Here is a 72,089-nt window from a genome sequence, read left to right as displayed (position 1 = left end):
AAAGCGTTTCTAAGATAAGGAATATATAATAACATGTATATATAAAGATAATTTTAGCTCTTTTAAAAATGATATCCAAATTTAAAGTCTAATTAATTCAATATGATTTTCTCTTCTACACTTTAAAATATGGTGCCTAAATGTATAGTTACCAAAGTTTAGTGAAAAAACCTGATTTCAGATTTAATACCTAAAGAAAAAGCACATATCCTTCCAAAATGTGCTCTTTAGCAGCTTCACTGATATTATCTGGGAGAACATTTGATCTCTGAGAGCAGGAATTCAACATTTCCTTTAAAAAAAATCAAACATCTTGGAGCTAACTAAAATCAAGTAGTGAATACACATGGGTCCTAAATGTAAGCGATATCAGTCTTTCCAGCTGCAGATAACACTACACCCACCTTAAAACTGCTTAGACAATGAGGACCCATAACCTCCTGTAACAAGAGTCCCAAGGGAGGAGGTCTAGAATCTGTTAGATCAGTGGCTCAATGAATCATCAAACACCCAATTCTGTTCATTTTTCTGGGCAGAAATCCTCATCCTGTCAGGTAATATCTTTAGACATGACTTTTTTTGGCGTCACGATAACTGAATAGCTCTCAACACCCCACCATCATACAACCATTTAAATGTTAATAGGGACAAAGTGAACCTCTCTGAGAAGGACAGAATCTTTCTATAAGGCCAAGGAAGATTTCCTGTGCATGGCCCTTGTCTGGAATTGCATGAAAAACCCTTTGCAAAGCAATCAGTGTTGAGAGGAGCAGAATTGCCGTGACGTTCAATAAGCAAGATCCCCTCTCCAGCTCGGTCTGAGGAAGGCTCATCTTTCTAAATCAGGTGACCACCTTATATGTGAGTAAATCTGCGGAAACACTGAGAAAGAAAAATTGCAAAAATATTGCTGTTGCGTTGGTGACCAACACTTTTTGCCATAGAAATTAATAGCATTGTTTCAGAGAAGCCACAAATAAATACTGAGTGGAATGCAATGGGAAACAAATGGGATATTTTGCTACTATTTTCTATTTGTAGAAATATTATTTTTCTTACTTGATAATTCTTTCAATGATTAATATAATTGTTAAATTATTAATGCTATGGATAGTAAGACTGAGCATTTGAAAGGAAACATTTCAGTCATGAAAGACTGAGGAATATATTTGAAGAAACAAAATAGTTCCTTTTAGCATTTTTCAGCAGCAAAGGATATATTGAGTTTTCTTGATTTGGGTAAAAAGAATAATACAGTTGTGAAATACTGGGACAATAAATAATTTCTATTATATTATAAAATAAACTTCATTTTAGGCCGCATCCAAATGCTATTCTTAAAATTTTATCAATGTATATTCAATTTCAAAATGAGTTCTACCATTAAAAAGAAGTTCAAAACTAATATAGTATTTCTTAATTGTTATTAATAAAACTTAATTACATTAATTTGAAAGGTAACTTTTAGGTCCAGAAGTTTTTGCATACAGAATCATGAATTTTTTTTTTTTTTAAGTAGGGGGGTAGATAATACTCTATCCAAAAATTTTTGCTTATAATAGTAATATTTTGGGATTTAAAAATGAGCAGAGAATGCAGTAACAGGAAAATGCTCTCTCCATGATATCCGTTAAATACTGTCTCATCCAATTTTAATGTGGTAGAAATTTAATTTAACTCCCAAGCAGACCTGCAGCACTGTTACCTCAGAAATCACCCAGAGGGCATCCTTCGGGCTAGAAGACAAAGCTCTGGGGACATAATTGAGGTGCCTTTGTTTGAACAACAGATGGCTGAGGCTGGCTTATTTGGAAAACCTTCACAGCCCACAACAGTAGTAAAGTTTCCATTGCATATTATTTTCTATCTCCTCCACTTTAACACCTTTGTTCTTAATAACCAGAAGAGGGAAAGTAAGGCTTTTGATCTATTCAAAGTTTGTTGCATACTTTGAACATTTGGTTTTGGTGAGTCATTGACTCAATGGCTATTGTTATAAGACAGATACTGCGTAGGCAGTAGTGAACTTAATGTCTGGAGAATCTTCCTTTTATCCCCTGGAGTGCTAAGTGCTTTTTTCTCCTCTGATCCTTCAATAGGTCCTGAAATTCCACCTTTTTTTTGAAAAAAAAGACTTAATAATAGGAGAAAAACAAAAAATACAGCTGTGACCTTACCTAGTTAAATGTTAAACCCAAATTAGTTGCCATGGTTCACTGTCTCAAAAACTTAAATATAGTTTTTTTAGATTGTATATGCTTTTTTTCTTACTTTTTCTTCTCACTCTCATGTTTATGAAATGATGATTGATATGATTGTACAAACTAAATTTGGACAGCTCAGATATCAAATTTTGCCCCATAGTCCCCATAAATAGGCACTTACTGGTCAGATCACACATTGCATGTTTGTCAAGTCACTGCTTCCTCCAGGAATAGACTATGTGCCCATCCCTCATGCAGAAGATTCTTCCTACACAAACAAAATTTCGGTAAAATTATAGTCCCCCAATTTCATGTGTGAAATTAGGTGGGACTTCAATGTTTCATGTTTATTAACATCTGGTCAAATAAAAAAAAATTAAAAAGGGGTGTAGGAGGCTGATTTTCCAGAGAACATAAATGCCAGAGGAATTAAAACAAATGTAAGGATGCTTCATGCTGCAGAAATATAGCTTTTCCTGGGATTCAGGCATGTATGGGCATTTTGGGGAGTCCTAGTTGGACATTCCTAAGAGAATTTCCTTTGCATGGTGACTGAAGAGATCCTTAGAAAACAACTCTACTCAGGAGGAAGAATGGTCTAGAGCATGCCTTGGAAACATGGTATAACAGCGACAGAGTGGCAGGAGAGATCATTCATCTGAAGAGCAGTAGCTATGAGAGGTGACTGTACTGTAGAGGAAAGTCATGGTTCTGAGTGCGCTGTGCTGAGCCCTTCCAGTCCAATCCCTCAGATGCCAGGGAGAAAAAGGACTATACCTGAAACTGCACAGGGAAACTGTATTCAACACTGGGGCACAGGCAGCTCAGCTTTGGGAGCTCTCTGGCAGAAAGCTGCCATACCGGAAGGAGAGAGAGAGATGGAAGGAAGGAGGGAGGGAGGGAGAGAGGGAGAAAGAAACAGAGAAAAAAAGAAAGAAGGGAAAAACATAGGAAGAAAGGGAGGAAGGAAGAAAGGAAGAAAGAAGGGAGGGAGGGAGGGAAGAAGGAAGGAAGGGAAAGAGATTTTTTTCTAAGGAACTGACTCACATCATGGCTACAAAGTTTAGGATAATTTTCTCTTGTTCAAGAAAACCAGTATTTTTGTTCTCTTCAGCCTTTCAACTGAGGAGGCCCATCTACACTATGGAGGGCATTCCGCTTTACCCAAGTTTCACTGATTTAAATATATATTAATCTCGTCCAAAAATACCTTCCAAGCTGCCACAAAATTAACCATCACAACTACAACAACAGATAGGAGACAGTATACTTAATAAGCATATTTGACTCCCCTTGGGGGTCCCCAACACTAATGATGAGGAAAAGAGGATATTGAAGGTTGTTAGACTATTAAAATAATAGTGGAGCTACAAATCAGTGGTATTGAATCATTGTACAGGGGGGAGCAAATGTAGGTTCACAGTGGTGAGTGCACAAAACACAGAGTTAATAAATCTATTGTAATAATCATAACTTGCATGTCTTTTTCCATATGAACAACTGTAAGCTTCTTTTTGCCTGTCCCTGTGGTGATTTAATCTCTCACTATCATGTAAATTAAGCTGTTAAGGTCCATACAGACTCCAGTTACATGTCTTTTTTTAATTGCATGGTGGGCATCTTGGGCTAGAAACTATTAGATAGTATCTGATTTAGAATGTTTAGCAAAATAAAATGATTTTAATGATATTTAGTTATTACTTTTGTAATGAGGTGACATTATATTACAATATTTAAGAGGTGATAGTTAGTTCACTCGGGTTCAAGCCCTGGCTCTTGTCACTAACAGTGTGGCCTTATGTGAATTGCTTGATTTATCTAAGCCTTTGTTTCTCTACATAAAAGCAGAAATACCTATGTAATCTTCGTCACATGGTTCTCAAGAAAAATAAATAAAGCAATTGATATTGAGCACCTGATACAATTTTAAATACATCGTCAGTACACATTAACTATTCTTGTTTTTATAATTTTATAGTGTGATTAAACTATCCAAGTATCCAACTAATTATCAATCCATCCATTTGCATGTATGTATTATGCAGCCGAAGGTTTATCACAAGTTAATATTTAACATTAGTAAAAAGACCAGTTAATATTAGCATAAATTATTGCCATGACTTAGCAATGACAAGCCACAGTAAATATCTATAATTTGTACTTAATTGTCTATCATAATGACAAACACAATTTTCTGGGTGAATGTTTTGCAATCTATACAGTATGGATTATATTTAGTAGACATCAGCATACAAGGAAAGTTCTTTTTTTTTTCTTTTTTAAGAATAGACTCTAGCCAGGCCGGTGTGCTCAGTGGATTGAGTGTCATCCCATGGACTAAGAGGTCCCAGTTTGATTCCTGGTCAGGCCACATGCCTGGGTTGTGGGCTTGATCCCCAGTAGGGGGTGTGCAGGAGGCAGCTGATTGATCAATGTTCCTCTCTCTCTTTCAAAAATCAATAAAAACATATTTAAAGAAAAAAGAATAGACTTTATGTTTTAGAGTAGTTCTAGGTTCACAGCAATATTGTGCAGAAGTTACAGAGATTTGCCATATACCACCTGCCCCAACACATGCATAGCCTACCTCAGTATCAACATTCTAACATTTGCGTATAATTGCTGAACCCACGTTGACACACCACTATTATTCAGAATCCATTGTTTCCATTAAGCTTCACTTGTCCTGTTACACATCTATATGATGGAACAAATTTATAATGACTTGTACCACTGCTAGTGTACCATAAAGAGTAGTTGACTACTCTAATGTCCTCTGTGCTCTGTTTGTCCTTCTCTCTCCTTGAATTTCTGGCAACCTCTGATCTATTTATTGTTTTCATAGCTTATCCTTTTCCAGAATGTAATATAATTGAGTCATACAGTATGCAGACTTTTCAGATTGGCTTCTTTCTCTTAGTAATACGCATTCAAAGTTCCTCCGAGTCTTTTCATGACTTGATAGCTGATTTCATTTAGTGTTGAATTATATTCTATTGTCTAGATGCATCACAGTTTATTTATCAATTCACCTACTAAAAAACATACTGGATGCTCCTAAGTTTTGGCAATTATTAATAAAGCTTATATATACATTTGTATGCAGGTTTTTGTGTGGATATACCTTTTCAACTTCTTTGGGTAAATACCAAGGCACATAATTTCTGGATTGTAATGTAAGAGTATGTCTAATTTTTTAAAAACTTTTTTTATTGATTTTTTTAAAGAGAAAGAAAGGGTGAGAAAGAGAAACATCAATGTGAGACAGAAAGATTGATAGGCTGCCTCCTATACACCCCTCACTGGGGATCAAACCCAGGCATGTGTCCTGACCGGGAATTGAACCAGGATCTCCCAGTCCATGGGATGACGCTCAATCCACTGAGCCATATCCACTGGGCAAGAGTATGTTTAATTTTGCAAGAAACTGCCAAACCATCTTCCAAAGTGATTACCACTTTGTACTCTCACCAGCAATGAGCAAGAGTTTTTGTTGTTCCCAATCATCGCCAGCTTTGGGTGGTGTCAGTGTTTTGGATTTTGACCATTCTAATAGGTATATAGTGGTATCTCGTTGTTTTAATTTGCATTTGTATTTCTTCAATGACACATGATGTGAAGCATGTTTTCATAGGCATATTTTCCATCTGTACATCTTCTTTGATGGCATGTATGTTAAGATCTTTGGCCCACATTTTTAAAATTTGTTTTCTTATTGCTGAGTTTTAAGAATTCTCAGTGTGTTTTGGAGAACAGTCTTTTATCAGACATGTCTCTTGTAGATATTTTCTCCCAATCTGTGGCTTGTCTTTTCATTCTCTTGATAGTGTCCTTCACAGAGCAGAAGTTTTTAAATTTAATGACGTCCAGCTTATCTATGATTTCTTTCATGTATCTTGCCTTTGATGTTATATCTAAAATGTCATCACCAAACACAAGGTCATCTAGATTTTCTCCTATGTTATCTTCTAAGAGTTCCATAGTTTTGCATTTTATGTTTAGGTATGTGATCTATTTTGAATTATTTTTTGTGAAGAGTATGGTTCTATGTTTGAATTCCTTTGTTTTCTACGTGTGGAGCCCAGTTGTTCTAGCATTGTTTTTTGCCTTTCTTTTATATGTGAGAATAAGGTTTTATCCAATAGTTTTTATACTCATTAATTTATTCATCAGCAAACAATTTTTAAATGACTCATAGAAACAAGATACTGCACCAGACACTGAGCTTTCAAAATGAAAAATAAAACATATTCTTTGCCTGCAAGGAGTTCCATTATCATAAGGGATGCAGAGAAGTAAATCAATAATTAAAATAAAATTACACACATGTTTTTCTTTTTCTGTAAGGCAAGTAATTATATTGATAAATATAAATTATAATGCACACATATATTACAACCTGACATTTTATATAGCTTAAGTACAGAAAGACAGAGGGGATATTCATCAACAATATTATAATATATATTATCTCCTTTCAAAGAAAAATATCTGTTAATTTACCCATTCAAAAAGTACTTATTAGACCACTATTCTATAAAAATCATGGGGGCGGTGGGGTTGACGCATGGACTAAAATAAAATATAATTCCTGACTTTAGGGAGCTTAATAATATGTCAGAGATAAAAACATGATTGGCTATAATTCAAGAGAGAGTACAGTACATGCACCAAAAGAAGTACACTGAAAGAACTATGGGGGTGCAAAAAAGAGAGAAATTGGGTCAAAAAGCAACAGTGGGTAAAACTGCTGGTTCTTTAGCAGGAAATAAGGCATCTACTAGTAGCCATTGTATTTTTAACTGCTACAGGTTTTCAGTATTACAATGACATTTTCACTTATAAATGCCTTAGTAAAGAGTATTAATTCTATTAAATCTCATTTTTTAAGTACACATGTTTGATAGTCTGTGTGTCCAAATGGAAGGTGTGTGCAAAGTGCTTCTGCAGCATACGGAAGCCGAGTAGCTGCCTAAAGGAAACGTCCTGTGCGATTTCACTGTGAGCTGAACTACAAACACTTTGCATGGAACACTGTGTTTTGTTTCATAGAATGACAAACTAGCCCTGGCCAGTTTGGCTCAGCATTTAGAGCATCAGCCTGCATTCCTGAGAGACCCAGGTTAGGTTCCCTCTAAGGGCACGTACCTTGGTTGAAGTTTGTCCCTGGCCCTTTCACATCAATGTCTCTCTCTCTCTCTCTCTCTCTTTCTTTCTCTCTCTCCCCCTCCCTTCCTCCCACTCTACCTGAACAAAATTTGGAAAAATGTCCTCAGGTGAGGATTGAAAAAAAAAAGAATGACAAACTGGTAAACTATGGATGTTTTGACTCGGGTATTTGTCAGATATTTTCCCAAAAAGAAACAAGTGACCAAACAACTGACAAGTTGCAAAGTGTAAAATTAGTGTTTTTGAGGAAATATTAAAACTTTGGAAAATGTTTATCTGCCCCCGAGAGCCTGCCACTTACACCATATTTAAACACTTGGTCTGATGAAATCTATTATGCTATTAATTAAAGTGATTGTTTTTTTAGAACATATAATAAAATGTGTCATAGTTTAAGAGATCTGCAGAAATTAATTAGCCAATATTCTCCAAATGACCAATACATTGTTTGAAAATTATGTGTTGATAACATCAACTCAGAATTCAAATTGATCTACAAATAATAGTCTAATAGAGAGCAAAAGAGTCATTGATTTGGTTTCAGATTTCACGGTGTAACCAATCTTTAAGAAACTACCTCTTGTAGATTTTGGTATATCAAAGATGATCCACATTCATATGAAAGGCTATAAAAGCATTCCTCCATTTTCCAACTACATATCTTTATGAGGGTGAACCTGATTTTTTTTAATATACTGCAACCAAAACAACATATTGCAATAGTGTGAATGCAGAAGCATATATAAGAATTAAATAGTCTTTTTTTCAAAAGCAGACATCAAAGTGTAAAATATTACTCTTCTCACTATTTTTTAAAACATATTTTTATTGATTTTTTAGAGAGGGAGGAAAGGAGAGAGAGAGAAGGAGAGAAACATCTATGTGAGAGAGGTACATTGATCATTGATCAGCTGCCTCCTGCACGCCCCCTACTGGCGATTGAGCCCGCAACCTGCACATGTGTCCTGACTGGGAATGGAACCGGAACCTCTCAGTCCATAAGCTGATGCTCTGTCCACTGAGCAACACCTGCTGGGCTCACTATTTTTTTAAAATAGAATTGTTTATAAAAATATGGGTATGTTAACTTGTAATGGATGTAGTATTAACAGATTAAACAATTCATAAAAATATTTTTAAATTTCTATAGTTTTAATTTATTATAGATTTGACTCACATAAACAAAAGCCCTTTCGAGTACCTGTGCTAGTTATCAGTGTATTGCCTCTCAGCTCTGAATTTATTCTTTTTGCTCTGTGATCACGGAGTTGTGTATATATTTTTCCTTTGCTGTCAGCAAAAAATTAAGCTCAGTCAGTTAGGGCACTGGAGTGACATTAGAGGTGAAAGACATTTCTCTTTCTACTTCCTTGGTGGCTTCATTGCCAGGATCCTGGAGAATGCTTTTGTTAGCTTTCAGTGTGGGGAACTACTGTGTCCCATTATCCGCAGACACTGTGGTATCTGTAACCCAGCCCAGATCCCACAGTGTCTGCTCGCTGAGCCGTCTCTTCAGCCCTGGGCACAGTGCACATGCTGGAGGTCCCGACAGGCAGCATCTAGTATGCTGATCACCCACCCTTTATCCCACACAGCCTGGTCCAGACCGAGGGTACTGACTTGCACAGATGAAGGCCTGTCCAGCTCCTGGCTTTAGCAGTTTCTGCAGTGGGGCTCTGACTCCCTCTGGGGGTTTGGACACCAGCTTCAGCTCATGTGCACCTCAGAGGGTTCCTCCACTTGTCCAGTGACTCTGGACAAGCTCTTCCCAGGCCACTCAGCAGTTTCCTACCATCCCTGGGTTGCACTGGACCTCCTCCAACAAGATCTGAGCTCCAGCCTTGGGCTCAGAATTCCTCAGAATTCCTGTACGTGTGTCCTGCTTTGGGAACCATCCCTCTGCTCCAAGGTACCTTTCAGTATCATCTCTCTACCTTTATAGTTATTTTACTATAATAGCTTGATAATAAACTTTGCATTAAATTTCTCCATTTAGATTGTTGTGTGGTATCTGACTCCTGGTTAGACCCAGAGTCCTTAATAATCTCTACAATGTCCTTGAGAACAAAATGTTTGCGAATGCTTGCTATAGGGTGTAGTAAAAGCAATGGAAGGTGGTCGCCACTGCCTAGAGGAAATGGGGAACAACATCCTTTAAGCTCTTGTCCCTGTAGCAATAAATTCATCCCATTTTAGTAAAGGCTTGAACATCAAAGGGTCTTCTACAATGGGAGAGACAAATCTTTTGTGGTTATAAGAATTTTAGAACACTCTTTTCTACCCCAGTGGTTTTAGTGAATAAAACTGGCCTTGATTTTGGCACATTTAAAAAATACATAGTGATCTTTTCCAAAACCCATTTCTCCTTCAGTTGTTTTCATTTCACTTTATAGCCCAGAATCTGACCCATTCTCATCACCTTCATTACTATTACTACAAACCAAGTCACCATGATTTCTTGCTTATATAATGACAATGTCACTCTAATTGGATTCTAGGCAAATATCTACATAGCAACAAGGGTGATAATAATAAAATATTAGCAAGACAACATAATTCCACCACCAAAACCTTCTTGTGGCTCCCCATGTAGTTCAGAATTAAAAAAAAAAAAAAATCTTTCCAATGGCCTAAAGGTTTCTATACACTCTTTTCTTCATTACCTTTCTGCCTTCATCACTGGCTACTTTTCTCATCATTTCTGTTCTGGCCACACCTGCTTCCTTGAAACAAATGGTATATAACACCTCAGTCCCTTGACATATATAAACAACTTGATGGCTGGATATTTTTTTCTTTGCTTATTTCTAACAAAAATCAGCCTCTAGAACAATAGCTGAAAACATTAGTTAGTTTAGAAATATTTTTTGAATGAAGAAATAAACCATAGTCTGAACTCAAAAAGGTTAGAGAAACCTAGATTGAATTTAAAGCTCTTGTTTTCTTGGAAATTATCTTAATTCCCAAGTTTTTCTCTGGTTGTACGTATTTTATTATATTTTATATCTTAGGAGATACTGTTATTACATTCCAGTTTAAGATGGCATTTCCAAGATTGTGCCAGAATTAAACCACGAGTTAGAAACAAGGCATTTAACTAAGTCATTCACAATATTAATTTAGCACCTAACATATTAAAGGTAACTATTTGAGCTACTGTGTAAGCCAAGATGATAAAATGTTATACCTGTCAGTTACATGGAAGACAACATAAAGTATACAGTGGACATTTTCACTTGCAAAATGGCAGACCACACACATTGAAACCACCACTTGCAACTCTAAATCTACAAAAGTACAGGAACAGATAGTAAAAATGAATCACTGAGCATGTAACATGATCAAAATAAAGAGGAAGTTTCCGAGGAACTGAATTTGTGCCGCATGTTTTAAAAAGGGGCAACCAACTGAAATGCATCACAACAACTGTTAGCTCAGGGCTCAGATAGAACGGCATATCCACATGGGAGATCGGACAGGCCGCAATGCCAAGGAGAAAATTCTGCCACAGAATGAAAGCACATAAATAATGATGTGCAAACATCTGAGGAAGACCAACATCATGAATGGAGAGGGAAAAAACCCAATGTACAAAACACCCAAGGAAATAGAATTAACTTATCAATTCAGAAATAGATTTTAAGTATCACAAAACCAATAGGAATATGTGTCTCATTCTCATTTAGCTAACAGGGTCTATGATTAGAAAACACCCATTTTCTAAAAAAATTAGAATCAAAGAGAAAGAGATCTGTGAGATGGTAGGTCAGAACAATCTCCTGGGAAAAGTTAGGCATTTAACCATTTGTTGTAGCAGACATAAGATTGAAGTGATGGACAAGAAGGAGAGATTGGATTCTTATTTAAATGGAAAGGAGATGAGAACTCAGATATTATGACAGCATACAGAGAGGGCTGAAATTTCTTGTATAGAGTATTGGTGTAAAGGTGAAGAGGAAGACAAGAATCATAATTAAAGGTAGAGACAAGGGAAGTTTGCAAATTGTGAATTTGAGTTAACAAGTGGTGGGAAATGTTGTAGGCTCATTAGTCGAGTAGAACCATAGGTCCCTAGACACTATAGAACTAATTTTAAAGACAATTGCCTTTTGCACTAAAAAGAGTAGTGGCAAGTCACAGGAAAAAGAATCTTAAATATAAAAAAAATGTTAGTGAATACTTTTTTTAGGTCTAAAAGATTTCTGAAAAAAATTTGCAGGCTGTTAGAATTTTAATTAGCTTCAAACATTCTCAATATTACACATTTTAAAAATGCTAATGAGTTAATGAATATTGTCTGTGGAAGTTTAAATAAATGGCTCCAGATTTGTTGGAAATCTTTCTATTGACTTTTAGGGTCTGTGCACTCTTCCCTTTGAAACTGGCTGGGTTAAGGGTTTCCTTTGGACATAAGGGCAAAGCAAATGTGTGTGCACGAGCATAGTGCAATGATTGTTGTATGTCCTTTGTTTAAGAGACAAAGTTCCAAGACAGCAAAAGTCATTGGGATAAAATGTAGTAACTTGAGGTGGACAAAGTCATAAAGCAAAAATGAAATGAAATATAGACAAAACAGAATAAACTAAAACATAAAGGGAAAATCTAAAACATGTTACTAGCTTTGGGTCTAGGTAATGGGTAGATGCTTAAATGGGCCTGGAGGAGGTTGCTGGGAAGGCTTAAAGGAAAACGAGGAAGCTATTATTGAAAACTGGAGGACAATAGATTTCTTGACACATGGTGATGAATAATTAAGCACGATTCCCACCTGCAGTAACTTGGAAAGTAGACTATGTACCTAATGAACTGATAAATCAGGCTAAGGAGATTTCTGGATAACATGTTCAACGTGTCAATTACTTTCTTTTTTCCTTGTTTCATCCTCACCCAAGGACATTTTTCCATATTTTGTTCAGATAGAGTGGGAGGGAGGGAGGGAGAGAGAGAGACAGACATTGACATAAAAGGGACACATCGAGTGGTTGCCACCCACACGACCCAACCAGGGCCGGGGACAAACCGCAACCGACGTATGTGCCCTCAGCAAGAACCAAACCCAGCTCTCTCCAGACCGCAGGCCAACACTCTAACCGCTGAGCCACATCGGCCAGGGCTCAATTACTTTCTTGTAGCTATACACCACAAGGTAAGAACAGACAAAGATAAGCTAACAATAACCTTATTTAGTTTTCCAACGAACACTTAAAACATGTCAGCACTTCCTGCTTCTAAAGTACATCAACTCATCCCTAGTGCATTGGTCCAAGTCCTCTGAGAAGCAGATATCAGGACAGTATTAGATTGTAATAGGTTTATAGGGGGAAGTACTTGTGACGTAAAAAGTGGAGGGAGCCTAGGGAAGAAGAGCTGGTAGACCATGATGCCTGTATGACACCTGTGAAGAAGAGAGGAAAAGAAAGATTAGGTAAGAAGAGTCTTAGACTATAGTACAGTTCTAAGAAATTTTAGCCTGGTAAAGGTTGCTGACAATCAAGACCACAGTACAAAAATGATGGTAGCCTCAGAGAGCAGCTGCCAGGGTCATCTGTCAATTGGAATTTCTGCAGCACAAAATTTGCATTATGGATTTTCTTAGTCACCACAGTTCACCACTTGTACTGCACTGATATACTTCTCTACGCATGTCCAAAGAGCAGCTTCTCCATGGTTCAATGGACTCTTTTCTTGAGCATAAACTTAGAAGGGGGAGGTTAGTGAGATACATTTTAACCCCTACCAGTGTAGCTTATCTTGGAGCCTTAAGCAGTACCTACACTTTCCCTCCTGCACTCCATTATAAATTCTCCTCACTTTCAGTTTTTTCCTTGGTGGCCCACTAAAAGTGACCAAACCTTCACTCATGAGAGATTGAACCCTTGGCAAGCATGCCCTTATTAAATACAGGCTGCAATAAGCACTCATTCATAGTATCAGTGGAACAAAGAAATGCCAGGAGGTGTCCAAGTCTATCACCTTCGTCCCACATATCTCTCCATCTCCTCATTGAATACAAGGATCTCTGCCTTCTTTTGCTGACTAGGGTCAATTATTCTTGCAAATATGGTGACACCTCTTTTCACCTACTGATTCCTGAATATAAGAAGTCCCAAGTGCTCTGAAATGGCCTATGGTACACACCAATTTTTTCAGTCTTTCCTCTAAGTAAAAAAAAAATTGCTATGTTTTTAGAAGGCTATTTTAGTGCATTCTACCTATCCATCTGCTTCTAAAAAGTGTGACATAAGAAAACCAGTGGATCCCATGGTCATAAGCTCAAAACAGCTCTTCCATTGCTAGGAGGTAGGTCCGCAGGCCAGATAATATCCTATATGGGATTCCTTGTCTTGAATCAGGCAATTCATAAACATTTGGGTTGTAAGCTCAAGTTTTTCTGGAAGGAAGGAAAGGCAAACTCATATTCATAGTAGGTCTATATACCCATGAGGATAAGCTATTGGCCCTTTCAGGATGAAAGTGGCCCAATGCCCAAGGTGACTTGTTCCCAAATGCCTGGTTTGTCTTCTTAAGGAATAGTGTCATAATGGTAGTTGGGAATTGAGCTAGATTGCTGATAAATTGTGTGTTGAAGGGCAGCAGTAGCTAGGTAAGTGTAGGACTGCGCTTTAGAGCACAGGTATAACATTTATCTTTACAACCATGGCCCTTTCCGTCATTAGCGCATCATGGCAGTTCCAGGGTGCCCAGTACAGAAGGCTAGTTACTATCAACTGGTCAAGTCATTTTGAGTCCTTGGTTTTTCACTACCACTTCCATGGCAAATTGCTTCTGCTAAGAATAAAAATGTGGTACAAAAATCTCCAAAGCATGTGTCCATCCTGTTTGCCCATATCCAAGCATCCACCCCAGACCTCACTGGCTCTGATTTTCCAGTCATTGGCTTCCAAGCCTCTGACCAGATAGAAAACCAGGCCATTGACCACCGCCCAGTAATCAATAAATATTAATTTTCCAGAGAGTCACTTTTCCTTTCTCCAAAGTATGTATGTAGGTGTACCTCTCAAAGCTCTGCCCATTAAGATGGATTTGTCCATCCATTTGTTTTATGAGCAAATGTGAGTATGGTTGTAACACAGTTGCTAAACAATTTTGGTGAAGAAATGCTCTATTCACAAATCAAGGAATTTTTTTCTTCCTCAACCAGTCTTACAAGACCCCTCCCCCATATTTTGATAGTGAAAATTGGAGCAGGGGTATTATTACAGATATGATAAGTGACATAAAGATGTGGACTTCCTGCTCATGCAGCTTACCCATGCCCTCTGGTTCTGTGTCGTTCCAAGCCTATGTGCTCTATTTCCATCAGTGGACTGTTGCTGACTCTGTCCACCTCTGTCACTTGCTGGATCTGACAGAACACAACTCATGATAAAAGATCCTGATATATGGTTACTTTATGTTCCAAGTAAAGCCTTTTATTCTGTCATATGAAGTAACATGCTAGGAACTGATTTTCAAATGGTGCATGATTCTCTGCTGGAAATGGCATGGCCTTTTTCCAGAATTCCAGAGGTCTGCACTTAGATTTTTTCATTGGGACATACCGTGAGCTCTTTCCTGCATATTTTTCCATGACTGATATCTCTAACACTATGAGGCCTGTCAGAGTTTATGACCCAACTAGGGATCCGAACCACCTTGGTTTCCCTAAGGCTTTCCTGGTTTTAGTATTAAAAGTCTTATGTCTCAGGAAACCCCTTAGACCCAGGCAAACTGACATAGATAGTTGTCATACTACAAGTGACAAGGATGCTTGGCAAGCCCCATTAAAAGCTGAAAATCTTCCATATTATTTTGGAGATGGGGTAGAGTGTGAAATATATTGTTTCCAGAATGCAGAGGGACTTATTACTATGACTGAGCTTCTTTGTGATAGGGGATACAAGATACATCTGTCTTATATTTTGGAGAAGATATCCTGACATACCTCTGAAGTGTGAACCCCCAAAATTTCATGGAAGTGGCAGGTCTCTGAACTTTTGTAGCTTTTAATCCTCAGATGCTGAGCCTCATGTACCTCTGTGAAGGCCTCCAGGATACTAGCCACCTCTTGCTTATTTTATCCATCAGCCTGATGTAATCAATGTAACAATCTGTAACTTTTCTTTGGGATGTTCAGGCAGTGCTGATTTCTTCAAACCACTTGATAACATAGTCTGGAGGCAAAACTAAATGAACATTATTGTGTAACTCACTAGAATGCAAACTGTTTAATACCTCTTTATAATCTGAATGGAAAACAATGCATTTGTCAAATCACTGTCACATACAGTGTATCTGAAGTCTTACTAATTTATTCTTACAATGATACCACATGTGGCACAGCAGCTGTGATCAGAGATATGACTTAGTTAAACCTTCAGTTGTCTACAATCATTATTCAGGATTCACTGAGTTTTTGTAAAGACCAGACTGATTAATTAAATGAAGGTGTGATAGAATCATCATCTCTACATCCTTCAGGTTATGAATGAAGGCTATAAACTCTATACACCCCAACATATGATATTTTCTTGATTTACTTTTATGGCAGAGTCAGGGAAGATGGTTTCTGAGGTTTCTAGTTTACTTTATCCACAGTGATAGTTTTTATTCCCAATGTCATTTGTTTTAGTTACTCTAAGAAACAGACAACTGGTTTTGCTCAGTGGCTAGAGCATCAGCCCACAAAACCCAGGTTCGGTTCCCGCTAAGGGCACGTACCTCAGTTGCAGTTTTTCCCCAGCCCTGATTGGGGTTGTGTGGGTGGCAACCAGTCAATGTGTCTCTTTCACATCAATGTTTCTCTCTCTCTCTTCCTCCCTCTCTCCCTCCTGCTCTATTAGAAGATGAATGCAAAAAATGTCCTTGGGTGAGGATTAAAAAAAAGAAAAGAAAAAAGAAACAGACAACAGGAAGGCATTAAATGTGCAAGAAATTTATTAGAGTAATGCTGTGAGGGAAAGCAGTGTGGAAACAGAGGAGTTGGGGCAAAAAATCAGATCAAAATGTAGCTTCGTGCATGGTGAAGGAGAGGGAGAGATAAAGTGTTGGATAGGCAGATCATCACACTGCAATGCAGTTCCAAGAAATTTTGCTAAACAGATGAGGAGTCTTTGAGTCAAAGTCCTCCATCAGAGGAGTTCTGTCTCTCAGAGGAGTGCGCGTAACTTATCTTGCCACATATAGTTACCGAGAGCAGTCCAAGGCAAACACGGACTCATCATATTGTAGCAAATTCAGGGTGCCCCAGCTGACATTATCTGTTATTAAGCTTCACCCAAAAGGGTTCTGAGCGGTATGTTTGTATACTACCACAGTCACTCTCTCCAGCAGAATATTTTCAAGTAGCAAAATAGCTCAAGGAAAATCTACGATGCTGTAAAAAAAAAAAAAAAGGAAAGAAAGAAGAAAGGTTTCATAGTAAGAATGAAGAAAAGTCTTACACTTTTAAAAGACTTAAAGTGTTCCTCCCTGGCTGGTTTGGCTCAATGGTTGGAGTGTTGGCCTGTGGATCAGAGTCCCAGGTTCAGTTCCCGCTAGGAACATATACCAAATAAAATAATAATAAAATAAAAGAAAGTGTTCCTCACAATACTTTAAATATATAAAGTTCTTTCTCAGACATGTTTTGGTGAAAAATAGGGGTTCTAAGACTCTTACAGTTTTCTCATAGCAGTTTTACAGGGAGCTCAAGACAGAGAAAAATTTGTAAGTGTGGCTTTTGTCTAATAGAACAAATGATAGATTATCACACAAGAAATAGTTTTTAATATGTTCTTTTATATTGATTTCAGAGACAGGAAGGTAAGAGGGAGCGATGGAGGCATCGATGAGAGGGCATCCACCATCTGCCTCCTGCATGTCCACTACTGAGGATCCAGCCCACAACCCAGGCATGTGCCCTGATCTGGAATTGCACCAGCAACCTTTTGGTACATGGGCCAATGCTCAACCAACTGAGCCATACCAGCTGGGAGAGAAACAGTTTTAACTTCATACACCACTTTGGACTGAGAGAGACAGAAACAGTACAAATGAAAACAAACAAACAGACAAACAAAAACAAACTTTGAGCTCCCTACTTTTTGAAAATAGGAATCAGATAAGCTGAGTAGTTGTTTTAACCTGATTCCTATTTTAAAATAGTAAGGTGTCCAAAGGCTTTTGTTTGTTTGTTTTGGGGGCAGGGATGATATAAACCAAGGAACTTACATGCATGTATGCATAACCAATGGGCATAGATAACAATGCTTGGGGGGTGGGATAGGGAGGAAGGTGTCTGGGAGGAAAAAGGAGAAACATATGTAACAAAAATCAATTAATTAATAACACAAACAAACAAAAACAACTACCCAGCTGCAATTGTGGATTACCTTTTACAGAAACGTAAGGATGACACAGAGGGCAGAACAAAGGCCTAGAAAATTCCAAGATGAAAAGCAAGAAAATAGGACTGAGCTCTAATCTAGAAATTGGCAGTTTATTGTGGCTGGATTTCAGAAATGCTATGGGCCAGTGCTGCTGTGTACCTCCTGTCCCTTGCCACCTTCCTGCCCAGCATCTCGGTTTGAGCAGAGTGGCACGGCAGTTATACTACATTTATCCAAACATTGTACTTTGCATATGTGAGGCCAGATAACAAGACTCTTCAGTTCACCAGTCTTCAGGTTGAGAGAAGCTATATTCAAGGACCACGCTAGCGGGATCATACCAAGGAGCCTCATTCATACCTTGACCACATTTTGATGACAGCACCTTGAATTTTGAATTTAAAACCAATTTTATAAAAAGCTTGAGACACTTCTGGAGTCTTTGGGGAGCCTGCCTCTATTTCGAAGGTGTGATAAATATAATGTTTTCAGATAGAGAAAATTATATGACTCTCCTTACATGAAAGGTGGTTTTGTGTCCCCTTTCCATGAGTTTAGGTGAAGTTTACATTTGCTTCAGCACAACTGATCCCATGTGCCTGGGATGAGTTTATGAAAAGCTATGTAGCTTCTTCCTGATTCCCTTGAAATGCTCACTCTCATGCCATTCTATCTTAGAACCCAGCCAACATATGGTGAGAATATCAGGTCTCACTGGAGGTCTTAGGGCTCCAGTTGATAGATGCAGCTATGCCTGTCTTTGAGTCATCTCATCTCTGGTACAATAAGGGCATAAGAAGAAAACTCAAGATGATTCTATTGCCCTGTTGGCCAGATATCTTTCGGTGAGCTCCAGACACTGGGAGGCAGAGGATTTCACCAGTCTGTGCTGTCCTAATTAATTTCTGGCCTACAGAATCTTTGAGACAAATACAATGGTGGTATTTCAACTCCACGTTTGGAGATGTTTGTTTTACAGAGACAGTAACTGGAATGTCATCCAGTATTCCTTATTTCAAAAGCTAAAAACATTTTAAATTAAAAATAAATATCTAACTTAAAACATCTTTTCTATATCAGTTTAAATCAGTTACGTTCTCCCAAACATTTGAAACTACAGCAGCTATTATGACTGTAAAGTTTTATTTTGTTTTATTTTATTTTATATTATTTTACTTATTTATATATTTATTTTTTATCCTCACCTGAGGACAGTTTTCGATATTTGGTTAAGATAGAGTGGAAGGGAGAGAGAGAGAAACATCGACGTAAAAAGGACACATCGAGTGGTCGCCACCCACACGACCCAACCAGGGCCAGGGACAAACTACAACCGGGGTACATGCCCTTAGTGGGAACCGAACCTGGGTCTCTCCAGACTGCAGGCTGATGCTCTAACCGCTGAGCCAACCAGGCCAGGGTATGACTGTAGAGTTTTAAATTGTGTCTTTTATACACTATAATCTTGATTTTGGAATTTGAAAGATACACCTAAAATTATGCTACTAGAAGATTTTAATTTCAAAGTAGTATATTTTGGATAAAAAATTAATAATTAATTTTGAGCCATTATTAAATAATTATTGATACGTCAATGTTTTATTCTCAGGAAAGGGGAAAATAATACTGTTGCTAGAACACATTTATGAATGTAAATATCCACTGAATATTTTAAAAGCCTAATAAACAGAAAAGCAAAGTTCAGTATATGAAAAATGTATCTATTTCTAGAAAAGGAGGTGTTTATACACAGAAAAAGAGAGGCAACAGAAACAGAGAAGAGGGTGGGAGCTGAGAAAGTATATAAAGTATAAAGACAGTAATTCTGCATATTTCTATGGACCATATTTTCCTAACAATACACTATGTGAGGCTCCGGAGCCTGTGTTTTCTCAGTCATCAATTAAAATTTAGTTATTTTCACTCTAGTCCTTTTTTTTTTCATTTGAGCAGCAATATTTCCAGAACTTAATGTGCCATTTAAGTTCTTAGAAGGGCCTTTGAAAAGCCTGTGGTGATTGAGCAGGGCTTTGTTCAGTGAAATCTTGCTGACAGCTAAGAACCAAACATTGCATTTTGTACCCTTAAGATATTATAATTGCTGGGATTCAATTGCTCTTTTATCTTATGGTGGTAATCAATCAGCAGTTGACAAGTCTAATTAGAAGCCTTATGTACAACATGCTAACACTGTCTCACAGCATTGTAGCCTAAAACATCTTTTTAGCAATCCTATAAGAAAAAAATATTTTATAGATAATTCAATTTACATTGTTGCCATTGTTGTTTGCATATATGGAAAGGTTTTATTGGGGTAGAATAATACCACCTTTGGATGTATAAATGTATTGCTCTAATGGTTTTATGGTGTCTCCCAAGGCCTCAGCATTTCTGCTCTAAAGGTTTAATGATTTTCAATTTGGCAAAGACAAATTATTGTATGTATAGGATTTTTCATTGTCTTCACATCATAGTGTATTTCAGGTGCACAGATTTATGTTTTGATAAAAAGCTCCCCCCCTTCTTCCCAACAGAGTGATTCATAATTGGATCGAGCAATCTGTTAAAAAATATATATATGGTGTTTGGTTACATAGTCAAAGTAAAATACCACATTTCTTTTAGGCATTGAAAATATCTAGAAAAATCAGTGCTTATTTCTTTCTATAATATGACATGTGTTTAGAAGTCTCTGAACAGGTTTTTTTCCACATTAAATTATCTTTAAAATGTTAGACTTTAAACTGGACAATTGCACTGTATATGTGTATTTTAGCATTTCAATTGGGATCTGTTAATCTTGAACTTGTGCAACTTTGTATGCAGAAGGAGAAAGTGGGATTACAAGAAGTATTAAACTGTTCTTTTTGTTCTTTGGTAAAATGATAAAATAATGTACAAAGTGCTTTTCTTCTCTCTTCTGATATTTCTTTCAGAAAATGAGGCTTTCCATCTTACGGAAAGTGATAAATTACTGAGAAGACATACCATTCTTTCTTGCAGTCTGGGGATTGTACCAAAGATATGGATTTTCGCGAAAAGACGGTCTAAAAGAGACAATATAGTTTTTCTCTGAATGTCCTTCTACAGTCATTTGCATTTAAATGCCTCCTTGGACATTTTGTAAATTAGTGAACAAATATTTTCAAAACTAAACTCGACGTCAAAAGGTAAGCACATGATGTGGAAGGCACTGAGGTTGTCTTCAGCCATGTAAGGACAAAAGGTGACGGGGGACCCGTTGGAAACACCAGCTTCAAATGCACAAAGCACCACAGAACAGATACAACTCAGCAATTCATTTTTTAAAGATAATTTTTTAAATGTCATGTGAAGTACTGATCATTTTCCATACTTTATAACACCACATGTGTCGACTTTGATACTACCCCTTCACATGCCACTGCGGCGCATGTAGAACTCAGCAGCAATATTCTGCTGTTGATGACTTCGTCTCAGCTCTCATCCACTACATGGTAGCTTTTACATTCAAACTGAAAATACTATCTTATCTGAATATGATATTTAATCATGCAATCCAAAATAAATGTTAAAAGAAAGCAAGAGGAACATGTGTATTTCGCTTAAGAAAAATGTGTAAAAGACATTCTTGAAAATTGTTCTGAGGACTAGCAAGGCAATCAAAATAAAGATTCATTTATAAAATAAATTGATAAAGTATATTTATAAAATCAATCCAATATATTTATGAAGAAAAATATCTAGAATTTGTTTTAAAATTTTTCTTTCTTTATTGATTTTAGAAAGAAAGGAAGTGAAAGGGAAAGAGAGATAGAAGCATCGATGAGAGAAAACATCGATTGTCCACCTCCTGCATGCCCCACACTGGGGATTGGGACCACAACATGGGCATATGCCCTGACCAGGAATCAAACCAGCGACCTCTGGGTGGGCCGACGCTCAACCGCTGAGCCACACCGACCAGGCAATATCTACAAGTTGTACTCCCTCGATTTTCTCCATCATGATATTCTGTGAATTCTGTCCTTTTTTTGACTTAGTACCTTTTTGCTATTTCCATATGTGCAAGTGACTCCCACAAAATCTTTGGTGCTCATCTCTGTCATTGCCCAGAGATCCCATGAGCCTCAATTCATGCATAAAATTAGACTCTACAGCACATTCTATTTACTACACTTATCCAGTGTCCACGAAACAATCAGGCCAGGGAAAAGCAATGTCATCTTGGATATTATTTAGCTTGGATCTTGGGTGTGCCATAGACTATGGTAGCTGCTAATGGGAGATAAGCATGAGGGGAAAGGACTCAGTGGGTCAGAATGGAACAACGCTGTGGACAGCACTCATTCCCAAAGTATTTGTGTGATTGCCTGAACCCGGGGGTTTATGACAGGCTTCTCCTCATACAAGTGATAAGCAAGGACATTTGTCTAGTATTTAGTTTTCTATTTTGTTTTTGTTTTTTGTTTTTTTTTCTTCCTTCCTCCCTTCCTCCCTTCCCCCCTTCCTTCCTACCTTCCACAGAGATTTGTGTAATGACAACTAAGAACAGAAGGAACCATTGAGTAACAGCAGAAATGTGTATCAGTCTATGCTGAGATGATGCAGAAAGATTTTATACTTAAAATATTGACTTTTGATTAAGTACAATCAGAATTTGAAAATATTATTGGTATGGATACTGATGTGAAACAGTATAAAAAGTAATTAATTAATTATGCCTGTGGGGTGAGATCAGAATGTGAAGAGGAGGAAAATGTTTAGCCTGGACTGGGACACAGACAACCCTGGTCACTCCTTGCTTTAGCAATATTTTTAAAAGATTAGTAGGAATTAACTAGAGATCCACAGTAAAACTGTAGCTATATATTGTTTGAAATTTGCCACTGAACATAATTTTTGCATAAGCTTTTTATTTGTTAAAACAACTTTATATGTTTTCAATAATAGCTTACTTGGCTTTATATGATCTTGAGTTTTTAAAGGAAAAATAATCTCCAAGAATTTTAGGGAAAGCTTCCAGAGTTATAAAGACCTTCTCAATATTTCCAATACTTACCTTCTCCCCACCATCCTGTTTGCTATTCCAGACCTCATATGAGATTCAACTGCATTATGATTTTTTTTTACATCCTGTAATCAGTCACCATTGACTAACCTCCAAAGGATACTGGACACAGGAAAGGTTCAATTAAATATACCATGTTGTAATTTAGTTGTTTGGGAAGATAGTTATATTACTGGAGATGTTCTTGAATGTTCTACTCACCCACTCCCTAATTTTTATCCTCTATTCCGTAATTCAGCTTGCTCCCTCTATCTACCTTTGTACAGCACAAAGGCTATTTTAAAAATTGTTTTGGGCCGGGCTGGAGTGGCTCACTGGTTGAGCTTCGACCCATGCACCAAGAGGTCACCAGTTCTATTTCTGTTCAGGACACATGCCCAGGCTGTGGGCCTGATTCCCAGTGGGGGGCATGCAGGAGGGGGCCTATCAGTGTTCTCTCCGATCTATGCTTCTTTCTCTCTCTCTCTCTTCCTCTCTCTCTAAAATCAATAAAGACAAAAAAGATTTTTAAAAAATACTTTTTGGAGGAGAATGAAAATGGCAGCAGAGTGAATGGAAGCTACACAGACCATCACCCAGACCAAACTGGAATTACAAAGAAAATAAAGACATATTGTCAGGTAAAGGCAACCAAAAAGCAGCTTGGAGGACCACATAACCAGGGACACTGACTCAATCCTGGTAGACTTGCGAAGACGTGAGAGGGGGCCGGGAGCCCACGGTCCACATAGGCCTGGACTGGGAGCTTTGGCGGCCTCGACTGGGACCTGCGGCCTCACCTGGGAGCTGTGGCGGCCTCGGCTGGGATCTGTGACGGCCACAGCTGGGACCTGCGGCTTTGGCTGGACCTGCGGAGGCCTCGGCTGGGAGCTATGGCGGCCTTGGCTGGGAGCTATGGCGGCCTTGGCTGGGACGTGTGCCATGGCTGGTAGCTGCACCCTCAGCTGGCAGCTGTGGGGGCCTCAGCTGGGAGCGAAACTTAGCTGGGAGCAGCGCCCTCGGGTTAAACTCCCAAGGGGCTCCACAGCGCAAAGCCGGGACAGAGGCTAAATTGGCAGCAGTCACTCACCTTGGGCTCAGGCAGACTGGACTGGAACTGTATGGGGACACTCGGGATTTGGAAGGCACTCACAGCTTTTGCTGAGTTGCGGCCACACAGGACAGTGGTCACCTTACTCCTTCCCGGGGCCCTGGGGAGAGGCAGGGCCCCTCCCATGGAGATTCAACCCCACCTGGTGGCCATTGAAATGCTAATTGAGGCCCATTAACAACCAGCATCTGCCCCATCCTCGAGAGATCGTCTTACACTGAGCACCTGACAGAGTTTTTTATTCAACTCAGAAACCAAGGTTCTTCAGGTGGCCTCTACTAATAGCCTCCAGGCCAAAAAAAAAAAAAAAAAAAAAAAAAAAAAACCTAGAGGATAACTACTATTCCCTGGAATAGCAACTATAACCAGGAAAGTAAGACTTGACAGTGGTGTTTAACTTGGGTCCTTCCTGCCTCATCCAAACCCAGGAGAGGGAGCCACAAACAGCAGAACACCAACACCCACAAGGAATATTTGGCAGGATCCAAAGCCCACTGTGATAGTCAAAATGGTGAAACACAGAAACAAAAACCAAATGAAAGAACAAGAGACATCTACCAAAGATGAGATAAAAAAGGTGCAGTTAAGCAAGTTAACAGAACTAGAATTCAGAGCCATGATCTTGAGGAAGCTCAACAGCATGTGTAAGGATATGAGCACCATGAGTAAAGACATAGAAATGTTGAAAATCAACCAGTTGGAAATTAAAAACCACCAAGAAGAAATGAGGAATGATATATCAGAAATAAAAAAAACACATTGGAAAGTCTAAATAGCAGAGTAGAGGAAGCTGATGACCGGATCAGTGAATTAGAAGACAGGGTAGAAAAAAATCAACCAATCAGAAAAACAAAAGGAAAAAACAATTAAAAAACAGAAAATAGCTTAAGAGAACTGTGGGACAACTGGAAATGTAATAACATTCGCATCATAGGAGTCGCCAACGAAGAAGAAAATGAGCAGGGGTTAGAGAATATATTCAAAGAAATAGTGACAGAAAACTTCCCTAATTTGGTGAAAGAAGAAGGCATTCAAGTTCAAGAAACACAGAGAGCCCCACGTAAGAAGAACCCAAACATGCCCAGATGAAGACACATAGTAATCAAAGTGCCAAATATTAAAGACAAAGAGAGAATCCTAACAGCACCGAGAGATAAGCAACAGGTTACCTACAAAGGAAACCCCATAAGGCTCTCAGCTGACATCTCAACAGAAACACTATAGGCCAGAAGAGAATGGCATGAGGTAATCAAGGTCATGAAAACCAAGGACCTGAATCCAAGACTACTCTACCCAGCAAGGCTATCATTCAAAATACAAGGTCAAATCAAGAGCTTCCCAGACATTAGCACCAAACCAACACTGCAAGAAATGTTAAAAGGACTGCTCTAATTAGCAGGAGAAATAGGAAGAAAACTAGAACCACACTAAACAAAAATGTCAATAAATAAGTACATATCAATAATCACCATAAATGTAAATGGATTGAATGCTCCCATAAAAAGACACAGAGTAGCTGATTGGATAAGAAAGCATGACTCATCTATATGTTGTTTACAAGAGACCCACCTCACAACAAAAGACTCACATAGGTTGAAAGGGAAGGGATGGAAAAAAATCTTCCAAACAAATGGAAAAGAAAAAAAAGCTGGGGTAGCAATACTCATATCTGATAAAATAGATTTCAAAATGAAGGCCATAACTAGAGACAAAGAAGGCCACTACGTAATATTGAAAAGATCTATACATCTATATATGACAAACATATATGCACCCAATATAGGAGCACCAAAATATATTAAAAATCTTTTGGAGGACTTCAAAGGAGAAATCAATAGCCATACAATCATAGAGGGGACTTTAACACCCCACTGACATCACTGGATAGATCCTCTAGACATAAAATTTGCAAGGAAACAGAGACTCTAAATAAGGCACTAGACCCAATGGATTTAATAGATATCTACAGATGACTACACCCCCCCCAAAACAGAATTCACATTCTTCTCAAGTGCACATGGGACATTTTCAAAGATAGACCACATGTTAGGACACTAACTTAGTCTCTACATGTTCAAGAAGATTGAAATTATATCAAGCATCTTTGCAGATCACAATGGCATAAAACTAGAAATCAATTCCAACAAGAACATGCAAAGATATTTGAACACATTGAAGCTAAATAACATTTTATCAAACAATGAATGGGTTACCGAGGAGATCAAGGAAGAAATTAAAAACTTCCTGAAAACCAGTAAAAATGAAGACACAACAACACAAAATCTGGGATGCAGCAAAAGCAGTTCTGAGAGGCAAGTTCATAGCATTACAGGCCTAACTCAAAAAAAAAAAAAAAATTCTAATAGACTATCTAACCTCACAACTTAAAGAACTAGAAAGCAAACAAAAAGAAAACCGCCGAGCAAGTAGAAGGAAGAAAATAGTAATGATCAAAACAGAAAGAAATGACATAGAGACCAAGAAAACAATTCAAAGGATCAACAAAAAAAGAGCTGGTTTTTATTCAAAAAAATAAACAACACTGATGGACCCTTAGCTAGACTCAACAAGAAACAAAGAGAGAGAACCCAAATACACAAAATCAGAAATGAAAGAGGAGAAGTAACAACCAACACTACAGAAATACAAAAGATCATTAACAACTGCTATGAACAATTATATGACAACAAATTCGACAATCTAAGTGAAATGGAAAAATTTTTAGAAACACATAGTCTCCCAAAACTGGACCAGGAAGAGATAGAAAACTTGAACAAACAAATAACTACAGAAGAAATCGAAGATGTAATTAAGACTCTCCCAGAAAACAAAAGCCCAGGCCCAGATGGCTTCACGGGGGAGTTTTGCTGAACATTCAAAGAAGAACTAATACCCATTCTCCTCAAACTATTTAAAAAAATTATAGAAGAAGCAAGACTTCCAAACTTGTTTTATGAGGCCAGCATAATTCTAATTCCAAAACCAGAAAAAGACAGTACAAAGAAAGAAAACTACAGGCCAATATCCCTGATGAACATAGATGCCAAAATCCTGAACAAAATACTAGAAAATCGGATCCAGCAATACACCAAAAAAATTATCCACCATGACCAAGTGGGATTCATCCCAGGGATGCAAGGCTGGTACAATATTTGCAAATCAATAAACGTGATACACCACATAAATAAAATGAAGAATAAAAACCACATGTTCATATCAATAGATGCCAAAACAGCCTTGGACAAATCCAGCACCCATTTCTGATAAAAACGCTCAGCAATGTGAGAATAGAGGGATCATATCTTGACATAATAAAGGCCATATACGAAAGACCCACAGCCAACATCATACTCAATGGGCAAAAACTAAAAGCATTTCCCTTTAGAACAGGAAAAAGGTAAGGATGCTCACTTTCACCACTCTTATTTACCATAGTACTGAAAGTCCTAGCCACAGCAATCAGACAGGAAGATAAAATAAAAGGGATCCAAATTGGAAAGGAGGACGTGAAACTGTCATTATTTGAAGATGACATGACATTATACGTAGAAAACCCCAAAGACTCCATCAAAAATCTACTAGACTTAATAAATGAATTTGGAAAAGTAGCAGGATACAAAATTAACGTCAAGAAATTGACGGCATTCTTATACACCAATGATGAATTCACAAAAAGAGAAACTAAGCAAACAATCCCATTTATAATCATGGCAAAAAAATTAAGATACCTAGGAATAAACTTAACCAAAGAAGTAAAGGACCTATTCGCAGAAAACTATAGGTCATTGAAAAAAGAAATAGAGTAAGATATAAAATGTGGAAGCACATACCCTGTTCATGGATTGGAAGAATTAACATCATTAAAATGTCCATACTACCCAAAGCAATCTATGGATTCAATGCAATCCCCATCAAAATACCAATGACATACTTCACAGAATTAGAACAAATACTTCAAAAGTTCATATGGAACCAAAAAAGACCTCAAATAGTCACAGCAATCTTGGAAAAGAAGAACAAAGTTGGAAGGATCACATTACCAGATTTCAGGTTATACTACAAAGCCACTGTAATCAAAACACCCTGATTCTGGCACAAGAATAGGCATATAGACCAGTGGAACAGAATAGAGAACCCAGAAATGGACCCAAGGCAATATGCTCAATTAATATTTGACAAAGGTGGCAAGAGCATACAATAGAGTAAAGACAGCCTCTTTATAAATGGTGTTGGGAAAATTGGACAGCTACATGCAAATAAATTAAACTAGACCATCAATTTACACCCTACACAAGAATAAACTCAAAATGGATAAAAGACTTAAATGTGAATCATGAATCCATAAAAATTCTAGAAGAAAATGTAGTCAACAAAATTTCTGACATCATACACAGCAGAATTTTCACATACATCACCTAAGGCAATAAAAACAAAGGAGAAAGTGAACACATGGGACTACATCAAACTCAAAAGCTTCTGCACAGCGAAAGATACAATCATCAAAATGGAAAGGCTACCCACTGTATGGGAGAGCATAATTGCCAATGATATATCAGATAAGGGGTTAATTTCCAATATATTTAGAGTGCTCATACAACTCAGCAAAAGGAAGACAAAGATCCCAATTAAAAAATGGACAGCGGAACTAAATAGACTCTTTTCCAAAGAGGACATACAAATGATTAAGAGACATATGAAAAATGCTCAACATAACTAATCATCAGAGAGTTGCAAATTAAAACAACAATGGGGTATTATCTCACACCTGTCAGAATGGCCGCCATCAACAAATCATCAAACAAATGTTGGCGAGGGTGAGGAGAAAAGGGGACTCTAGTACACTGCTGGAAAGAATACAGACTGGTGAAGCCACTGTGGAAAACAGTATGGTGTTACCTCAAAAAATGAAACATTGAACTTCCATTTGCCCCAGTGATCCCTCTTCTAGGAATATTCCCTAAGAAGCCTGAAACACCAATCAGAAAGAATATATGTACCCCCATGTTTGTAGCAGCACTATTTACAATCGCTGAGCTCTGGAAACAGCCCAAGTGTCCATCAGTAGACGAATGAATAAAAAAGCTGTGGTACATATACACAATGGAGTACTCACAGCTGTAGGAAAGAAAGATGTCTTATCTTTGGAGACTACACGGAAAGACCTGAAAGTTTTATCCTAAGTGAAACAAGCCAAATAGAAAAAGTCAAGTATCATGTGATCTCACCTATTTGTGGAATATAATAAACATAACAGTCTGAGGAATGGGATAGTCCCAGAGACGCAGAATTGGGGTACAGACTGACAATCCCCAGAAGAGGGGGTGGTGGAGGAGAGATAAACCACAGAAATTATATGCATGTATGCATGAACAGTGGACATGGACAACAAAGCTGGGGACAGAGTGGTGAGGGAGGGGGAGGGTGGAATCAGTGGGGGAAAAAGGAGAAACATCTGTAACAAAAATAAATAAATTAATAATTAAATGGTTTTTGGATTTAATGTCTTACTTGAATCTCATAAAAACTTGAATTTGTATACGTATTTGATCATGGAGAAAATGATGTGAGTTATCTTATGCTGCGAGTTACACTGGAGAAAAGATTGGAGACAGTTTATGATTCCTGATTCATTCCTTTTCACTGGACAACGTAGTACTAGATATAAACAAATTTATTCATAAGCTCTTTATTTGTTAATGCTACTTTACAGCATTTCTATAAAATTTATTTGGATTTATAAGTTCCTGAGTTTAAAGGAAAAACAAATTTTTATATATATAATAAATTAATAATCTATAAAAATAATGTTGAATATAGAAAAACATCTATATATTAAACATAGTGCCATCTATTTTCTTCTGAGTTTAATACTTTCATGTGAGCATTGCTTACCTGCTAGCAATAGTAGAATAAGCCCTGGCTGATTTGGCTCAGCCGTTGGTTCTCTCTCTCTCTCTCTCTCTCTCTCTCTCTCCCCCCCCTCTTTCCCTCCCACTCTATCTGAGGATAAATGGAAAAATATCCTTGGGTGAGGATAAAAAAAATAGTAGAATGAGAAAAAAAAAAGTATCCAGATACTATGAGATCTAATGATAATTCCTAACTTACCTTGATCTTCAGTTCTTTACAACTGTAGTTTGAAGTCCCAAACACTTTACAAAATGCTATCAACCTGTACCTGTTCATGTCACAATCAAACTGAAAGAGAAAAAACAACAAAATTAAGTGTAATATAAATCCCCCAAGTTTATTTTATTATCGAGAGAAAACATATTTACCGCCTAAGATGTTTTCAACCCACATAATCAGGGTACTTCTGGGAGGGAAAGTCTCCTTGGTTTAGAAGAATGAAAAGGAATTAGGTTTTCAAGATTTTTTTTATCTGTGCTTGTTATAGAGGATGCACTTAGCAGTTTGACAGTTTTTAATCAGGTGACATGTTATAATTCCCTTTTTGTTTATAGTGAGGTTTCATCACTTTAACAAAAACTTTCAGTGAGTGTCTGTAACATGACAGACGCTCTAAAGCAGATCCGAAAGGAATATGCGCAATATCCATTCTGCTTCCTTGAGTTCACTGGTGAAACTGCCCTATGTCTGAGCATAAGCAATAAGCATTCAGAGGCCCAGGCAAATGTTGCACATCTCAATTGCTCACGTGTGCTGCAGGTTTTCTCAGCAATATTCTCTCCCCAAATATTTACGTGGAGAACTACCAAGAACAACCACTACACTAAACCCATTAACAAAATAAGGAACTCCTGGTGCCTGATGAAAGGGTAACTAAATTTAATTTTAAAGTATTTGAACACTTAAAGACATTAGGTGTTTTAAGGGGAAACAGACGAACCGTTTACTGATGATACTCTTCAACTGTATAACATTAAATAAATGGCTTATTTTCCATTGGAACTGCATTTCTCATAGTAGGAGAGACGATTCTCTTAGACTCAAATCTTACTGAAGGCCATGAAATACTGTCTGGAAATGGAGCGTTACCATCTGCTTGTCAAATATAAGTTGAAATTGTTGACTTAATGGGCAAATATGCTGGAGGAGAATATAAACATTTTTGGAGAAATGTCAGAGAAGTAAAGTGTCAAGATGAAATAAAACTAAAAATAGGAGCTCCAAGTGCTTCATTTGGATGTGTTCAATTTAAAAAGAAACACGTTTTTATTAAATGTGTACTGAGTAAATTGATAATATAAGGAAACAAAAGTAAATAAAACATAATCCTTAATCTTTAGAAGTTATAATCTAGTGCCATGTTAAAAACCTGAATGATTGCATAAATCTCTCTAATATAAGACAGAATAATAGTGTGGTGAGAAAGGTAAAAATGCCGTCCCCTGAGAACTCAGAGTGAGAGATATCTATCTAGTGAGGCTCTGGACGATTGAATGGAAGAAGTGACGTTTAAATGCCTTGCAGAGTAATACAAATTTTAGTAGTCAAGATATGGGGAAGGAAATTACTCCAGGGAAACAAACTAAATGAGTAAATCAATAAAATGTACAGTTAATTTAGAGAATTATGAGTGACATATGAAGGGAATTAATGAGGCATTGAATGTTTTTCAATGTTCAAGTATGGATTTTAAAAATATTTATTAATTAATTTAGTAGGCAATGTGAAGAAAAATGATAGTATTTGAGTTATACTTAAAGAAAATAAATCTTCTAGCAATGGAGACAATTTATTGGCTATTCTTTCACGGACTATTAAAACATTCTATATATAGTATTATATAAAACATTCTACATGTAATATAAAATATAAATATTATAATATAGAATAGTCTATATATAATATAGTGGCATTTCTTACTAGAGTGGTGACATTAGAGTGGAAAGCAAGGGATGTTGCAGCAGATACAGAAAAACAGAAACTAAGTCTTAATTTATTTGAAAAAGAGATTCAAGAAAGAAAGGAGACAAAATAAAATAAAAATTACTTTGAGGATGTAAGCTAATTCAGATGATAGTTTAGAAACATTTTAAGAAATAAGCTGAGGCGATTTTGAATAGCAAATTTTTTAAATACAAGGGCAGCTGGGTGCCTAGGATGAATCTCAGCGAGTGACTCACAGGGGAATTGTTATTAATAAGACGTGAATATAATTTATATCCCTCCTTAGATGAACCTGGTCCTCATCATTACACTGGTCAGCACAATTATCATTGTATCTCAGGAAATTAAATTTCTCATTACAAATTAATACATTAACATTTTGGTGCACCAGAGATATTTTTATATATTTGATTAGCCTGAATAAATTGTTATGCTGAGAGGACTTGGTCTGATTATTTTCTTAGTAAGCTGAAACACTGAGTTTTTGAACTTATTCAGATGAGCACTAGATTCACATTTAACACTACAGAAGAAGGGATATATAAGTTGTGTTCATATCTTACTAACAACTTAGCATTTCAATCCTAAATAAATTGTTTTGTTCAAGGAAAGCTTGAGCAAATTAATCTATTCTAAGATGACTGAGTGTTTTCAGCAAATAAAGATGCAGGAAGAAAAACTATTAGCCTTTGTATACTTTTGTTTTTCTAATCTGTGCAAAGGGAGATAATCATAGTAGCTACGTTGTTGTATAGGCATGAATAGTAAATTAGATAATGCATAAGCACACTGAGAACAGTGCCTAACACAAGTAGTACAATTAGTGTTTATATGGTGATAACTGAGACAATAATGAAAGAAAGTGACAATAGAAGGAAAGGTAGAAGAACAATGAAAAAGCGATTGTGTTTTCAAAATGCTAGGTCCTGCAGATAGAAAAAAAAAAGTTATTTGATGGAAAAGTCAACAATTCCCCTTACTTTCTGTTGTGGAAAATAATGTATTTGACCCAATTTTAATTCGCTATAAAGTGTATATTAGTTTTGCTTACTTTTTGCTTCCTATAGAATATTAATATCCATTGGAATGTAAAAGAATTCAAACCACAGAAATAACAAAGTATATTCAAAACAAAATTTTACCTGCGGACCAGAGAGTCCCGGGTTTGGTTCCTGCTAGGGACAGGTACCAAATAAAAAAAAAATTTTAATAAAATAAGTAAAAACAAAATAGATGTTTACTGTGATGTTCATATTTAACAGGATAAAAAACAATAGAAATTTTGACTGACCACATTTTATTTGTATTTGCAATCTGGGAAATATTAGATAAGGAATAGTGTATTTGAAAAATAACTGAATTGCATTTAAGTATTTTTATTACTTTGGTCAATTATGCATGTAAACATTTAATAATAGAACTTTTTACAATAGCTTTCAAAGAAGAAACAGACCTAAAATTAAGCTGCAAAACTTCAAAAAGAGATAGCAATCAATGAATGAAATGTTTTGCTTTTCCCCTTAATCTGTACGGGCTACTTAATAACTTGGTATTAAGAATCAGTTCTCACCCAGCCGGTGTGGCTCAGTGGTTGAGCATTGACCCATGCATCAAGAGGTCACCAATTTCATTCCCGACCAGGGCACATGCCCAGGTTGTGGGCCTGGTCCCCAGTCAGGGGTGTGTAGGAGATGGCCATTTGATGTTTTTGCTCATCGATGTTTCTATCAATCTCTCATTCTCCCTTCCTCTCTCTCTAAAAATCAATAAAGAAAAAATATTTAAAAAAATAAAAATAAAAGTCAGTTCTCAATTTGGGCTAAGTACCAATATTTTCAATTCCATGGTTATCTATAAACCTGGATTTAGTATGTTACTCTTTACCAAAAGCTGTATTTTTGAACTTACTGTAAGAAAATTTAAGTTCTTATCTACTAGAATGGATGGTAAGATATCTTTCAAACACTTGTAGGGTTAGATCTTCAAAAGGTTTTTGCTAAGGGTGGTGAGGGTATCTATGCTGAGCTCACATTTTTCCTCACCTAGGAGTAATGCTTACAGGATAACTATCCATGTTTAGTTCACTGAAGGGAACTATTAACTGTTGGCTTACCCAAGAAACTAGCAAATGCCAATTTGAAATCAAATTAAATTGATGGATGCTTATGGCATATTGACATTTTCATCCATGATTGTAACATTTCTGAACGTTAATCATTTTATGCTGTCAACTTATAGTGCAATGTCATCAATTAGTAGGGAATTATTAAGCACTAATTGAATTGAACAGGTAAAAATATGAAGACTATATAATAAAAGTATAAAATTGAATTTTGGGATAGATGGTTATATGATATAGATATAGATCATTTAAGCTTAAATCCTTTTTTATTCAGAGATAAATGCAATTTCTTGGTCCTCAAAGAGCAAAAGAAAAGAGCTGTCTGGACTTCAGTTGGTGGGCAATGTAAGAGAAAACCTAAAGGCAAACTGACTAAGAATGAAGTTAAAAAACAAATTTATATTTAAAAAAAAGATAAAATAAAATAAAAAAAGTTATACACACACAGAACAATATGCTGATTACCAGAGGGAAGGGGGATTAGGGAAGGTAGGAGAGGGTAAAGGGGGGATAAATGGTGATGAAAAGAGACTGGACTTGGGGTGGTAAATACACAGTACAATACAGATGATATATTATAGAATTGTACACCTGAAATTTATATAATTTTATTAACCAATGTTACCCCCAAAATTTAATTAAAGTTGATATACATAAAAAAATAAAATAATAAATAATGGATTTAAAGTAAAGTGAAAGAATAAATGCATGAAATCATGTGGCAAAAATAAATTTGTATCAAAAGATAGGTAGAATCTCAAGATCTGGAAAGGATGACATTTTTCTGTTAAAGGCTGTAGAAATAAAGGGTGAAAATATTTGATGCTGATATATGTGAAACATTTCACTAAAATATTCTTAACATTTTTACCAAACTATAATTATGAGGAGAAAATTCTGTTTAGGGGAAAAGAAAAAACAGGAATGAAATTCTGGAGATTTTTCTCATAAATTTATGATTTCCCATAATCATATGTCTTACACAATCATAAATTTATGATTGCATGAAATATAAATTTAAAAAAAATAACTGGATAGTAATGATGCAATGAACCTAGAAGACAAGTCAAGGACAAAAAGATATAACAAAGACACTTTCTTTTTATCCTCACCTGAGGACATTTTTCCATTTTTTGTTCAGATAGAGTAGGAGGGAGAGAGAGGAAGAGAGAGAAACATCGACGTGAAAGGGACATATTGAGTGGCTGCCACCCACACGATCAACCAGGGCCGGGGACAAACTGCAACCGAGATACACGCCCTTAGCGGGAACCGAACCCGGGTCTCTCCGGACCGCAGGCCGATGTTCTAACTGCTGAGCCAAACTGGCCAGGGCAGCAAAGACACTTTCATCTTTCGAGGGTCTTAAATTCATTAGTTGAAGATGGACTGTGTTTACATTTCTTCAGATTGGAGATGAGATACTCATAGATTGTGAATGCCCCAGTAATTCCACCCTATATGTCTGATCTTCAACTTGAAATTAACTTCCTTGGTATAAACTATGAAAGTATGATTCCCAATCTGTCTTCAGGGATCAACTTGAATGATTTGTATGCAAACTCAGTAGAAATTCAAGAGAGGATGAAACCACAACAGACAGATTGGGATGTATATCCTGCAGTAATTCACATAGCTTGGTAAAGGGAGGGAAAAAAAGGTATAGTTAGAAATCATGAAGCTTCATATCCAGAGATTCAAAGGCATGGGAATTTAAATTAGAGAGCCTTTCTTTCCCATTCCTTACATGTCAGTTTTCCTCTGGTATTTTTTTTTTTATCCTCACCCAAGGACATTTTTCCATTTTTTGTTCAGATAGAAAGGGAGGAAGATAGAGAGAGAGAGAGAAACATCGATATGAAAGGGACACATCAAGTGGCTGCCTCTTGCAAGGCCCTGACCAACCAGGGCCGGGGACAAACTGCAACCAAGGTACGTGCCCTTAGTGGGAACCATACCTGGGTCTCTCTGTACCACAGGTTGATGCTCTAACTGCTGAACAAAACTGACCAGGACAATCCTCTGGTATTTTTAAAAAATGTTCTAAAACTAAAAATCTCTAGATTTGACCTCTTGTTTATATATTTTAAATGAATTGCTTGATTGATCAAAAATTTTTACTTTATTTTCTAGAGTGACAACAGCTAGGTCTTCTATTGTGAGTTTTTAAGATCCATGGGTCAAAGACCATCTTCTCTTTATTTGTCATAGTAATAATATACCTATGTTAATTAGGGTATATTTTCTCGACTACATTGCAAATAGAAGAGGTTGCAGACTAATAATTTCTTCTGATTGCAACTTGAATATTGAGAGATTCAGAATTTAATGGAATAATGTTAATAAGGTATATATTATATAATAACCAACTAATCAAACTATTTTTATTTTTGGGTAATGATTTGAAAAATGTGTTTACATCTTAACTTACACATCCCTTTTTAGTTTGAGAAGTAAAGGAATCAGTTTATACCCTCTAAAAGAGTCACATATAGATTAGACTTAATTTTCACTTATTTTTATATTGTGTGGACTTAATTAAAGAAGAAAATAAGGAGGAAAATGACCTTAAAGAAAGTATATAATGCCTCAGTGGTTGAGCATCAAACCCATGCACCAAGAGGTTGCCGATTCGATTCTGAGTCAGGGCACATGCCCAGTTTATGGGCCTGATCCCCGGTGGGGGGCATGTAGGAGGTGGCCAATTGATCTTCTCTCTCATCAATGTTTCTATTTCTCTCTCCCTCCCCCTCTCTCTAAAAGTCAATAGAGAAAAAAAATGTTTTTAAAGAAAGAGTATAATGTTTATAGCTTTAGAATTACTTAACAAACATTTTTATTATTAAAAATCGCATAGATTAAGTTAAACATTTGCTCTTGATTTTTCAATTTTAGATTAAATGTGCTTCTTCCTGCTTGAAAATATACATATTACACAAATGCATTAATGCATTAAAATCATTGTTAAAATATATGATACCCTAAAAAAATAAGAAGAATTAAACTCTGACAGTAGAACCCAATCATCAGCATGCCAATTTGTTTTGTTTGTTTTCTTTAAGATCATTTAGTGACTATAATGTGCAATGAAAGTTGAAAATCACTGGGTAGAACTTTTGCTCGAGTTTTGCCTTGTCAAAACCTGAGCTAGATTACAGCTACCCTTACACCCAGAACAATAATTATCCTGGTCACTGCCCCACAATTGCCTACCTTGTGGTGTGATGGCTTTAATATCTGTAATTTATCATGTAATCAAGAGTGAAAAATTAATGGTAAATTGTTGTCCTAATATGAACAGACTGGCTTGTTTTCTCTATTTTCACTGTGCCTGTCAATGACTATATCAGCTGTGCCCAAGTAATACTGGAAATAGCTTCTTGGGATCAGTAATATCAGCCAAAATAATGAAATAGTAGTTGTGTCAGGAAATAACCTCACCTGACTTCTCTATTAGTTGGGAGAGACTATAAAGTGACCTACCCTCTCTAACATGATCTTAGACAATCATTATAGTGCATTGCTCCTCAAAGGCCAAGCTATCTTAAACCAATGCCCTTTGATAAAAGCTTTTCCCATAAACTCTCCCTATTAATGAAATCAAATGTAGCTTTTAAATTGATGAGACTGCAACTATAAGTAGTTCCTTAAGCTTAGTGTATTTATCAATAAAATAATTAAAAACAAAGCAATGAGTAAGAGAACTAAAACCCTAAAGAAAAGAATCATGCTATCTACATTCAATCATCAGTGTGTGTTCCTTTAATTGAAAGAATGAAATTACGGAGGGAAACAAAACAAAAACAAAAAACAAGCAAACAAAACAAAACAAACAAAACACTACCACTTGGCTAACATCCAAAACATGAAATGTAGATGCATATCATGTCTATTTGGGCTTTTACTGGACAAAATAAGACTAAAAGTAAACTTGTGAAGAATGAAGGGCCATTAAGCTAATATCAAAGGCTTTAGAATTTTTTTTTTTTAAAAAGGCCTAACATTGTTTTAGAGAAGTAACAGTTATATTGTGATATATTTTAAAATGTAGTTTATTTTTTTAAAATAATTTTTTATTGATTTTAGAGAGAAAGGAAAGAAGAGGGAGAGAGAAAAAAACAGATGAGAGAGAACATTGGTCAGCTGCCTCCTGCATGCCCCACACTGGGGATTTGGCCCATAACCTGGGCATGTGCCCTGACCAGAAATCAAACCAGATACCTCTTGGTGCATGGGTCAAAGCTCAACCACTGAGTCACACCGGCAGAGCAAAACATGTAGTTTATTTTTAGCATCAACTTAGACACAGAAGAAATTTTGGAACCTACTGGGAAACCAAAACACATTTCTGGTGCTTCTGAAAACTAATACATGTCCACTTATATATGCTAATTTTATAAAACTAATAAATATAAAAATAAATGAAACAACTTATTTTACCTGTTTTCACTTTGAGGCATCCTTCAATCCAATGGGTAGTTAAGACTGTGCTTTTCAATGACTATATCAGCTGTGCCCAAGTAATACTAGAAACGTATCAATACAGTACTAAGTCTGAAGATTTCTTGGAAAATTCTGATGCCAACCAACATTTATTTAACATTAACAAAGAAACATTTAGCAATATTTCTAAAGCTTTAAGCCATTCAGAAGTTACCTTCAATTTCAGAAGGATATAAGTAAAGCTACAGTCATGACACCATTGAGGAATGTTTCATTAGCACTGAATTTCAGAAAGGCAGTTTTATTTACTTACTCATCTATTTATTTATTTTTAAATGTTTTTATTGATTTTTAGAGAGGGAGGGAGAGAGAAATAGAAACATCAATGTGAGAGAGATACATTGATCAGCTGCCTCCTGCCAGTCCCCAACTGAGGATCAACCCTGCAACCCAGGCATGTGCCCTGAATGGGAATCGAAATGAGACCTCTCAGTCCGAGGGACATCTGAACCACACTGGCCAGGCTATTTATCTTTATTTATTTATTTTTTTTGAGAAAAAATCCATTCATCAGGCAGCACCAAACCAGAAATGGTTAGGAGCGTACTCCAGTTTTATCTTGAAACTAATACAAGGTACCTCTGAATTTAAAGTGGACCAACAAGTATCTCCTATCTTCCAAAATATTTTAAATTAACTACAGAAACGTAAAAGGTTAGGAAAAAAATATAGCTTAGATGGAGGTAAAACTTCTCTAGGTAAAGACTTTAATTTCAAAAAATAACATAAGCATTTCTATAGCATAATTTATGGTCTTTATAAATATTTACTTTTCATAAAATATTTGATATTATTTCTCAAAACTAAAGAACATGTTCTAACTAGTGAGTAAACCTGGAAAATTATCCTTGTCAACCGATCAATCTCTGTCAATCTCTCCCCTGGGGATTATTATAATTACTAGACTCTCACCAAACATCGGACACAGTAACTAAGACATGTGGAAAGACAAAATAGGTTTTATGATCAGACAGATGAAATCATCACTTGGTGCTTAGCACTTACGAGATTGGCAGCCATGATTATGGTCATAATAATATGATAGTCACATTTCTACTAACTCTCAAAGCCTGCTTGTTTAGTGCGGAGCCGATGTTGGGTATCTAGTTATGAAGAGAACAAGGTATAATCTCTGTCCACTTGCAGTTTATGGTCTAGCAAATATTTCTTACAATTTTTATCTCCTATGTTCTATTGATGTGAATCTTGTAAAATTTCCTTAGTTTCTAGGATTTTACATCCTTCATCCAAATTACATATCAGTCAGTTATTAATCTCTTTAAAAACCACCCAGGCTTGGCCGGTGTGGCTTAGTGGTTGAGCATCGACCCATGCACCAAGAGGTTGCCGGTTCGATTCCTGGTCAGGGCACATGCCCAGGTTGTGGGCCGGATCCCCAGTGTGGGGCAGGCAGGAGGCGGCCAATCAATATTCTCTCTCATCTATGTTTCTATCTCTCTCTCCCTCTCTGTTCCTCTCTCTCTAAAATCAATAAAAAAAAATAAATTAAAAAAAAAAAAAAAAAAAAAACACCCCGGTAGAGACATGTTTGGCTCACAGAATTTTGTTTGATGTGGTTTCTTTCTTTTGTGTGTCTTGAGGCTTCATGTAGATGAGGCACAGCTTTCATCTCAACTCAAAAAGATGTATGCAAAGTAAATCTTATTCCCTGTTCCTAACTTTTTACTTAGTTTCCAAGTTCCTCAATGATTACTGTATGTATCATTTTGTACCTTTTTTTACAATTAAAGCACTGAGAATAAGAAAATACTAAAAATCCACTAATTAGTAGAATGATTGAGACTCAAACCCAAGACATGTCTCACTTTTTATTCCTCAACATTCTTGATTTGGGACTGCACTATCTTTGGCCCTTGATTCTTCTTTTTCTCTTCATCTCCACTCTAGCATCAAGATCAATCAACTTCCTAAATTTCTATTTATTTTTTAAAACTCTTACTGTTTTGAGTGCCATCTCAGCCACCATCTCTATGCGGGTTTCTGTCAGCTCATCCCATATTTAATTTCACTTCTCTGGGTTATGAATATCTGTCTAACTTACCCATACCTCAAATTAAGCCCCAGTTTGTATAGGTCCTTTCTATCTGCTCGGACAAAGTCTTAACACCTTACAGGGCTCTCAGTGACTCTTCTGTGCCGTTTAATGACAAGACACATTCTGAGAAATGCGTGGTGAGATGATTTTGTCGTAGTGTGAACATCATAGAGCACACTTGCGCAAACCAGGTGGGATAGCCTACTCTACCTGTGCTATATGATATGGCTTGGTGCTCTTAGGCTCTAAGCCCATACAGCACGTTATTGTGCAAACCGACACAAGATCAAGTCAACACAAGAGTGAATGGTGCACTCAAGAGACAAGCTAAACAAGAGACATATGGGGCTGCTCCAGCATAAACCAGCATACGGTTTTACAGCATTTATTTTTCATAGTAGAAGAAATACACTCTAAAATAACAATAGAAATGACAGTATAGTAAAGACATAAATCAGTAACATAGCCATTTGTTATCATTTGCAAGTGTTATGTGCCATAAATAACTGTATGTGGTATACTTTTATTCCATGGGTAGCTCAGGTTGGTTTACACCAGCATCACCATAAACATGTGAGTAATGCATTGTGCTACTATGTTACAAAGGTTACTACATCATTAAGTGATAGAAATTTTTTGTTTCATTATAACCAAATAATACAGTTCATCAATGACAAAAAGAAAATGTTGTTATGCGGTGCATGATTGTATATTCTAGTTTATTTCCATCATGAGACAACTTTACTTCACTTAAGCTGTCATGCTAATTTCACCTTGAAAATGTAATTTTACTTTTGAACCTTTTCTTACACATTCTCCCTTTGGTGAATGCCTTCTATCCTGTTTGCTTATTTGAATAAAATATTACCCAACGTTCAGTTCAAGTACTACTTATTCTAAACATTTTTGTATAAAAATTTCTAATTTATTATCACTTTCTTCTCAAAATTGAAGCATTATTAACATTCATTTAGCACTTTATATGTGTTTCTTATCTAGTCATACAGTAAATATTAAACATTAACATCAGCAGACCATATATTCAGTTTTTAAGCTATTCCAGGATAATTCACATAATCTTCAAATAATTTTAGACCAGTAGAAAAGTATAAATCGAATTGTACCTAATTTAAAAATATATATTAAAACATATCATATTTCCCCGTAGCTGGTAAGCCAACAATCGTATAATATATATCATTGATTTTTGTCATATTTGGGTTTCTCTCAGTAATAAACTCATTACCTATGGTCAGAAATACCCTCATTTCAGAATAGAGAGTAGAACACAATGGCTGGGAACACAGTGTCTGGAGACTAACTTTTTGGATGCACCACTCCCTAGAGATAGGATCTTGGGAAAGATATTGAACTTTTCATTATTTAACTTTCCTCATCTGCAAACCGTGTGTATAATACAGCTCACCGAGTAAGATTGTTGTGGGGATGGAACGAGTTAATACGTACCTATAAATCACTCAGAAATATCTGGTATACAATAAGGACTCTATTTTAGTTATTATTGTTTTTAATTATTATTGATTTCACATTATAAATGTGGAAAATATACACACCTTAGACTAGATAGTATTCAGTTTAAAAATAATTCTATAGGAAAAGAAAAACAACAGTGCAAGAGTTTACATCTAGTATGGTGAATCAGTGCAGGTATAGAGCAAATTCAAATAGACCTGATAGGTAGACTATTAATTTAAATGTATCTATACAGCATAGAGTATATAGAATTTCACATTCCTATCTTTTTCCCTCAGGAAGTGTGTTTTCTCTTTTAGATCAAAGTCATTGTGCTAGTCCTCTTTTTTAGATTCTGAGTACTTATTCAAATATTAAGGCCAAAGCAGGCCTTCAATAATGATTTAATGAAATGGATTAGACATCACGCTGAAAATTACTGGAAAGGTGCACGTTTGCAATTATCTCTATAACAATTATCAGATTTTCAACTGCAAGGTAAGTAGAATTGTTAATAATGGTTTGTGCACTATATCAATTTTATGAAATGAAAAAAAATGTTTGCAATATTAGCAAGTGCAGGCTTTTCTCTTTCAAAATAATAGTTCTTTAATGTGAAAAATTAAATAAACTAAAAAATTAATGGTGGGACTCCAGGGCCAAAGGCACGGGCATTTCATTTGCCAAAAGATATTACAGAAGAGTTGGAATTAGAAATTTCATTGTCCTTTCACCTGTGGTATTTTAAATATAATTTACCAGAAATAAAAATATTGAAAGCAAATGTGAACATCTATATACTATTGTGTAGAAAATTTTAATTTTATTTTTGGCTTTCTACTCATAGTTATCCATCATTATTAGAGACAAATAAATCATTTAAATTAGTCAACACCACGTCCTTTGCTAAAAATTTGACCTTGCATATATTATTTCTCCAGAGTCAAAATTAAAAGTTAAATATATTTTCTTGTATTTAAATTTTAAATATTAGTTTAAACACAAGACAGAATTAATAGAAAGGACTTCTACCTTTCTACATCTTTTCAGCAAAAATCTCCAAGTGTACCTTGTACATTAGAAAATTAAAATAGTTCACCCTGGCCAGTTTGGCTCAGCGGTTGGAGCATCGGTCTGAGGACAAGAGTCCCAGGTTTGGTTCCCACAAGGATGCACGTACCAGAAAGAAGAAAGAAAGAAAGAAAGAAAGAAAGAAAGAAAACTAAAATAGTTTCTTTAATTTCAATTTTCTTACAGAAATTTCACTTCAGTTACTATCTTGTGCTTTAATATCTTAGGCCAGCTGAGCTCTCAGAAAACTTATTAGTAATCACAGATAAAAAAAAAATGAATTAAAGCTTACCCATCACTTCCCATGATTATTGGCAGTAAGGTAAAATAATGAGAACTGAATGATGCAGTTTCTTTACGTGTTGGTGCCAATCATATAAGTCTTAGTGCATAAGATTATCTTTATAAAATTATATTTAGAAAATATATCTTATTTTGGGCACAAGTAGGCATGTAAAACAGAATTTTAAAAATGTTGTTGTTTCATTTTAGCATAAGACATTTGAAAATTTTCTCCCAGAACTGACAATATTTTTGAGATTCAACAACTCTTCATTTCCGTATAGTAAATAATATGCAGGACATTGTCTAAGATGGAATACCTGGCTGTTAGCCGTATAGGTAGTAGAATATATCCATCAGAGTGGCTGTTGGCTCTGTTTATTCAAAGTTTATAAAACATATTTTCATCATGATCATCTGCAGTCCCATTTCAGCTTTGAACACTAAATGTTTGATATAGATGGTTTTTAAATGTATAGAAAATGATTCATAATTATTTCTTTTTTTTTTTTTTTTATCCTCACCTGAGGATATTTTTCCATTTTTTGTACAGATAGAGTGGGAGGGAGAGAGAGGAAGGGAGAGAGAGAGAAACATCGACGTGAAGGGACACATCGAGTGGCTGCCACCCGGACGACCAACCAGGGCCGGGGACAAACTGCAACCGAAGTACGTGCCCTTAGCGGGAACCGAACCCGGGTCTCTCCGGACCGCAGGCCGACGCTCTAACTGCTGAGCCAAACCGGCCAGGGCTATTATTTCTTATTCATGATGGTTGAAAATAAAGATGACTTAATATTATCCAACTCTGAAGAAATAGAGTTAAAAAGAGCTATTAGAATCCCCAAATAAATGTCTGAAGTTACTTTCTTAGATATGTACTTAGTCACTTTTGTCAATGAATTTTGATTCTGAAGTCAGAAGTCAAGCATAAATATATTTTGCATCCTTCAAACTGTGTTTGCTATGTTAACATGGCCCCCAAATGCTACTTTATACCAAAACACAGAAAATATTCTCAATTAGATACATTCTAAGTATTTTTCAGCAATCACATTGGAATATACAATTCATATTCTGATACATTTAAATTTTCACAAACTCCTTCTCCTGCTATAAATTTTAATCAGATACTTTGCACTCAGTTGTATTCTTGTAGAAAACTTCCAAAGTTAGGTGTTACCAAGGAAACAATTTCCTCATTATCTGTGTATTCAGCACTGTCTCACAGTCTGGCTTATTTTTCTCATTCTTTCACTTTCCATGACTAAACTGGAAACTTTATATCATGCATTAGTTAAAATAAAAACAAAACAAAACAAAACATTGCTTTCTTTTTCAGAGTAGAATGCTTCTTTAAAAGATGTAGAACATAAATTTTAACAATGGCTTTCTAGCCTTATTATTATTATTATTATTATTATTGTTATTATTATTTTGGTACGTGCCCCTAGCAAGAACTGAACTCAGGACTCTCTGGTCCACAGGCCAATGTTCCAACCGCTGAGCCAAACTGGCCAGGACTTATTATTATTTTTTGAGTGTGATAAAAGAGAAGGAAACCAAAAAAAGAGAAACGACTTTTTTTTCATGCTTCATTTTACTTTTGATAAGCTGAAAATGTATGAAGTGTTTCTTTTGATCTCTTAGCTATTTATGAATGTTGTGAAAGTCTAAAACAAGAGCTCTTTGAATAATTTTTAGCCCTAAATCTTTGCAAACAGTATAAAAAGAAAAAGGTGAGAAACAAGACACAGACATGAAAGAGAACTTTAAAATGGCAAACTGTGTTAGGTTCAATTGTTTTCTAAATACTTCTTGCCTGCTTACCCTTTCACACCCCTTTTCACTGTCCAAGGGTTGCCACTGACTACTTTATTTTTAGCCCTTTTGCAAACTACAGTTGTGTACATTATAATTAAGGAATTGTTACCAGTTATTTTAAAATACAAGGATTGCTTTTTTTTTTCTACTAATCTATGTGTACTTAATGCATTGAATAACACTACAAGCAGTATTCTGCAAACATAGATAGACTGCCCAGGATGTCAATTCTGCCTATTGAAGGAAGAGGCAGAATAAACACTTGATTGAGAATAAATATTAAATAAGGTAAAATCCAAGAAAGTCTTATAGACTCCTGATCCATACAATATATGTTTCTTATTTAACTAATTATACTTTTCGCATATTATAGAAACACACAGAATTATTATATTAAGACTTTTTATGAAAAACAGTTTATAAATGACCAAGCATACCAAAATTGAGCTTTTTTCCCCCTTCAAAAGCATACACACACAAAAAGAGTTAAAAATTTGATAATTTGTAACTCAGAGGTATAATTCATTCTGAGTATTCAAGTTTACTGAATTGTTAACATTACTCATCTTTTTAGAAAGTTCTAGTTTCTGTCTTACAGAATTAAAAAAAAAAATTATCTGTTTTTACAATGATGGGTTAACTCAATTCAGATTCACTGTTCCATTGAAAACCTAGAGAAATACTGGACAAAATTTTAGTTTTGTTTGGTTCTTTTATACTTTCAACTATCTCTTGAAATTGGTGGGAATAAAAATTGGAGTTCAGTCTTCCAGGGAGGATCTGTATTCCTAAATACCTCAGACTTAAGTTTAGACTTGTGATTTTTTTAGGTTCTGTACCAAAGAGTAAAATATCAAAAATAGACCAGCTTTACAAAGATACAAACCCAACTTTGAATCAACCCTAACCATGATCTAGAACAGTGGTTCTCAACCTTCCTAATGCTGCGACCCTTTAATACGGTTCCTCATGTTGTACGTGGGCGAATCCGCATGTGGGCGGACCCGCCTGGAGACGGATAGAGGAGCGGTGTCTCGGTTCCTAAGACCATCGGAAATATGTGTTTTCCGGTGGTCTTAGGTGACCCCTGTCAAAGGGTCGTTCGACCCCCAAAGGGGTTGTGACCCACAGGTTGAGAACCGCTGATCTAGAAGCAAAAATAGATTACCTCTGGAGGAAAGTAACAGCAGTTAAAGCCTCAAGTTATCTGTGCATTAAACAGAAAAATACAATGTCTAGTATTCAGTAGGAACAATTAACCTTGCAAAAAGCAAGAACTAAATAAAAATTCATAAGAAAAACAAATATAATATAAGAAGATATATCTGTATCTGACATATTTCAAATAACTGAGAAATTTGTTTAAAATGATCAATTAAAGATAAAGAAATTCAACCGAGAAGTAGAAATGTAAAATGTAAAAATAGAATCACATAAAAAAATTTAGAACTACAATTCATAATATATAAAATTAAATACTCATGGATAATAAGTTTTTTAAAGCAGATTAAGTCTAGCTGAAGAGAGAATTAGTAAATTGAAAAATTATTCAGAAAAACTTATTTAGACTGAAACAAAGAACAAAAACAAGAATGAAAACATAGAAAAGAATATGTCATATATGATAGTAAAGTACTGTCATATGTATAATTAGAGACCCAAGAGGAAAATATAAGGACAATTAGATGAAGGTAACATATGAAGAGATAATGGCCTGAAATTTTCCTAAAATAATGAAACACATCATGTCAAAGATTCAAAAATTGCAACAAACCTCACACAAGGTAAATGAAAATTAAATCATACCTAGACATAAAATAAAACTGCTGCAAAGCAGAGAAATGATAAAACTTAAATGCAGCTGAGATGGAGAATACGCACAAATATACACATACTGTCTGCTATTACTGAAGGTATAAAAAAACTGACAGCTAATTATTCAACAGAAGCAAGACAAGCTGGAGGAAAGTGCATTCTCTTTTTTAAATGCTGAAAGAAAATAACTATCAAGCTAAAATTCTAAACCCAGCTAAATGCTCTCTTTAAAATTATGGCAAAACAAAGACACAAAAAGTACCAGTCATAGGCCTGAACTAAAGAAATTTCCGAAGAGAAGTATAATAAACCCAGAAAGAAGACAAGATACAGGAACCAATAATTTAAAAGGAATATATTAGCCATTTGTATTTATTGTTAAAATTTTGGAAAATATACAATTATTAAAACAACTTTTGATATTTTAAATATCAAAATAATTAAAACACATAATATCAATAGCACTGAAGGTGGGAGAAATTTTATTGCAACTAAAATATCACTGGAGATAATGCAAGGTTATTGCATTATTTGGGAAATAGTAAATGTATTAATTTACATTAGATGTTAATAAGTCAAGAGTGTATGTTTTATCTGTAGAAAAACTACCAAAAAAAAGAGAATGTGAAGTACCTCACAAATGGAAAAAAAACAGAAGATAATAAAAATATAAATTTAATCATAAGAAAGCAAAAAGTGATAAAAACAAAGAAAAAGTATAAAAAATAAACAACATACAGTAAGACTGTTGATTTAAGCCCAAATAATTCAGTGTTTGCATTAAATGTAATGGAATAAACATTTCAAATAAATCACAAAAAAAGTTGAAACAGATACAGGAAAAGAAAGCAAAACATACAAGAAACACAGATGAAATAGAACTGTTGTAAGAAAAAACTTGGAAAAGATATTCATGTAACCCAAAACAAAAGACAGGTGGTATTTGTATATAAAATTTTAAAATGGGAGACTCTTGGGCAAAAAGTATAATGAGCTAAAGAAAGAAGGTATAACAATTTTTACTTTGTATGCATATAAAAATACCTTCAATATTTAAACAGGAAATTAATGAATAGAAGAAGACAAACTTACCATTGCAGTGGGAAATTTTAATTCATGTCATGGAGAAAAAAAAATGAGAAAAAGAATTCAAAATAATCAGTGAAGCTAGAGATTTTACACGCATCAAAATTGTGGGTTTTTTTTGTTTGTTTTTTCACAAAAGGAGAGTGCATATCTAGCTACTCTGCAGGGCTTTTAAAGTGCAGTTATCTCGCCCGGCCAGTGTGGCTCAGTGGTTGAGCATCGATCCATGCACGAAGAGGTCACCGGTCAGGGCACATGCCCAGGTTATGTGCCCGATCCCCAGTGGGGAGCATGCAGGAGGCAGCCAATCCATGTTCTCTCTCATCAATGTTTCTCTCTCTCTCTCCCTCTGCCTTCTTCTCTCTCTCAAATCAATAAAGAAAAACAAAAATTTTTAATAAAAAATAAAGTGCAGTTGTCTTATCTTCTTTACACATGTGATTGAGATGTTTTATGTCTCTGGAGTTCTAAAGATATGCTTTTGAGATACAATTGACCCTTAGCGTCTACCTTTTCAATTCTACCTTTTCAATGTAATCAGGTAGAGCCCAGCTGGAGGCAACATGGAAAATGGGCTGGTTAACCATATTCCTTTTCAATCAATATATCTTCATTGCTTTTAGTTCTCTTATTATTCACCGATAAATAAAGCTGCAAGTCTCTATTGCTCTCACTGAAGCTCTTCAGTTATTTTCTGTATTGTATAAGGGTTGACGAAGGTTATCAGCAGGATATAGAAAAACCTGCTTTGTGCATTTCCTCCCTTTTTAAAAAAATTATGTAAGAGGACATTTCTACCTGAGGTGAAAGCAACTAATAGCTGAGAGTGTAACTGTTAGAAAAGAAATATCCAGAACATACTAAGGAGCACATCAACGTATCCATTAATATTTTTAACAGAGGGTGTCTTCATGTGGTAGCACATTGTATCTCTTTTCTTTTCTTTTTCTTTTTTGCTTCTTATTGGTATTTTCTAAATTTTTATTAGGAATATATAATATATTCATGATAGAAAAAAACATTTTAAAAATTATAAATGAAGATGTTATTTACGAATGAATTTTTAACATTGCTAAAAGAAAGAAAGCCACGACACACTAAAAAAAAAAATAAACAAATAAAATAAAAACAAATACCAAGGGGTTATTGTTATTGGCATCACAGACAGTTCCTATAACCATGGTCAGTTTGACTACTTTTCCAGGGCCCGGAAGGTGAACCCACTTTCTGATGTGAAGAAAATGGAGCCAGAGTTTCACTTAGACCCTGTGTTTTTTTTGAATTCTGTTTGCCCTTGACAATCAGCTCTTGCCTGAGAAGTCTGCCTCCCTGAGCTCCAGCAATGAAGCTACACACTTTGATTCTTCTTCACAGTGAGCTGAATAGCAGCTGCCCATCCAATCTAGTTGTCGGGTCTTTGATGCTCGACAGAATTGGGCATTCCAGAGTGTGCAACGGTGATTTATCTTCCAAAGAACTGATTTTGTCTTTTCCAACTAATTCCATGTTCTGATCCGATCGATCCTGAACTCTGAAATCCCCAAAGGCTGATGTCTGAAGACGCATGCTCTTCACTTACGCAGAAACACATAAGTGTGCACCCTTAGACAAACTTGGAGCGTTAGAAGGTAAATAAAAAAGAAGAGGAAGGTAAAGGGAGGAAGGAGAAAATAAGGAGTAGAAGTGAGAGAAGGTGTCATATGGACACAATGAAACATGAACACATCTAAAATCAAACTTTACTTTTTTTATTAACCCTCACCCAAGGATACTTTTTCCACTGATTTCTTTTTTAAGAGAGTGGAAGGCGGGGGGAGAGAAATTGATGAGATGTATCAATTGGTTGCCTCCCACATGCTCCCCAACTGGAGCCAGGGATCAAGCCTGCATCCCAGGGGTGTGCCCTTGACTGGGAATCAAACTGACCATCTTCCAGTACCCGAGTCAATGCTCAGACCACTGAGCCACACTGGCCAGAGCTCAAACTGTAATTCTGAGGTAGGATTTAGATTATAATTTTTGTGTATATATAAACAAGACAAAGTATATGGGAAAATGTACTAAAGCTTTCTACTTCTGCTTAGCTTTCAAATGGTTCATTTTAGTCTCCTACTTACAAAATCCCCTTGCCATTATTGGTGTCATTTGCAACCAATTCTGGGTAATAGTGTTTTGTTTTTTTCTCTAGAGAATAAATGAATCACTTTAGATTTTATAAATGCTGACTCAGTTCTTAGGTGTTACCTTCTCCTTGTAGGCATTTTCATATAAAAGGGTAAATCTGAAGAAATAAAACAAACAGTAATATAGAGTATAAAGTGACAGAGACACTATCCTGACTTTGCCAAATAGAAACATCATTGCTATTATCACTTAGAACCCTGCTAGTTCAGTTACTCTTGTCCTGTTGACTTTGGATGGATACGTTCTTGCTAGTGGAACAACTAAAACCCACTTTGCAGATGTTTCTAAAGCACTTGGCCTGGAGAGTCAGGCATGAGCAGAAAAGAAAAAGGCAATCAGCAGAGACAAGCATAATTCTAAGTAAATATATTATAGGGTTTAATTGTTAACACTTTTTTCAACCTATGCTCAAGGGGATCAAGCTATTCTCAGAATCTAAGTGTATTGCAAGTCTGGAGAGAAAATTTGAGAGTGGCCAGACAGATCTCTGCTGCTGAGTCATTTTTAACGCAAGTGCATCCAACTGAGATTTATTTCCTATCATTTATTATTTAAATTAAAGACCCAGCTGAGCTTTGGAAGTGTTCATTGTTGCAGCTCTCCAACAGAAAAAAATGAATACTTCAGGCCTGTGAATTGGCACCATCAACCTGTGTACATTTATTGATCAACAGAGGAAGGGAGTAGAAGATGAAAGGAGAAATGGGAATACATTTATTTATAAACTCTTATTTTTCTACTGAGAATGGAAAATAGATTCTCAATTTTATTTGTCAATTATACTCCAATAAAGCTGGAGTTGGGCTGAGGACATTTTCATCAGCATGCAGATTGTGTTGTTAGGAATGAGGGAATAGAAAACCAGTCAGCACTAAGGGACTGTTATTGGTGGGGAGTCCTCCAAGTCTGCACCTGTTGCTGGTGGAAGTGGGCTTCTTGCAATGTCATGAGAAAAGAAAATTTCAGACACTTGCACAAAAGAATGCATGATATTTATTTGCATAAAATTGACCCTCTGAATCTCCAAGGTCCCATTTCCCTCCATTCCACCAAGGAAAAAGTCCACCTGTATCTTTAGCAGAGCTCGGATTAAAGCCACTGCCCAGAGTGTCCGCCCCTTTGCACATTCCAGGCCAGCATCAGGCTAGCTTGTTTGTGTACACAATTGAAGTCCATTGCTTGTGGGATCTGCATGGCCAGGAGCCATAGGGCTTCAAGGGCCACATGGTTATGGAGGGAACACAGGCAAGTATAAGGAAGCAAGAACAAAACCAGAGGAACAAGAAAGAAAGGATTTTTTTGTTTGAGGATTTTAACCTAAGTTTTTATAGGCTTGCTGTGACTCCAATCCCTCAAGCCAATTATTTTTGTTCCAGATTAGAGTGACAGGCACCTTCCCTACATCACCCCTACTTAAACCGTGCAGGCACCCAGCTCCCCTTTGCTGAACCCCTTCTCACAGCAATCTGCAGGGAAGGAACCTGTGGTTCCCTGGGGAGTGTGAAATTGCAGCTTCCTGGAGAAGCCACCCAGATGGCCATGCATATCATGCCTCGCCTTCCCTTGGCTCCTTTCATATTATTAATAACTCGCTAATGACAATGGTAACAGGACAGTAGCAAGAACTAGGAGAGAAAAATGTTGAAGTAGGAAAAGCTGTAACTTTGTAATAACCAGATTTTCGATATAAGCTTACATCTAAATAGTATTGCCAGCTCTTCTCATTGCTGACCTCAAACATCAAACAAGATTTTAAATTTAACTTTTTGCAAAGCACTTAATATGATACCTGTCATGCAGTAGATATTACCAAAGGGCAGCAAACATGTGTGTTCTGGGCTCAGTTTTCAAATGCTACATTATTCACACACACAACACCATTTAGCCAGAATAAATGAAAACATTGTTTAAGAGTCATTCATATATTACGTTTCTACCTAATTAAACTGTAGGTGATATATTTGCAACCTCCTCTGAAAATATAATAACTTATCCCCTTTGATCAATCCTTTAACTATTTCTACAGATATATTCATTACCATTCTTTGTGTCTCCCTTTCTTTTTCATTAAAAAAAAAATCTTTTTTTGTTACTATCTTAGAAAGCTAACCTCTTTTGTCTTAGCTAACAGAAAAAGTCCCTGTTTGAAAGCAGTCATTTGTAAATGGTCGTTTTCAATTTATTGTTGAAAACATCACTCAGGTCCTCAGATGGTTCCTTCATGATGCTTGGCTAGGGAAGCAGACCAGATGATTTAATTTGAAAGCAAGAGAATTGTTCCCTGAGCTATAAGTAAACAAATTAATGGAAAATTTCTCCTTTCTTTAATCTGTGGCAATCCATCTACTACGTTGGACCCTTTCAGCCCCTTGCTTGGTGCAGATACAGGGATTGTGGCCTCTTTCACACCTTATCCCTTGAGCCTTCTATTATTTGATAACTAGAATAAATCTGTCAAAACTTTAAAGTTGTATTCTAGTGGTGTCTAGGCAACAGTGGCTCTGGACTTTAGAAATTGAATGCTAGACCTAGAATAGTGATGTCACAGAAGGTGGCCAGGGCAAAGCAAATATTTATTTCACCTAAAGGGAAAAATTCTAACAGATTTCAGAGTATATTTGTCAATATTTATTTTGACATTATTTTTTTTTCTTATTTAAATCTTTATTAGTTACACTAAAATATTTCTTACTGATTTTTACAAGCCAGCTATTTAAAAATCTACATTGAATGCCAGGCTAAATGTAATTTTATATTTATTTATTTATTTTAAATATTTTTTATTTTTAATTACAGATGATGTACAATATTATATTAATTTCAGGTATACAACCCATGATCAAACATTTATATAACTTATGAAGTGATCTCCCCTATCAGTCTAGTGCCTATCTGGAACAATTCATAGTCATTACAATGTTATTGGTTATGTTCTCTATGATATAATTTACATCCCCTTAACTATTTTGTAACTACCAATTTATACTTCATATTCCTTCATGTTTTTCTCCCATACCTCCAACTTCCTCTCATCTGGCAACAGTCAGAATGTTCTCTGTATATATGAATCTGTTTCTGTTCTGCTTGTTCATTGGTCTTGTATTATAGATTCCACATTAAAGTAAAATTATATGGCACTTATCTTTCTCTATCTGACTTATTTTACACATCTCAATATTCTCTACTTTCATTCATATTTTTGCAGATGACACAATTTCATTTGTTGTCATGATGACTGAGTCATATTCCATTGTATATATGCACCACTTCTTTATCAATTCATTTACTTATTGACACTTAGGTTGCTTCCATATCTTGATTATTTTAATTAATGCTGCAATGCACATATGGATGATAGATATGCAATTGTTGCCATTTTATTATTCATATTTTTTATCTTTTATTTATTTTTTCTCTTCTTCTTAAAGAAGATCCTTTAACATATTTTTTTGGGGGTGGGGGGATACTGGTTTTGTGGTGATGAACTAACTCCTTTAGCTTTTCCTTGTCTGGGAAGATTTCTACCTGTCCTTCTATTCTTTTTATTTATTTATTTATTTATTTATTTATTTATTTATTTTTTATCCTCACCAGAGGACATTTTTCCACTTTTATGTTAAGATAGAGTGGAAGGGAGAAAGAGGAAGAGAGAGAGAGAGAAACATCGATGTGAAAGGGACACATCCTGTGGCTGCCACCCGCACGACCAGCCAGGGCCAGGGACAAACTGCAACCGAGGTACGTGCCCTTAGCGGGAACCAAACCCAGGTCTCTCTGGACCACAGGCCTATGCTCTAACCACTGAGCCAAACTGACCAGGGCTGTCCTATTCTAAATGACAATTTTGCTGGGCAGAGTAATCTTGGTTGTAGGTCCTTGCTTTTCATCACCTTGAACATTTCATGGCAATCCCTTTTGGCCTAAAGTTTCTGTTGAGATATCAGCTGACAGTCTTATGGGAGCTCCCTTATAAGCAACTAACTGCTTTTCTCTTACTACCTTTAAAATTGTCTCTTTGTCTTTAACGTTGTCATTTTAATTATGATGTATCTTGGGTGGGTCTGTTTGGGTTTATCTTGTTTGGAACTCTGCACTTCCTGGACTTGTATGCCTATTTCCTTCACTAGGTTAGGAAAGTATGCAGCAATTATTTTTTTTTCTAAATACATTTTTATTTTCTTGCTCTCTCCTCCTTCTGGCAGCTCCATGATGTGAATGTTGGTATGCACGAAGTAGTCCCAAAGGATTCTTAAACTATCTCACATTTTTGGATTATTATTTCCTTTTTGCATATCTGATTGGGTGATTTCTACTTCCTTATCTTCCAAATTGCTGGTTTGATTCTCTGTTTTATCTACTCTCTATTGAATTTCTATAATGTATTCTTAATTTCAGTTAGTGTATTCTTCATTTCTGACTGGTTCCTTTTTATGTGTTCTATCCTCATTTTTATGTTTCCTATCCCTTTGTTGAAGTTCTCACTACGATCATTAAGCATCCTTTTAACCAGTGTTTTGAACTGTGTGTGGTAGATTGCTTGTCTCTATTTCATTGATTTCTGTTTCTGAAGTTTTGTTCTACTCTTTCATTTGGAATATGTTTTTCTCATTTTGGCTGCCTTTTCATGTTTGTTTCTATGTATTAGGAAGAGCTCCTATGTCTCCCAGTCTTGGTAAAGTGGCCTTATATAGTAAGTGTCCTTCAGGGCTCAGGGGTACAGCCACCTCAGTCACCCGAGGTGGGCATTTCTGGTACACACCCCTTATGCGGGCTGATTGTACCCTTTTGCTGTAGTTTAGTCTTAACTGTTGTCAATGGAAGAGATTTATCCCCAGGCTTATTGACTTTGAGAACTAGCAGTGCCCACAAAAGAGGATTTGCTATGCAGGGGCCAACCCCAAGGAACAAGACTTGCTTCAGCAGGGCTCTGGTGACTGCTGAGTTGTTCCTTGAGTGTGTTGATCTTAGACATGGTTGGATGGTGCTTCACTGCAGTCTGAAACTATCCAACAGGTGTGGCCTCCCAGGAGGTGAAAGCCAAGGTTCGCTTCCACCTATACCTTGCCCAGGGCCACCCAGCATGAGCTACAAAGCAATCTGTGGATGGTTGTTTCTTGAGTTGGGCTTGAAGGTGCCCAGGAGAGGCCAACCTGCTAACCAAGGCCAGCAGCAGATAGTGCTGAACCTGGGGTCACTTGGCAAGCGGTATGGGGCTCACTGAGGCCAGATGCTTCTTATTTTTCACTTGTGAACCTTTGAGAGTTTTTTTTTAGGAAAGTTAGCAGCATGAGTCAGAACAAGTGGTTTGCATGGAAAGCCACTGGAAACAGATTGGGTGGACCTGTAAATTGGGTTGGTGGGTCTCAGGGAATCAGCAGGGTAGGACAAACAGTGTTAGGCAGGACTCAGATATGGCACTGGGCTGCCGGCTCTGTCAGGGGAGGCTCAACAAAAAAACAGTGGCCTTTGCCAGCACTCGTGTCTAGAAGAAACCCTCCCACCTCCACCTTCGTCCTGAAGCCAGACAATTCATTTCAGCCTCATATGTCTCTCAAGCTTTTTGAGCTGCTGCCCCAGTGATGGAGCGCAGAGTAAGCGAGTCAGAGTAAGTCCATGCTGGGTTCCTTTAAGTGGACCACCTGGGACTTTAGAGCCCTCATCTCACTCAGCCATAATCCTCACTGGTCTTTACAGTCAGGAGTTATGGGGCTTCTCTTCCTGGCACTAGAACCCTGGGCTGCAGGACCTGGTATGGCACTGTGACCCCCTTGCTCCTCAGGGAAGACCTCTGCAGCTAAGATGTTCTTCCCATTTTTTTGTTGTTGTTGTTAATCCTCACCTAAGGATATTTTTTTCCCATTGCTTTTTAAAGAAAGTGGAAAGGTGGGGGGGGTGGTGTATATATATACACAGAGAGAGAAAAACCTTGATGTGAGAGAGACACATCAATTAGTTGACTTCTGCACACACCCTAACCAGGGCTGGGGATCAAAACTGCAACCTAGGTACGTGCCCTTGACCAGGAATTGAACTCATGACCCTTTGGTATCCAGGCTGGTGCTCTAACCAGTGAACACACTGGCCAGGGTTCCCAATTTTGAACTACACGTGGGTGTTGGACCAGCCTGTTCCTTGTCTCTGCCCCTCCTACCAGTCTTAATGTAGCTTCTTCTTTATATCCTTTTGTATAGGACTCCTGTTCAGCTAGATGTCAGGTGTTTCCCAATGATGGCCCCACATTTACCTATGTTGTCATCTTGACCAGAAGCCCCGATAGTCATTTTGGACATATCTCTTAAAATCTTTCTCTTTAAGAGGAAAAACTGGCCTAACGGGCATGAACATGATAATTGCTCCTTTACTTATGATCTTAAATACCACTGAGAGTTCTCACAGAGTTTCCCATCAGAAAGCACCCTTTTTCATTACAAGGCTTTTCACTGACGTGTGTATTAGGAACTAAAGAAAAGGAAAGGTCTTTATGGAAACCTGGCCTAAGAAGCAGGATTGGCTTAAGAGCTACATCTGTTAAAAATATAATTAAAGGATTATTTCCTATGAAGCTAGGCTGGGCTAAGCCGGTCATCTGACATGGTTGCCTGGCTTGGACAGAGACACTCTGACACCTGTGCTTAGGGGCATCTCTCATCTACAACTGTTCACATTACTATGTGTCCATTTACCGAGAGCCAAAGGGAAGCCAAATGTTTAGGCTGATGTGAAGCCTTACACATTTTCTCTGTGTGAATTTTTGTAGCTTTTGCCTTAATATAATTTTGTTTTCATTGGGTAGGAGAGAGGCAGGGCCTGAGCCTGTGGTTGAGTGGAAACCTGGCCCACTTAGGCTGTGTAGGAAGTTTCTAGATGGCCCAGATATAGGAAGGCAGTACAGAACAAAACAAATCTTCCCGGTGGGCTAACTTCTGGTCAATCCTGCAGCACTTTACTAGCATGATATTAAAACCACAGAAGGCTGACAAGCAATATCCTTTGTCTCTTAACAACTACCCAAATTTACCTCTGCTTCCATCGGTCCAATTCTCTCTGATTAGCTGTTTCAATGGCAAATGAAATAGAATTCCATGGTATTAACCTGTCATATTAAGAAACCCTTTTTGCTCCGGTGCATACATTTGGCACAGCTGTGCATTCTGCATTTAAATATCGTTCCAACAGTGGGCGGCTAGAAACTATTGCTTTTCTATGGGAAATTAAACAGGGAGCTGCTTAATGCTCCTTGTTAGTTTTTTAATAAAAGTAGTGAAAAGCCAGCAGTACCAGGAGCAAATGTCTGCAGGACTCCATGTCTGTGCTAAAAGCAAAGAGGAGGAACCAAAATGCGTGTTACCTTAAACTGCCCCTGCGCCAGCGACCTCGCAGTCAGTACCTGCTCCTCTGCGGCCCTGCAAAATTACCTCTCAAATGTTGTTTAGAGGTTATGTTAAATTGAAACTCTGCTCCTGGGATCATTAGGCAGCTCTCAATTTGGTTTCCTAATAAAATATTGAAAGTAACAATGTAAAGGCAAAGTTACAACTATTGAATTTGTGTGGCTTCTGTGGGAGTCAAGAAAAGGAAGAAACAAAATAGCGAATGGAGAGAACAAGAAAGGGAGCCAAGACTTAGAGAACCAGACACAAAAAAAAAAAAAAAAAAAGATAAAAATGCAGAGGAAGTCAAAGAGAGAGAGAGTGAGAACAAGACAGAGAGACCGGGACAGGAGAGAGAGAGAGAGAGAGAGAGAGAGAGAGAGAGAGAGAGAGAAAGAAAGAGAGAGAGAGAGGAAATTGCCAACATTCTGAATATGATTGTATGATTTGTCTGGCATGGAATTAAGCAGAAATAATTTGTTGAGGCGTAGTCCTTTGTCTCAGCAAATTCATTTCTAGGGCCAAATACCAAACTTGCAGGGAAAAGAATTCCAAATGGATCTAGCTGCTGCACGCTTATTTCCATACAAACCATGTAATTGCAATGGTTTGTAATTGTAAACATGAAATTAGTCATTGGCAACAATGTCCCAAAGCAATACATGTTTTGTTTTTTTTCCTTTTCCTTCCTTACCTTCGTTATTTCTAACACAAATACTATTACTTATTGAAATAACAAAACCTAATCATTCAATTTTAAAGAGAGTGATATGAACTAATTTTAAACATTTAATATACAACAAATCTTGGCAAACTTTCTGTAAAAAGCCAGAGAGTAGGTATTTGAGGCTTTGGAAGCCACATGGCCTCTGTTGCTACTATGACAGGCATCTCTCACCAACAGCAGAGAGGTGTTGTCCGACAGCCCCCTGAGTCTGTTGTGGCCTTCCCAGAATTCATGAGAAGCACCTGGCAATTTTATCTTGCCAAGCCTTGAGACTGCTGACTTCTCTGTTAGGGAGTAAAAAATAAAACTGCTCCGGCCCCCCCCCCCCCCGCCCCTCCAAGTTCCTTTCTTCCTTTTGTGCATTCTTTCTTCAGGGAGGCTTTTAAAGATTTGCTCTCAAGTGTCCTTGGCTGGGGAAGATAATGGCTTGTTATTTACAAGCCACCTTTAAATTGCCCGCACTATTTGGCCTTGTAACTTTCCTCTCTCAGTTTCCCTATTCTACTTGCCCTGGAGTTTTCCTAGCTTTTCACTGCCCTGTAACACAACTATGCAATGTAAGGTGAAAGCAACCGCAGACGACAGTAAAAGATGGGTGTGGCCATGTTCTAGTAAAACTTTGCTTACAGAAACAGGCAGCAGGATGGATTTGACACAAGGATCCACTCTCTGCTATACAGAATTTTTTAGTCATATGGGAAACATGCATGGTGAGCTTCTAGGGGAAAACAAATGTCCAGGAAGAAACTTTTCTCTTATCTTTCTAACTCTTTTGCATCGGAGAACAAATGCCCTTAAAATGTCTGATATTGCAAAAACCCTTCTTCATTGAGCACCCTCAGACCACTAATAGCTGTAGCTTACACTCCTGAGAAGAACTTTAATTCACCTCCCCAAATAGCAATGCTCTCATTGTAATTAGAAGACTGGTTGATTTTGACAGTCTGGTCATCATTTTAATTTCTACCAATTTTAATGATTTACTAAACCTCCTTGATAATTTATTTTGTTTTTAATTACTTTCAATGTTTTTAAACAAATACTTCAGTTTTTAAGTTTGTGTTTTAAATGTATGTTTTCAGTAATGTTTTTATATATAAAGTTCAAATAAAGGATTTAGAAAATTCTACAAAATAATATCCATGAGGTGTGTATGATTGGACTGTGTATGGCTATAGTATTTCACAATCAGAGGTTATATTTACAGAGAATGCAAGTATGTCTGTAAGAAAGATCTTGTGATATCAAATCTTTGAGGAAGAAATTAAACTATGTCAAATTGTTCTAGGTAGTTCTTTTCTATCATTAAAGTTTCTCAACATTGTTTTATCAGAAAACAACATAAAGAGATACTTGGTTGATATCAAGGGTTAATATTCAGGAAAGACATTAGAAGTGTTCTTATGATGAAACACATAAAATTGGACCATAATTTTATGTAAATTTATTTATCAACTACTCCTTGGAATTTGGGTGGAGAAACCTAGCATTATTAACCAGAAGTTGAACTTTTAGACAACAAACCCATTCAGTATAAGATGATGGTGGTTTATGCATCATTCTTTCTAGATTAGAAAATTTCAACCTTTTTCACCGCTTGGCACATATAAACTAATTGCTAAAATTCTGTGCACACCAAAAAATATATTATACAGTTTTTGCCCATCTGATAAAAAGAAAAAAAAAAAGAAAAAGAAAAAAAGGGTATAATTTTGGTTCATTCACACTGGACAGCTATTGTTGTGTTGTCAGTATCCCACCCCCCTTTTTTTTCCTTTTCATTTGACAATCTAAGGGAAAAGAGGTCAGTGCCCCTGACTAAATAGTCAAATATTGCATGTGTTTAAAATTCTTGCATCACACTGGTTGAAAATCACTGTTCTAGATAAAAAATAATTGGGTGTTCTTGTCCAGTATGGTGACATATGTGTCTTCTGAATTCACCTCCTCCTCCCAGAGATGCTGAATCTACAGCTACTCACATGAAAGTTCCCTCTGAAAGAAATCTGGGAGCTAGCTGAGTGACTCTTACACATCAAGCACATGTGAATATACCCACATGATACACATCAAAACCAGGAGAAGAGGCTACGTCACACTCTCACCATGAACCTGACCTCTAGTAAAGCATCGTACAATCAAAAGGGAGCCCACAAATCCCAGCTTTACTCTGAGTTGTGAAGGGTTTGGACCCTATTTTAATGCCCCACATTTTTAGACTCCCACTTAGAAATGGGCTGCCAAAACACGTTAGGTGTGTGAGCCAACAGGTCTGTATCGGTGAGACCTCTAAGACTATGACAAAGAAACAGTTCTTAATGAGCTCATGAAGAGGCACTGTGGCTTTTCCCCCAGGGCCCAGTTCAGAGGAAGCAGCCCTGAAGCTCATTTTGTTGTCTTTCCCTTTACAGAAGTCTATTTGCATACTTTAAAATCTGCTGTCCCAGGGTCAGGCTTCTAATTTAGTATGTCTCCAGGGGCTGATTGTGATCCTCCCGGGAGACTGGGGAAGGTAGCTGAGACTATATTTGCCTTCTGACTCAAGGCAGCGTCAAATAGCCAGTATCTTTTTGGAAGAGGTTTGTGCACACATCTTGCTCCCCAACTTTTGTAGTTGAAGGGACAGAGTTCTAGATCGCATGGTTTTAACAGCAACTGGAGTTGCATGCGCAAGTCCTACATGACTGTAGTAGACAATAAAAAGGAGGGTGCAAAAGCACCCTCATTGCTATGCATCAAGGCTCAGCTCAGATGAAAAGGCAAAAAAAAAAAAAAACCATCTCCCAGTTTCTCCATAGAAGGAATTTCTAACTACATGTTTATCAGCTATTGCCTGTAGATTTGGCTTCCAATCGGCCTGCATTGAGATATGGACTGTGATTTTCCCATTTGGGATACTGAGAGCTGTTGGCATGCTCTTAACACTTGGTAGCCAGTAAGAAAAAAGAGGGTGGCTTGGAAAATCAGAACAGCGTGAGAGACAACCAAGAGAAGGAGCTGGGCTGATTGAAAAGGTTAATTTCCTTCATGAGATCACTTTGGCAAGACTTGAAGAAGTGGCTGTCTCATCTATTACATAGACACCAAAACAGAGATTCAAGAAAAATGAAGAGCCAGAGGGATATGTTCCAAACAAAGGAACAAGGTAAATCTCCAGGAATAGACTACAATGGAATGGAGATAAATAATTTACCGGATCAAAACTTCAAAATAGTTACCATAAAAAGGCTCACCAAAGTCAGGAGGTGATGAAATTACAACAAAGTGAGAATTACAACAAGGAAAATATCAAACAGAAATCACATAGTGGAAGAATACAGTAACTGAACTGAAAAACACAACAGAGGGGTTTGACAGCAGATTAGAATAAAGGATCAGTGAACTCAGAGATAGATTATTGGAATTTATGCCATCAAAAGAACAACAACAAAAATGAAGATAGCTTAAAACACATATGGGAACCAATATATTCATTATAGAGAACCAATATATTCATTTAGAGGGAGGCCCAGAAAGAGAAGACAGAGAGAGAGGGGCATAACAATAATCAAAGAAATGACTGAACACTTCTCTATCTTGGGGAAAGAAACAAACATCCAGATCTGGAAGCTCATAATATACCAAATAGGAGAAATCCAAAGAGACCCACACCCATACACATTACAATTAAATTTTCAAAAGCTGAGGACAAGGAAAGAATCCTAAAAGCAACAAGAGAGAAACAATGTGTTAAATACAAAGGCACCTCTATATGACCATCAGCAGATTTTTCAGCAGAAGCTTTGCAGGCCAGAAAGGAGTGGTACAATATATAAAAAGTACCAAAACTACAACAAAAACAACAAAAAAACTGCCAACAAAAAATACTCTGCCCAGCAAAGTTGTCCTTCAGAATTGAAGAAGAGATAGAGTTCTTGAAGCAAAAGCTAAAGAAATGTATCACCAATTGACCAACCTTAAAAGAAATGTTGTAGTGACTTCTGTAGGATATAATGAAAGGTTGCTATAAAAGGAAAACACATCAAAGTATAAATGTCTCGGGTAAATGTAAATATAAGTTAAATGCAGAAAACTTGAATGTTGTAATGGTGGTGGTAAATCACTTTTAAACCTAGTATGAAGGTTAAAAGACAAAATATTAGTAGTAACTATAACTACATCCATTTGTAAATAGATAAACAAGGTAAAAAGATACAAATTCTAACAACAAAAACATAAAATGTGGGAGGAGAGTGAAAACATGGAGCTTCAGTGTGCAAAGTTAATGTTTTTATTAACTTAAATAGACTGCTATAAATATGAGATATTTTATGTAAGCTTCATGGTAACTCAAAGCAAAAACCCACAGTAGATAGATAAACAATAAAAAAAGGGCGGGGTACCTAAATATATTACTACAGAAAATGATCAATTGTGTGCGTTTCATAGTAAATTGTACCTCAAGAAAACTCTTTAAAAAAGAGAGTAGCCGAGGTCCTCTTGCACATTCCTGCTTCAGTAAGATGATGTTCCTTTTATACTTACAGATATGAGTTCATAAATTTAATAATAGTATTTTCTAGCATTTACTCAAGGAAAGGAAAGTGTGAACTTTAAGACTCTGAAGATAGATATTTGGTGAAAAAGAGTGGTGGGGGGATAGAGGGAAGACAGTTCTTTAGGAATTGTTTCTACAGGAAATACCTGCATACGTCCTCACTTCCTCATCTACCTCTCTGCCTTGGCGAATGCTTTGAGTCGCAGGGTATAATGAAGAACAAGTGATCAAATAACTTTTTACAAAGTTTTAAATTGAACTTAAAATATGAATGAGAAATCTCATATTTAAGCGTTTCTATGTATCTTAGCCTGGACTGTGAACAAAAGGTATAAAAGACAAAAAAAAAAATTTTATCTGAAACTCGGGATTTATAGAGACACTCAATTAATCCCAAAGGCGTTCCTGCCTTTGGACTTCCCACAGAAAACAATTCAGAGAAGTAAACATGGAAAAGAGAAAGGGTGAGGAGAGGGTATTGGAAGGGGGAGATCAAGATAAAATACATCAAAGAAGAAGGTGATTTGAATAGTTCATATGGACTTTGTTCTTCTTTTATCCACAAATTCTATCCGATTGTGAGACAGAAAATGGGCCAGGTGACTCCTACAACTGGCTACTAATGAACTCAAAAGAGTTGGGGATGATAAAATGTTTTCGTCAACTCTTCAATGTAGTCTTCACAATATCACTGCCTCTGTTTTTCCTTGTTTTCCAGTAATGCGATAAAGGATTGATCCAATTCCAATCTCCCTTTGCCTGGCCTCTTCGTATCTCCAGAGCAAATTAATGTTTCAATAGAATTAACTCCATAGGCCAATGTTACTCAAGGAACACAATTTCTAACCTATATTATTAGTCTATATTTGCCTCCTTCTCCTTCCTCCTCGACCTACTCACAGACTAGAAAATGTATGTATCCTTGTTTGATCTTCCTGCCTGGAATTCAGAATGTCTTTGGAGTTTTCAGGTTGTAATGTGGTATTCAGGTTGTCTAACTTAATATCAGAGTAAGTTAGGCACTAAGAGAATTTTGCAAACAAATCACTTAAAGACAAGATGATGTCACACCACAATATTCCTTTCTTAGTCACCAGCACTGCAGTGCACCAGGTGAAATTATCAATGTCTCGGGAAGACATGGTAACTCAAAACTGCTACAGCCCAGGAAATTGCACAACTGGAGGGGGAGAGGTAGTAAAACTGCCAAGAGAGCATCAAGGAAGCTGAGAAAGTAATAAAGTCTGGGAAGGCATTTATGAATGCCAAGCATGTGGGTTTTAATCACCTCGCCTGCAGAAATGTTGAAAAAGAGGCTGAGATTGTTTTTTTGCTTCTGTTCCCTTTATTATTATTATTATTGAATGATTCCAGCAACAGCCCATTTTTTCTTTAGAGGAGGCACTAATTTCATTCAGAATTACCTGATTTCAGGTCAGTTGGTTATTTTCCTCTCAAGGCATCACACACCACAGCAGTTGGCGCCTGGTGGCTAACCTCCTGGTACCCATGCAGCTTCCTTTGATGATTAATGATTTGTTGAGCACCTACCGTGCCCAAGGTAAGTCTGGCCCTCTTGCTAGTGAATTGCAGCTTACTAGGCAACCGCCTACAAAAGAGGAAAGCAAAAATGTGACAAATTTATCACTCTACGTGATCTGTATCCTTAAAGGGGAGTGTACTTCCGAGATGGGATTAGGGACCCAATCATTTTAGTTTAGCAAAATCATTTGAAAATGATTAATATGACAGTTTGGCCGCATTAAAAATCAGGGACAATTCTGTAAAATAGACTTTCTCTCTATATATGTCGAGTTTAGTATATATGTGTCTGTCTGTATATCTACCATCTATCTCTATCCATATATACACATGAGGTGCACAAATGGGGGAAAAAAACAAAACTATTCACAATGCAAAACATTTTCAACCTTTGGTATTCTTGTGTGGCTTTGAACACAATACCAAGTTGTTATAACATTTATGAACAAAAGCGCAACCTGAAAACAAGGCAGATGATTTAATTTTGGGAGTTACACACTGAAGGATAAAGATATTCTGAGGCTTTTGCCAGAGGGAAGTGTTGTTAACTGATCTCTGTGACTGCAGACTGAGGGGCACTGTGTTTTGGTTCAGTGTGTCCCTCCCCAGAGCGGTGTCGATTGCTTGGCCAACCTCTGTGGCGTGGCATCCAACTTCTCTGGATGGGTTGCTGTGACAAGCCACCGTAGGGGTCTGCCCTCTCACACATGTGAATGCAGAAGTTTCAGAGAAACCATAAGTGCCATGGGACACACAGAGCCTTGGCATTCTCCTACTTTACGACCCTTTTGCCCACGAGAAAATGGAGGCGAGGAGTGGGTTATTGCTCTTAAACTTCGGGAAGAAGTGTATGGTCATCAGCATAAGACTAGGCAGCCCTTGCCATTTCTATTTTAACTGCGGTGACATTTGGAGTCCCATTCTTATTAACTTAAATCTCTTAAGCCATGAGGTTTGTTGGTTTCTTGAAAACATGCCCTTTTTGTTCACTTCCTCATCTGTCAACAATAAAAAATGTAAATGACACAGCTAGACACAAAAAAATCAAGGAGGTTATTTTGTTTTGAAGCCCTAAAAGTCCTTCAAAATAAAGCTTATGCACACATAAAAAACACTGATTGAGAAAGGAGGTCTGAAGTCAACACCAAAGAAAGATTAGGCCAATGCCGCTCATTGATCAAGGTAGAAGACCCAGGAGTTGGACTGGCTATGACAGGTGGGCCTTTGTATCCTCAGTGAGGAAGGCAGCATCATCTAGAGAAAGCACTGCATTTACCTCCACGGAACTGAAAAGAGAGTGGCCACCTCATTCTTATTTCAGGAAACTGTCATTTTTTTTTATGCCTAATGGTGCTTTGGCCCAGAAATATATTAACCCTTAGGCTAATATATGAGACTCTTATTTTGATATATTCAAATACATTTGAGTTATTGAGCCATCATTGTATTTTTCATATTTCCAAAATATCTTCCAGTTGATACATTTTCTAGGAAGTTTGACAAATATAGAATCCCCAGATAATTTGAATTTCAGATGAACAACCAGGAATTTTTTAAAACATAAGTATGCACAATGCAATATTTTGGGCATATGTACCCTAAAAAAAATGTTGATTGTTTATTTGACATTCTAATTTAACTGGGCATCTTGTAGTTTTATTTGTTAAATCTGGCAATGCCCAATGTGGTCATTCTTAGAAAACCTGCATACACTTTTAAAGGATATGTTTATCTTAGCCAAACCTATTGCTCTCTCTGAGCTCTTCTGATTGATTATCAAAAATAAGAAGGTCATTCGCACATTAATTGATTAAAACACTTATATTTCTTTCTGGCCCTGAAATCTCCAAAGAACCAAGAACTTTCACTCCTGGTGATGCCGATCTCTTCAGCAGAACCATTTCCTGAGGAAGCCACAGCCTTCTGTGGCTGCCAAGTTTAGAGCCGGTTCATCTGACCGCTCCACTAACCCGGGCCATCAGTGTATTTCCACTTCATTTATTTTCATTTCCGAGGTAACAGCACACATGGGAAAACTTCAGTGGAGTAATTATGTGACAGTGGGTGCAGAAGGAAGGGCCCAAAGTAACATGCTTCGGGGTGATATAATATTGTAATCAATGAGACTTCTGACTCAATGATATAATTCATTTGTTTTAAAATATCTTGTGACACATATGGTCTTAGACTAGAGGAAGAGTCATATAATCAACTTTTGGGGAGACTTCACAGAGGCTTGTCATTGTTACCTCTTGAAAGAATTTTTTTTAAATAATCATTGCTGATTTCTACCTTTATAAATGTCTGGTGGTAAAGTCTCTTGCATTTATGAAAAAAAGGAAGGAAGGAAGGAAGGAAGGAAGGAAGGAAGGAAGGAAGGAAGGAAGGAAGGAAGGAAGGAAGGAAGGAGAAGGAAAGAGAGAGAGAAAGAAAAAGAAAGAAAGAAAGAAAGAAAGAAAGAAAGAAAGAAAGAAAGAAAGAAAGAAAGAAAAAAAAGAAAGAAAGAGAAAGATATTTTCATAGCTGTTTAGAAATTTTTGTCTTATTTGTCTAAGTTTTTTTTTTTCTTGATTTAATCTGCTTGGATCTGTTTCCTTAATGCTTGTATTCATTTTTTTTTTTTTTTTTAAACACAGAATGATTGTTGGCTCCAGTTTTCTCATTTGTAAAATAAAGATTAACAGTAGTTACTCCCTTGGTTGTCGTAACAATTCCACGAGATAAATATCAACATCCTCAGCTCAGTCCGGAGTGACTGCCTTATTCTTTGACACTGATTGACCAAAGGCATTCTGCTGTGCTACTCAGATTGTTTTGCAATCTACTAATTATTAACATGCTTCCTATATAATGTTAAATGTCTAAATAACCTGCTTGCTTACACATGGAAGGTTGGATTCTGCCATTTTCTTGGCATAATTTGAAGGGATAATTGTGATAATTTTAGTGTTATTATGCATTTGTCTTTAAAAACTGTCATGACTTGTGGGTTTTTAAGTGTGTTTTTGTGTTCTTAAACTTCTTTACTAAATTGAGCAACATTTGTGAACAGCCAGTTACCAAATTTAATACACACTTAGGTTTCCTTAACATATGAAAACATTCAATGGGGTCAGTTTGAATCTTGCATAATTCTTACCCTTTATTATTCACAACAATTAAATACTTTCAAAGAGCATCTCTACAAAGTATTACAAAATACCATGTGTCCACAATGAAATCATAATCTGAGGAAAGTGATTGGTTAAGATTGACAGTCATATTTATTATAAACAGTATATAGCTAATTCAAAAGATTACCCCAGAACAACCCAATCTTCTTAAAACATTGACAGGCAAAAGAATGGAGTTAGTTCTGAATAAAATGATGGCAAAGCCATCACACTAGGTAGCATTTTCAGTAATACAAGATTCTTATAACCTCTACATCTAGAAAAATTAATGCATAAATGAATGTAAAAGCTCACTGAACTAGATCGGACTATTATAACATGTAACCAGTTAAGACTTTTGATTGTGGCCCAGTTGTACCAGATGTCAAAGTCTGCAAGCATAATATATTAAAAATATTCAGGTGCACAGACAATTTATTAAACTTGGTCAAACAAAAGGAATTAGTGATTATTTCACACTTGGCCTTTAATCAAAACAGAATTTATTTTTGAAAGGTAATTTATTTTTTTAAAATGATGTTTGTCCTTCTCAAAGATGGGGGTTAGTTATATTTTTTGTTTTCTTGTAACCAGTATTAAAAGCTATTGAAAGAAATCTGTGTGCATCACAAATAGAGCTAACCGATGTGATACACACTGCTTTTATGAATATGACTTACAAAAATATAAGCCTGGTATTGCCCAAATTTGTTAGAGATATTGTATAAGTATAAGGAGTCAAAAGGCAGTACATTATCATAAATACATTTGGATTTAAGGGGAAAAAAAATTACTCATTTGGATGAGTTATCAAATAACGAAGGATTCAAGCAGAATATTTTGACATAAAGCTTGAAGCCAGGGAATTAAAGAGCCAGGGGCCATGTAAGAGAAAGCAGGTGCTATTAAACAGGTGAATGGAGGGCAGTCTTGTATGACACAGGAGCAAGGGTCCTGACAAGTAACGTGATGAATAAGAACATAAACTCTGGGCTTAACAAATATCGTTAAAACTTGACTCTCTACTGTAAACTGTGTGTGACTCGATACAAGTTCTAGACCTTCATCTCTGGAGATTAATATGATGATACATCTTCATGAGTTTTCACATCATGAAGTCAGAGGGTGCATGCAGAGGACACAGCACTCATTACATGTGACGAATGGTAGCCCTTGTGTTCTACGGGAGGGCAGATCAATTTAAAGAGATCTGGAGAGACCAGATTGTTTGCCACTATACACAATACATAAAGGAAGCAAAACTATGCGTTCAGAGCTGGATAATGACAGTCAGGAAAAAACAGAATCAATGTAGGAAAAAATGTGAAGACAAAGACAATAAAATTAATATGTATTCAGTATAAAAAGTATCCAAACAAAACAATTTAGAACTCTATAATATAGAGAACTAAAAATCACTGCCATAATTTCAACATCTAGATATGGTCACTTTCAACATGTAGTTTTCTTTCATCTCAGGCTTTTAAAAACATATTCACATACACACGTACTTATTCACTTATTTGTTTTTTATTTTATTTTTTTTTTAGGAAAGATACAGCTGTACTAAGATTAAGTATCTCGCCTTATTGTATATGGATATCTTTCATGTCAACATATATGTTTATGTTGAGATATAATATGCTATACATTACTCTTTTGCATAAAATTTCATACTTCATTTAACCAATCACCAATATGAGCATTTAAAGTATTTTAAAAATTGTGTCATTTTAAATGACATTAAAATAAAACATCCATGAGTCCATGCCGATGTAAATAAATTATTGAAAATAAATAAATTATAGATAAATTTCATGTGACCAGGATTCTAAATAATTCATATGGAAATTCAGCCCGCAAGGAGGTGGGCTGCACATGGAGACAGCCTTCCATCAAATACAGTGGGAACAGAGGGAAAAGAATAGCTTCGCAGTACAGAGACTTCGGCACTTCCTCATCCAGGTGATCAAGTTCAACGTTGATAGAAGACATGTCAGGAATGAAAACAGCATTTTATTTCTGTGGTCTACCCTTCAAAAACACATAATTCCAGTATAATCATAAAAACAATTTTAGACAAATCTTTTTTTTTTTTTTTTGTTCAGATAGGGTGGGAGAAAGAGAGAGAGAGAGAGAGAGAGAGAGAGAGAGAGAGAGAGAGAGAGAGATCGACATGAAAGGGACACATCGAGTGGCTGCCACCCACACGACCAACCAGGGCCAGGGACAAACTGCAACTGAGGTGTGTACCCTTTGCGGGAACTGTACCCAGGTCTGTCTGGACCACAGGCCGACTCTCTAACCGCTGAGCCAAACCGGCCAGGGCTAAACAAATCTTAAGTGAAGGAGGTCATTCAACAAAACATCTGAACAGTATCCCTCAAAACTGTTAAGGTCATAAAAAATAAGGAAAGTCTGAGAAATTTGTAGCTAAGAGACCTAGCGTGAGGCGACACGAAGACTTAAAGTAATGTGCTAGTTTAGAAGGAATTTGGGAACAGAAAAAAGACTTTAGGTAAAAGCTAAGGGTATCTGAATAAAGTATGGACTTTAGGTTATCACAATGTAACAATATTAATACATTAATTGTAACACATATACCAGACCAAAGAAGATGTTAATAATAGAAAAAGCTGGGTGTGGGGTATATGGAAACTCTAACTTTTCCAAAAAAAAATCTGAAACTGTTCTGTAATAAAAAAATATATATATTAAAAATTAATAAATTGCTGTATGTAAATGTTTCCTATTAGTAAATTACTCAATATGAATTTCTAAGAGTAAAAAATTTGGGTGTCAAAACACATTCACATTTAAAAGGCTGTACAAAATAAACCAGGTCTTTTCTTCAAACATTTAAAAATATTTTTTGAGTGTCTAACATGTATATTTCATGTTATCATTCTAGTGACTACAAATAGACATTCATAGTACTCTGTGGAGTTCATCATCTAATTACAAACATGTATAATTTTAAGTTATAATAATTATATTTAAGGATAAACAACTGTGAGCTGTGAGAAGTTATAATGGGATTATTTCTAGGCTGTATGGTGGGCTGAGATGATGAATAAGATTTTACTGTTCTAGGGTGGAGCTGGTGAAATGCATGAGGGGAAAATCAAAGTGGAATTTTTAGATTTGAAGAAGCCAATAGAGATGAAATACAAGAAGAGAGGTGAAAAATGGTATAACATTACCTAGAGAGATAGTCCAGCACTGAATCTTGAATGCATATTTATCTCAAGAAAAGTAGGCCATCTTAGGAAGACTTTCAGCAGGGAAAATAGCACAAATGTTTATATTAAAATATATCACCTTGACCTCCATGTGGAACAAATTCAAGATGGTCACGATGGGAAGGAGAATGATGAGATGAAATCTACTGCCGTGGGCCAGGTGAAACAGAGCTTTTAATCAGAGTGGTGGTGCTATGGATGAAGCACATATTAGGAAAATGCTTTTGCAGAACATGGACATTTACCTGGTATGGGGGGTAAAGAACAAAGAATCAAAACTACTAAAATTCTAATTTTCTTAACTTGACGGATGATGGTCCCATTCATTAGAACAGAGAATGCTAGAGCAGGGCGTGATATTTAAGGGGGGAAATATAGCACAATAAAACCCAAGTTCAACTTTGGATATGGTGAAATACAGTTGCCTTGGAAATATCCCAATGCAGTTGCCATATAGAAAGTGTGTGATAAGAGTCTAGAAGTCAGAAGTGAGCTCTGGGCTAACAATGAAAAAGTAAGTAAAACCACATCTGTGAATGTGATTGCCAGGGGAGAAGGGATACAGTGAAAAGATAATAAATAGGATCATATCTTGGGTACTTCTAATATCTCAAATCCAATAAAAGAAACTAGTAAAGATTAACATGGAAGGACCAGAAAGGGGGGGGGGGGGTTAGATCTGAAGAGTATATTGTTCATGAAAGCCAAGGGAAAAGATAATTTCAAGAGAAAGAGAATGATTAACACCACCAAAAGCTACTGTGAGTTCAAATAAAATACAGACTTAAAAACGATCGTTGAACATATTGACTTAGATATAACAGGTACTTTTTTAATAAGCTGCTAGAAAAAAACTTCATTATTCTTTACTCCCTCAGTCTCTTTCTCTTTTTTCCATAGATCATGTGTTTTGTTTGTTAAGAGAGGTGCAGTGGAGGTAGGTCGAGAGTAATATAATCAAGGGTGCAGCCTGCTTCTAGCTTGCACAAGGCAGTGTCATCAATGCTATTGGTTATCCTTATACTCTTAACATGCATTTCAGTCTCTAGCCGTAGAGCTACATGCTCATTCTCAAATTAGCTATAAATGGCCTACAGACAAGCCTTTTAAAATGTGATTTTCACAGTTTGCAAAAATTAACCACATTTACTCTTGCAAAAAAAAAAAAAAAATCATGCTGTCCATCTGGTGGGTAACTAAGTGACCATCATCCATGGCCATCTACACTGCTGCGCATGAGCAAAATTTCAGTGGGGATTTAGTATGAAAACGTGGAGAATTTCTGTGCCAGGAGGGAAGCTGATTCAGGCACCAGAACACACTGCGATGAGCTGCAGCAGCTAGAAGTGGACTTGGGATGGAGGTT

This window comes from Molossus molossus, unplaced genomic scaffold, assembly GCF_014108415.1.
Source record: "Molossus molossus isolate mMolMol1 unplaced genomic scaffold, mMolMol1.p scaffold_m16_p_11, whole genome shotgun sequence".
NCBI classification, from domain to species: Eukaryota; Metazoa; Chordata; class Mammalia; order Chiroptera; family Molossidae; genus Molossus; species Molossus molossus.
Note: the sequence above shows the minus strand (reverse complement) of the source record.